Source organism: Gossypium hirsutum, chromosome A11 (assembly GCF_007990345.1).
Source record: "Gossypium hirsutum isolate 1008001.06 chromosome A11, Gossypium_hirsutum_v2.1, whole genome shotgun sequence".
NCBI lineage: Eukaryota > Viridiplantae > Streptophyta > Magnoliopsida > Malvales > Malvaceae > Gossypium > Gossypium hirsutum.
In genome coordinates, this window is record NC_053434.1 from 17,561,834 (window position 1) to 17,633,922 (window position 72,089).

A 72,089-nucleotide genomic window follows, 5' to 3' on the forward strand; every position below is an offset into this window, starting at 1 on the left:
TAGTGGAATTTCAGTACAGACAGATAATTAAAAAAAATATTCAGAGAAGTTCAGAGTAATACTTACAGGCTTGGGTCGGAGATTCGGAATGCCACCTTCCAAAGATCTAAATTTTGAAAATCGATTTTTTTTTAATTTCGTTTTCAAAATTTTTTTTTGTAAACCCATTCCACAGCCGAGTTGTTGCAACCAAGCTCTGATACCACTAAATGTAACAACCCAAACTCGGCCCAGACGTTATGGCCGGATCCGACATGCCACATCGAAGTGTTCAAAACATTTCAGGTTGTTGTTCTAGAAAAACTTACTTCGTGTTTTAAAAGATAATTTCAATGCAGGTTAAAGTGAATGGAAGCTGTGCACCAGGTGGGAAATCGAAAAAGAGGAGGGGAGTCCCTCGGACTGCTCAAGTACCAAGCTCCCTTCGGATCCAATCCTAGACATGCACACCGCCATTACCACACCTTAACGTCGTGTATATTTATAGGAAACCAATTTGATTAAGTCCCTTTTTAGGAAAAGTGATTAATTTTGGAAAAAATATTCTCATTGTGGAAGCTTTGCTTGTTATCGTGTTAGTTTAAAATCAATTACCGTTTTTGAAAACGCGCCCTAATGCTATCCAAATTAAACAGTTAAATATAAATAATACCTAACTCAATAAAACATATAAAACCCATCAAAGAAAATAATTAAGCGGTCTTATTACATTTTAAAAACCCAAAACCTTAAACGTAAATAAAAAAAATGTCCAATTCACCAGAATAAAATCAACTTGTAGAACGTGTGGCCATTCCGAATCCCTAACAGCTCCAAGCCCACTATGGTTGGGGATTACCTGCGTGGATGAAGAATAAAGGGGTGAGTTTGGGGAAACTCAGTGTGTAAATTAACCCAACCATAGCCTATATCAGCTCAACCACAGAAACAGAATAAGTTGGTCTTAGCCCAGAACAGAAGTCAGAATAAAGCCCATAGGCCTATAATAGAACAGAACAGATATTACATGTCTATGCAAAACCCAACCCATATCCAACCACATGCACCCCCATACCAACCTTTCACCATGTGGGGAGACTACTCGACCCACCCAACCGCTACACGCCACAGAAATATGAAACATGGCTGCCAGAACAGATAATGTGATAGTGTCACCAGAACAGATAACTGTGGCAGAGCCACCATAACAGATATATGTAGCAGTGCCACAAGATCAGATAATTGTGGCATAGCCACCAGGACGCTTCCTCCATAATATAACCCATGTCCCCATGCAACAGATATACTATCAAGGCATACATCATACAAAATTAAATCATTATGCTTTTCAGTCAAAAGTAACCCTAAGGGTATAATGGTAATTTTGCACCTAAGGGTATATCAGTAATTTCTTTACATAGGGGTATTAAGTAATTTAACTATTCTTAGGGTTTTCATGCATAGCATAGCCATTTACATAAGACCAGAAACACTTACCGCGTTTTCTTACCGAATTGGGCCTGCTGGCCCATTAACCCGATTTCGGCCCGTTAAGCCCAAAATATCAACAATGCACGAAATTGCACGTGCTGCAGTTTTATCACTTTAGATTACCAAAATATTAACCCACTTATCTTATGAGCATTCGCACACTCGCAAGTTCCCAAAATACCGGCTTTTCGGCATTTCGACTTTTCGGCTTTCGCCGATCTAGCCTATGAGAGGGTGTCAGTTACACACCTGTTTGTGACGATTCGTTGATGAGATCCACGCACGAACTATCTATATTTATATTACTACCACGTCAATCTAACTACCGAAACGAACTACATATTAACCCCTTACTACATTCGGCCAAAAGCACCCTAGGCACTAGCATCCTACCTTTGCCGAAGTTAGCGATTATGCCAAGATCCAGTCGTTCCGCTTGTCTAAGCCTTCGATCAGCAGCCTTTTGATCCCACTATTATCAATTTTAAAACAGTTATCACAACCTCCTCAGGGCTATAAGTCCAAACGACAGCCTTTCTAACCTTTAGGGATTTCGGCTTTTTCAAAAATACGAAATAAAGACTAGGTTGAAACGGCTTACCACCGATTCCTTCAGTCAACAATACCTCTTAATCCCCACTCAATTCTGGTGCAGTTCTAAGCCCACAAATAATAGTAAAAGTCGAGCCTTCAGTGATATCAATATTCAGCTAAGTTCTTAGGAGTGTGAAGTTTTCGATTTTTTTCTCTTACAACTGTGTAACGAAAGATGAAATAGAAGGGTTTTGCTGTGGTCTTGTCGACAGAAACTTGAGGCTTGGAGAACTAAAGAATCAGTCAAGAATGATGAAAAAGATGAGAGAATTGGCTAGGAGAAATCGGCACAGAAAGAAATATGGCTTTCGAGATTTCGGCTTTTCTTATGGCAAATGGCTCTGAAGGTTTAGGATCGTCTGAAGAAAAAGATGGAGATGAACAGGAGGAGAGAAAGATTTAGCTACAGAGAAAAGAAGGAAAAGAAAAAGTTGATGGAGAGAGGAGAAAAAGAAAAAAAGAGGAGAATAGTCAGGAAACGGCACAACTTACCCCTAGTGCCGAATTTATACTGGCACTTAACCTAGCCGAATTTTGCCCCCCTAAAGCACCCCTTGGCCGGCCAACTCTTGCTCCTCAAGAGTCCACCATTCGGCCAACACCGTTCTCCCTTATCAGCTCCTACATCCTCTCCCTTATCAGCTCCTAAATCCTCTCCCTTATCAGCTCCTAAATCTTCTCCTGACAGCCTTTCACTTCAGTTCCACTGCTTACTTTTTCTGTTCATAAAAATTAATATTACTAATTTGCTTACCTTGCGACTCGAACCTTAGCTTACCTTGGTCATCTACATGCCACCTCTAAAGCCCCTAAGTGGCGTCACATGCCAACTTACCACAGGCTTCCTTGTGTTTTATTTTACCCAGTTAATACTTAAAAGCCTAGCTAACCAGAACCTCTTTTCCCTATGGATTAAGATCACTTAAAATTACCGGGTTTTAGCTTAAACTTGGGCCTTCTAGAGGCCCACTAACACAATTAAACCTACGCCAAATAGTCAAAACACAGAAATTTTAAAATTCGTTGAAAACCACAGAAATCCCAAAAATCCCGAAAATTGGGGCATTACATTGATCATACTAATTTGAGATATTTATGTCTTTTTATCGATTAGGGACTGATTTGGAGGCAAAAGCAAAATTAAGGGACAAAAGTGAAAATTTGGAGACACAATGGGCTAATATGCGACACAGGAAAAATATTGTGCCAATAGTGCGAGCATGGAAGGCACAAGGACTAAAAACGCAAAAAGAAGAGATTTTATTTTATAGGGCTCCATTTTATTTATATTAGGATAATTAATATTAAGATAATTATTAGGATTATTTAATTTTAGGATTTTATTTTAATTATCTTTAATTATCTTTAATTAAATGTATTTATCTTTTTAGAATTTAAGTTTAATTAGACTATCTCCCTAGCACTATAAACAGGGGGTGAAGTGACTTTATTTGGTGTTCATCTTTTTCTGTAAATACTCTCCCCCTGAAAGTCTAGGCTTTTGTTTTTTCATATTTTTTTTCAATAAAATTTCCTTTTCTATTTTTCTATTTATTTCTTTTCCTCCATTATCATGAGCCACTAAAACCTACTAGCCGAAAGTTGTCAATATTCCCCAAAAAGGGTTCTTGAGGCCTAGAATTCGTACTTAGCCTTCTCGCCAAGTATTCATCGTTTCTCCGCACTACGGGCTGACGCTTTCGTCCATGGCCCTTAAGAAGTAAGCTTTTCATCATATGCAAAGGCGGCCGCTTTGTATGTTTTGGAAGGATTGCATAGTCGGTTCGTTAACTTACGCGTCAGAGGTTGGCAAGCCAAAGAGACGAAATGACGTGGGATTCGCCATTGAGAAGCGTTGATCTAGCATAGATTACTAGCTAGAGTCAGGTTCCCTAAAAATCGTAAGTTTAATCTTTAGAGCTAGTGGTCGTAGGCGTCCTCTTCCACTATAACTGGCTTACTTGATTTGAGAAGGGTCATTTAAAAGCCGAGGATCGAACCCAAGACGGAATGAGATAACTGGAGGCTGGAATCTACCAATAAGAATTTCTTTTCCTTCAACTCTCTTTGTTATTTTTATTATTTTCGTAATCACAATTTCAGTCAACTTTAAATTCTATTTTTTTATTTTTTCCAAATCAAATCTTTAATTTTTTTTATTTTTTTATCTTTTTCTGTCACGCAGGTTTTCTTGGGCACGATTCTACCCAGGATTTCGAGAAACAAGCATTCGTATAATCCGATCCCTAAGGATTTGACCCTACTTCCCCTTTACTGTTATTTTTCATTATTTTACAGGGAATATGATATTTTTGGTGCTCTCAACGATCGTATCAAATTCTGTGACTATGATGAATCGACAGAAAAGATGTGATATGTGTGCCCGTTTAAGACCATAGCTGGGCTATGACATCGGTGCAAAGTGATATGTGTTCCGGTATAAGACCATAGCTGGGCTATGGCATCGGTGTGACATGATAATGTGATTCTGTATAAGACCATATCTGGGATATGGCATCAGTGTGTGATGTGATCCGTGTAAGACCATAGCAGGGCTATGGCTTCGGTGTGTGATATGTGACAATGTGCAAGTCCATAGTTTACTATGGTAATGTGATAATAAAGCACTCAATTCCATTAGTGTTCCATATTTTGATATTGGAAATAAATGAGAAAAATGGGCCCAAATAAATTAAATTCGTGAATAGCTTAAATTCGTGAATAGCAACATGAAAATTATTCAAAAGAGCTTAATAATGAATTTGTGATTTACAGGATAAAGTAGTTAAATTAAAAGATATATGATTGTGTACAATGTTCAGTAAGATTTGTGTTTTTATGCCTTTGAGCTTACTAAGCTTTTATAAGCTTACTTGTGTATGATATTTGTTTTATAGATTGACTTTTATACATACGGAGGATCGGATCTACAACAAGGATCACACTATCCATATTTTCTCCGGTAGATTTTGTTAAACAACTTTTTGATTTATATGGCATGTATAGGAGGTAATTTGATAATGTAATTGTATGAATGATTAAGTATGCAAAGTATGTTGAATGTGATGTTTTATGTTTGAAAATGAAATATACATGTTTTGACTTGAAGTAATTGATTGGTTGGATTATATTAGCGTATAATTGTGTTTAGGTACAGGAATTGGATAAATGAATATTATTTTATCAAGATTTATAAGTCAATGTTTTGGGAATGAACTAGATGTGTTTGATAAGTGAAAATAGCTTAAAAATGGTGAAAAATCAGGTTTTCACACGGCCAAGTCACATGGGTGTGTGCCGAGGCCGTGTGGCAAAGTCAGAATCGCCCACAGGCTAGTCCCACGGTCGTGTGAGCAAGATAGATCTGCCTATGGGCTGGCCCCATGACCATAGGAGCTCCACTGGCAGGCCACATGGGCATGTCCGAGGTCACACGGGTTTGTGCCCCTATTTTCAAGAAAAAGTTTCCAAATTTCCAATTTAGTCTTAAATCACTTCCTAAGCATATTTTAGGCCTCGTAGATCCATATTAGGGACTCATATTAGGGACTTAATAATGAAATTTAAGAAATTTTAATTTGAAATACAGATTTATGACTCGATTTTATTTGTTTATTAGTGTGTAATTCCGGTAGCACCTCGAACCCTGTCCCAGCGTCGGATATGGGCATGGGGTGTTACATTTATTGGTATCAGAGCTTCAGTTTAGCCAATTCTCGAAATATGTACGATATAAAAAGTGTCTAGAATTACATGCCATATAAATTTGTGATAGTGTGATGTGTATGATCCAATCTAATCCTTGTTTTTATTATAGATTATCTTTGATTTGAAAAGATGTCAGATAGACCAGAACAAATTGAGCAAGAAGAAGTTAACAGTAGAGTACAAACCTCTGAACAAGGAACTAGTAGTGAAGTTCTAATTTCATTGATGCGAGAACAGGAACTCAAAAATATGATTTATGGACTCATGAATCAGTGGTATAATGAGAATGTGCGAGAAAGAAATCAGACTAGCAACCTCCTCCCCCATTTCAACATCGGTAATACCTCCGGTTGCTCCTCCACCTCCTCCGACAACTGAATCTGGTAAACATTCTCCATTTGAAAAACTCAGAAAACATGAGACTGAAGAATTTCGGGGAAGAACAGATGATGACCCCGTCAAAGCTAAATATTGGCTACAAAATATAATAAGGGTTTTTAAGCAAATGACGTGCTCACCAGATAACTACTTAATATGTGCCGTGTCATTATTGAAAGAAGAAGCTTATAACTGGTGGGAAACAATAAAAGCTGTTGTATTGGCTGAGAAGATCACTTGGGAATTTTTCCAAAATGAATTTAAGAAGAAATATGTTGGTAGAAGATATCTTAATAAGAAGAAAAGAGAATTTCTCGACTTGCGACAGGGAAACAAGTCAGTGGCTGAATATGAAAGAGAATTTGTTTATCTGAGCAAATATGCACGAGATATTGTACCCACTGAGGAAGAAATGTGTATCAGATTCGAAGAAGGGCTAAATGATGAGATCAGAATGATGATTGGGGGCACTGAGATACAAGAATTCGTTGTTCTATCAGATCGTGCTTAGAAACTTGAAGAAGTATATAATAAAAAGATGCAACGAGATAGAAGAAGTAAAGAATCTTTCAAGAAAGTGCATCTAATTCATTTTCAGCTTTACCAATAAAGAAATCTAAAGAGGAATTTAGTCGAGCCACTTCATCACCGAAAAGATCGGGAAAGAGTAGACCAAGACAATCTGATTATAAGACATCTGACAAACCTGCTGTTAGCGTGGATAGTGTACAAAATACCCAAAGACCTAAGTGCCAACATTTTGGAAGAAGTTACTCCAGTGAATGTAGAAGTTAGGGGCTTGTTATAAATGTGGGCCACGGATCACTTTATTCGTGATTGTCTCCAACTACAAGTAGAAAAAGTGGAACAGAAGGAGAAACAGAAAACTCCTCCTCAAAAAAAAAGACGCTCTGGTCAGAGCAGTGTACCGGGGTTACTCGTTCGGGTATGAAAGATACTGTTAATCGATCGGAAGTTAGGGCCCCTGCTCGTACTTTTTCCATTTGAGCAAGAGAAGAAGCAGCAGCTCCGGATGTAATTACTGGTACCTTCTATCTTTATGACATTCCTGTGTATGCTTTAATAGACCCTGGGTCCACTCATTCGTATATTTGTACTATGTTAGTATTTGAAAAGAATTTAATTGTTGAGCCTACTGATTATGATCTACAAGTTACAAATCCGATAGGTCAAAGTGTGGTAGTTAATTTAATATGTCATAATTGTCCACTAAAAATTAAAGACTATGATTTCCCCGTTGATTTGATGCTACAACCCTTTCGGGAATTTGATATTATCTTGGGCATAGACAGGTTAATGAAACATGATGCGGTAGTGAATTGTTGAGAAAAACAAATTACTTTGAATTGTCATGCAGGAGATATTATTTTGGTTAGGTGTGTGATAAGTGGGAATATCAAGGGCTTTCATGCTTTTCTCTAAGTTTTCCTGAGATTTGATTGATAGATCATTCTTAAGTACCTTCATTCTAAATTTTCCCAATTATCTCAATACCCTATGCTAATGATGCACTACTGAAGAGAATTTAACTTAGTAATTGAGGCAAATCTTCAACAAGTATTATCAGCAGTAAAGGAATTTGTTGCCTATTCTTCTGTAATTCATCGTATTCCTCATCCACTTTTTACCCCGGCCTCTTAGAAATCTCCTGATAGGATCCAATCACTTAGTAACAATGGATCAACTCTCATAAATCCAAGAAAGATAGGGGTAGGAGCAATCATTTGCAATCATCAGTGCAATTGGATAATGGGCTCTTATAGACATATCCCTTGTACTAGCAATGTGCAAGCCGAAACGTGAGCACTCAGAGACAGACTCTAACTAGCAAGATCTCCTAATTTTAATAACCTTGAGACTGAAGTTGATGCCATCAGAGATGAATCTAAGCGGGGCTCAGGGGTGGTCACTCCCCTTTGGAATTTTTAGATTTTTGAATTATATATATAAATTAACATGTATTTTAGATTTGATGTTCACATTGTATAACATTCGCCCCCAGTGGACAAACTATATTTCATACAATCACCCCCTTAAGCCATAAGGTTTTACTTTATATTAACAAAGTATTTTTCAGTTTTTAATTATATCTGCAATGTAACAGCCTGATTTTTGGCCTAGTCAGAATACTGGTTTCGGGACCACAAATCCTATTAAGTCTAGTTTTACATAAAAGAAACGGTGTAAGCAAAAGAATTTCATTTTATGAAATATTTGAATTTTTATGAGACAAGGTCAGAATGATTTTAGATTCCCCTATTCTAAATTTAGAAAATCATTAAAAATTGTATAAAAATAATTGGGGGTTCAAATTTATATGTTTAAATTCTTAATGAGTCTATTTTCAAGAGAAATAAACGAGAATATCATTCGAATCCCGTACTAAGAGATAATTAATTTTTAGTGAAGAAAGGTCAAAATTATCAAACAACAGAACATGAATGAATTTGAAGAATTGAATATACTTATTGGCTAAACCATAAATTCTGAAAATTTTATGGCAGGAAGATATTTGAGTCCAGTTTCGGAAAAATCAAGCGGATCTTAATTTAGAATTTTGTAACTCAAGATATAAATAATTTAGTGACTATGACTCAAGTGGACAGTTTTGTTATGAACAGTAAATAATTGTTCTGATATGTTTAAGCCTTGATTATGGTTGTGTTGGTAGCTTAATTGTGCATGTTAAGTGCCTTTGAAAGTTTGTATGTGAGTGTGCAAATGAGGGTGGCAAATGGCTTGGTAAATAGCCATTTTCTTGGACATACGGGCAGAGACACGGCCGTGCGTCTCAGCATTGTGAAGGACACGGCCTGGGACACGGGCGTGTGACTTGGCCGTGTGACCCCAAATTGTTCATGACGTCATGAACAGAGAGTTACACGAGCTGAGAACACGGGCGTGTGTGACCACACGGCCTACCCACACGGGGGTGTCCTAAGCCACACGGGCGTGTGACCCCTGTTTTGATGAAAAATTTTCTGAGTTTTCCAAAGTTTTCGGTTTAGTCCCGAACCACTCCCAATGCATGTTTTGGGCCTTGTGGGCCCTTATAAGAGACAACATGCATGTGTATGGATGGTTTTAAATTGAATGAAATTTTATGGTTCGGTTTTGTATGATTGGTTATGTTTAAGTCTGGTAATGCCTCATACCCTGTCCCGGCGTCAGACACGGGTAAGGGTTGTTACATTTAGTGGTATCAGAGCTATGGTTTAGTCGATTCTCAAACTAACATAGCGTATGTGAGTCTAGCTATACATTTCATATTACTACCTGTGATAGTGTGATATCTCCCGATCCTGACGAAATTTATTCTGTTGAGACAGAAATGCTTTCCAACCAAGCTAATTTTGTTAAGGCCGAAAGTGATATTAAAATGTTTGAAAATGGGTTTGTGATGAGACGAAACTCAGAAAGGTAATAAAATTTCATGATATGTATGTGATTAAGTATAAAATGAAATAGACATAAGTTGAGAAATGTGGAAAAGTGAATTGAAATGAAAGTTTATATTGTGATAAGCTCACCCATGTTTGTTCGATACCCATATCATGTTATATACCTAACTTATTTGATTAAGTGAACATGATAAGTAATCTTACTCAAATCGATGGAATATGTGTTTATGTGCACTTGTTTGAATAAGATAATCGGAAAGTTCGTATAACATAAATATGTATGTTAATATGCTTGAAGTGAATTATGTGGTTGTAACAATATTATACGGATGATAAATGCTAAGTCATATGTGTGTATTTATGAGAGTCAAATTAGAGGCTTTACGACCTCACCCCCTTACCAATGTGGTATTTTATAATAAGATTTTACAAGATTTATGTTGAATAAACTCACAAGTGCGAAACTAAAGAGTTCGGTAGCGGAATAACTAGAATGTGGTTAGAGTTAAGAATAGTTTGGTAAGAGAATATAGTTCTGGAAGAGATATCAAATTATTCTAAAGATCATTCAGATTAAGCAATGTCACGATTAAAGACAAAGTTAATCTCGGCTAATCGACTTATTCAGATATGATGTTTAAAGTATATGTTTGCTGAATTTTTTCCCGAATTGGTTTTCATTAGTGAATGAAATGATGCGGGGTTAATGATGACAGAATTAGTCAGAAAAATGATAATTGAGTAGTAAAGAGGACTGTGTGTGACAGTTACAGTTGAAATGAATATAATGATCTTTTTTGGGTATTCTATTTATTCTTTTATCCTCGGAGATATGTGTGCGATTGTTCATTTTCTAGTGAAATTCTTATCGTGTGAGAATGCTAGCTGACTATAATGTTAGACGAAAGTTCTGTCGGTCTGGTTGGTTCATGGTCGGCATTTCTTTATCTTTTCGGAATTCTATTCTAATATGTTGTAATGAAGTCGATGGTAAAAAATTTATGTGAGACTGATCTTATGTTTCTATTGATTATGGTTGTTTTATATATCCGAGAAATATATTATCTCTGTTATGATGGAAGTCCAGAGTCGGTAAGCAGTGTTTTTCTTCTAGCTTTCTCTGAGGAATTATCAAGATCTTTATTATCTTCTTCTGAGTTATGTTCTCGAACTTCCGGTATGGTATCATTTCTTGGATTTCTTTATCTCGGTTTTTCTATCATTCTTATTTCATGAATTATCAACCATGGCTTATCTTTAAAGTGTGTTCTTCAGCTTGTGATAACTATGTCTATTATGATTATACTTCTGGTTCGATCATAGAAACTTGGTGATTCTGGTATCTGGATTTCTCTAATTTTCGTGTAAGGAATTGACATTGGCAATGGTATAAAAGATGGAAGCACAAACTCAAGCCGTATGATGGATTTCTTTTTCAGGTAAGTTTGATTAAAGTCAATGCATTCAATCGAGATGTCTTTGTTTCTTTAAACTAATTTGATTGTAAAAGCCTTTGATTAGCATGACAAGAGAATTTCAAAAGATTGTGTGTTTGAGTTGTATGGCATGTATAGGGACTTAGTCATTTTATGTATGTGTCATTATGATATGGCCAAATGTATTGGCTTGTAATGATTAAGGATTTGATTTGGTATGTAGCCACATAAATTGGCTTATATTGGCTAATGAGTTGCAAGCATATTAATTACTCAGATGCCTATGTCAATGTCATTATGTGATGTGATTTATAATGGTATGTTAATGAAATTAGACTAGATGATACATGTGGGAAGTTGTATTGTTGAAGGTGATTAGGTATGTGTGGACTTGATAAAGTATGATGTTATGAGCATGTATATAAAGTTAAGGAAATGATATGTTTAAGTCTTTATTGTTGATGTATGGGTTAAATTGGCCAATGAATGGCATGTAAATATTCGATAATGACTAGCTATTGGAATGGCTGGTTATGGATATGCTTTGGTGTTTTGTATGTCTAAATGAAAGTTAATACAAAAAAATCATGAAAGAGTAAAATTAGTATTAAAACAATTTTAGACAGCAACAGTAGTATAAATTTTAAAAATCACCAAAAATTGTGGAAATCAAATTAGAGGTTGAATAAAATATGGAATTAAATCCTATTGAGCCTAGTATTACATAGAAGAAACAATGTAAGCAAAAAAATTTCATTTTATGAGATATTTGAATTTTTGTGAGACAAGGTCAAAATGATTTTGGGTTCCCCTGTTCTGAATTTGGAAAATCATTAAAAATTGTATAAAAATACTTGGGTGTTCAAATTTATATGTTTAAATTCTTAATGAGTCTATTTTCAAGAGAAACAAATGGGAACATCATCCGAATCCCCTACTAAGAGATAATTAATTTTTAGTGAAGAAAGGTCGAAACTGTCAAACAGAAGAACATGGATGAATTTGAAGAATTAACTATACTTATTGGCTAAACCATAAATTCTAAAAATTTTATGGCAGAAAGATATTTGAGTCTAGTTTCGGAAAAATCAAGCGGATCTTAATTTAGAATTTTGTAGCTCAAGATATAAATAATTTAGTGACTATAACTCAAGTGGACAGTTTTGTTATGAATAGTAAATAATTGTTTTGATATGTTTAAGCCTTGAATATGGTTGTGTTGGTAGCTTAATTGTGCCATGTTAAGTGCCTTTGAAAGTGTGTATGTGATTGTGCAAATGAGGGTGACAAATGGCTTGGTAAATAACCATTTTCTTTGCCACACGGGCAGAAACACGATCGTGTGACCCCAAATTGTGTATGACGTCATAAACAGAGAGTTACATGGGCGTGTGTGACCACACGGCCTACCCACACGGGGGTGTCCCAAGCCACACGGGCATGTGACCCCTATTTTGATGAAAAATTTTCTGAGTTTTCCAAAGTTTCCTGTTTAGTCCTGAACCACTCCTAATGCATGTTTTAAGCCTCGTGGGCTCGTATAAGGGACGATATGCATGTGTATTAATGGTTTTAAATTGAATGAAATTTTATGGTCTGGTTTTGTGTGATTGGTTATGTTTAAGTCTGGAAATGCCTCGTGCCCTGTCCCGGTGTCGGACACGAGTAAGGGGTGTTACATGCAAGCTTATGAATTATTTTTATCCAAAGGATTTTATGGAGCACTGAGTTACAGAAAACTTTTATAGTTGTCGAGTTGTGTCAAGTGCTAACTAAGACAAATAAGTCAATTATTTATCCTCTTCTTGATAGAATTGTTTGTCTTGTGGTCTTGTGCTAACTCTTCCGGTGTCTACTGCAACAACCGAACGAGCATTTTCAGCCATGAAAATTGTGAAGACAAGGCTTCACAATAGAATGAACGATGACTTTCTTTTAACTTACTTGGTGGTATACATTGAAAAAAAGATAGCTCGAGAATTTTCAACAGATTCTATCATTGATGAGTTCGATCCTATGAAAAAGCGGATGGTGCAAAGTTTTCTTAATTTAATTTTTAGAATTATAATGATATTTATGAAATTTTCAGTATAGTATTAGTTATTATTTTTTGCATATTAGAAAGAAATATTTAATTTTATATAGCATTATTTTTTTTTATATTTAAATCGTTCATACTTTTTAAAAAAACATTAAATTAATTTATTTGATAAAAAATATCTAAAAAAATAACACTTTTTTATATTAAAAAAAAAGTCGTTTGAATTAAAAAAATTCACACCCTTTAAAATAAAATCTTAAATCCATTCCTTTCTTTTCCATTGTTGTCCTTCCATCATGTTGACTACCGAACCATGGTCTCTTTCAATCAGAATTTTATGAAAGCCACAATACGCAACCATAGTCTATTACTGTTTTCTCCGTTTGTTTTGCGAATGGGTTGACATACTTCAACTTTGTTGATGAGACTTCAAGAGTTGGGCTGCGCTGCCCCCTATTTGCTTATTGTTTTGGGGTGAGTTTTTTTGTATACGTTGTTGGACCTTTATCCTACTTTTGCAAAAGCCCAAAGCATTTAATCTATAAAACTATAGGTAAACTATAAAAATAGTCAATTTTATTTGTCCCAGATTACATTTTAGTCACTTATGTTTGAAATGTTATATTTTAGCCACTTATGTTATTGTTTTGTTACAAAGTAGTCATTCTACCGTTAAACTCTGTTACCTCCCTAATGGCAATCCAAATGAATTTAAATAAATTTAATTTGGGCTACCACATAGGACATCTAATTTGGCATTTAAAATCCATTTGGACTGTCACGTAGGACTGTCGTTAGGGAGGTAACAGAGTTTAACAGTAGAGTGACCACTTATAATAAAACAATAGCGCAAGTGACTAAAACGTAACATTTCAAACATAACTGACCAAAATGTAATATGAGGAAAACAAAAGTGATTATTTTTGCAATTTACCCTATAACTATATACCTTTCTTTTTTCTTATACCAAAAAAATATATACTTTCTTTTTTCTTTTTTCCTTTTTTGCATTATATAGAAAAAGGTTAAATTTCAAATTTAGTCCCTATGCTACAATTAAATTTGAGATTATATAACAGTGGTCAAATTTCAATTTTGGGCCCTTTAATACACTTGAATTTAAAATTTGATTTTTATACTTCAACTTTTTGACATAATTTGATATCTCAATTTTTTACAATGGCATTGATTAACATGCATACTTTATTTTAATTCATAATGTTGATGTAACTTTAAGAGTTGTTAACATTATCAAAATTAATTATTAAATTCAAGTCAATTGCAATACTTTTTTTTTTGTTATACAGTTATTAAATGAGTATTTTTTAATATCAAAATGTCACATCAATGAATTTGACAAAAAAAATGAATAATTTTATATTAATAATTGGATCTAAATTTTTAAATTCGAAAAATAAAGGAATAATTTCTAAAATTTAAACTACAAGTATATTTTAATATTTAAATATCTACTTGATTTAAAAAAATAATAATTAATTTAAGATGAAACACGGTAATTTTTAATAAATTGAATTTACGTAAATGAGTGCGTGAAAATTTATAATTTACAGAATCTAAAAAATATCAGATTTGGTGTCGCGGTTATATGAGTAGAAGTAGAACCCCACCTACGCTAAAAGCCAATGGCCAATCGACAATCCAACACACAAAACGAAAGGCAGTGGGCCGAGAAGCACCCGTGACACCTGATCTCATTCACGGGTCCAAAATTCGTGATGCCAAATCCCATACTTATCACTTTTATAAGTCCCCCCTAATAATTTCTGCAAACACAATCGCCATTGTTTACGACTAGTAAAGACCCTAAGCCTAACCTAACCTAACCTGCAGACTGCTCGCAAAATCATTAGGTATCAATGGGTACAGTGAAGTTGGTTGTTGTGATGATTATAATGGTGGGTTTAACGGTGGAAGGGTCAAGAGCAATAAGCTTGTGTGACATGAACGATGAGGGTCTGGAAGCCTGCAAGCCATCAGTGACCCAGCCGGATCCTGTTGACCCAACACCTCAATGCTGCGAGGCTCTTAAAGGAGCTAACCTCACATGCTTGTGTTCTTATAAGAATTCAATGTGGCTGCCTTCTCTTGGGATCGATCCAACACTCGCCATGGGTTTACCAGCAAAGTGCAGTCTCGATATGCCTTCTGATTGTTGATTAAGGTAAATTAACCTTGTCTCTCTCCCCTTTCTTTTTAACTAACATCGCATGTATATAATTAATTCAAAAGAAACATTAAAGCGTGTTTGGTTCGCTGTAATAGGTATACCATTACTCCCCGATTACGCGCCTATTACATTACCGACCTATTCCGGCGTTTGGTTCGCTGTTTTCTCATTCCGCGCCGAATCAGTTACTCCCCCATTACATTGACTGCGGGTAATAGGCATTACGCTCCCTCAGCGCCGATTACCCATTCCGCGTCTTTCCCTTTTTTCTCTTCCGTTTTCTGCCCTCGTCCTCAACACTCCGATTCTCCCACGCTTCCTTGCACAGGTAATTTCTTTTCCCTCATCCTCTTCCGACGTTTCTCAATTTTTTCCTTTCTAGATTTCTACTTCTTCTTCTGGTACGGTACGCTTCTTTTCTTCTCACATTTCTTTTCTTTTCTCCATTTTCTTTTCTCCATATTTCTGCTTCTTCTTCCAAATTTTTCCCTGTTTTTCTTTTCTTTTCTTTTCTGTAGAATCGATTTTGATTTTGATTTTATTTATCTTTGTCGAATTTCGAAACACTTCTAATCGGGAATATCATATAAGTTGGATGCTTTTCATTCGTGTCTAGACACTCATCGTCTTCTCTGAGAATCGATTTCATTTGTCAGGTAAAATTCCCATATTTTGCCTATTATTTTTTCCCCTTTATTTGCATTCTTGCCTGTTGATTTCTCTGTTCTATTTTTCTTTCTTTATAATTTTTTTCTAATTCGAGTCTCTTTTTACTAGATCTATGTTTTTTCTGCTGTTATTTATAATCTCTTTGCATGCAAACTATTGTTTGGGGGTTGATTTTGGGTTCAAGTTATTGGGTTTGAAAATGTTGTTGTTTTCTTTTTTCTTGGTCAATTTTAGAAGACCATTTATATGTATGCTGTTCAAATTTTCTGTTTTGATTTGATTTTTTTTCCTGTGATAGAATCTTTGAAATATTGTTTTCGTTTTCCTCATTATATGTTACATTAAGGATAGTTGATTAGAAGCGGGATTTTTGTTTGTTGTAGAATATAAATTTGTAGGTCGAAGTTGTAATTAGTAGGTTACATTGTGAATTTGTGTAGTTGAAATGCTAAGTTGTAGGAGGTGTTGAGTATTTGTGTAGTTGAAATGCTAAGTTGTAGGAGGTGTTGAGTATTTGTAGTAGGTCGAAGTTGTAATTAGTAGGTTACATTGTGAATTTGTGTAGTTGAATTGCTAAGTTGCGAGGAGTTTAGCAACTTAAAAAGCTAATTGTAAGCTATTGTGATTGGGGAGGTAGTAGTAGGGGCATCAGGTATGATTTTAATCCTTCTGTTTTTTTCCACTTGTTAACTTTTATATAAACCTCTTGAGTATTATCTTCTAAACTTTCTGGCTTATATTTTTTTGGTATATTTGCTTGACACCTCTGGAGTAAAGTACTTTTTCGAAATCTCAATGTTTGTTTCATTTCTCCTTTCAATTCCAACATTGCAATGTGTTTTTCTCGTCTTTGTTTGCCTAATAAAGCAGGTACTTTTTTGTTAAATGTTTTCTTGATCTGTTGGCCAAGAGTTTGTGCTAAGATTTGCATTTCAACTTTAGGTATTATTCTTGTTTATGCTGTGGAGACTCGCATCTATATATAAACTAAACTATTGAACCACTTCTGAGTAATTTGCAAATAATGAATGAACCAGCTTCTCAAGCTAGTATTAAGCTGTGTCACTTTCATCTGCGCATAATGTGATGGTTTGATAGTTGAAATTATGGATGATCTGAATCTAGCTATAGGTGATTAAATATATGATCACCAAAGTAGTGGCATCCATCTAAAGTAGTTTTCTACCTTCCTGGGCTAAGTTCAGTTAAGTCTATATCATCATCCTCCCCTTGGCATATTGCATTCATTTTAGCTATAGAGTTATTTGCACAATTGGTGATTATCGTTTGACATTTCTCAATCTTCTATACTGGCCTAGTAGTCATTCTTCTCTCCTAACCTTTCTCATATGTGATCAACTGTACTGTTTTATTGCAAGCGCAGTCTCCTAACTACAATGCTACCCTGAAACAAATTTTCCCCAATATTCAGCAAATCGATTCTGAGGTATTGGCTTAGAAATTTTGGTAGGTTCTGGACTTTTGTAGTTGAATTTTCATAAATTTGCAATCACGCGTGTAGTATGCTAACGGTAACATCTCCAGTCCCTTGTTGTCTGGAGCTTGTGAGTTTGCAAATGTTGCTAGGGGAAAACAGGGTTCTGGAAGTGATCCATAATACATGACAACCAGCAGGAAGCATGTGAGTGCTTGGTGGGATGATATTAGCAGCAGACCGTCCTAGCAGAAGGTTCTCCAGCTCTATGCTCCTCATTTCTAAGAATTGAAAATGATGCAATCTGGGGATGGGGTCTTTTTAATGATGTCTGCTTTGTTGTTTAGCAGTTTGGTTTGGTTTGGGGTCTGGTCTTTGACTGTTTTAAGAGGCCAACTAGTTATCCTGTGTTAGTTATACTTACAATAAAATGTTGGTAGGGGTAGGGGGTTACAATTATCGTTTTGTTTGCCTATGTTTGATATTATGAATAAAGATGAAGAAATCATGGAGATATCAAAGAGAACCAAGTGCACAATTGAATGTGCTTCAAAGGCAAATTTTTTCTTTTATTTTCTATGGTTTTATTACTTATTGATTTTCTTTTTGTTGGTTTAAATCTTCGAAATAATTGTCCAAAAGGTTTTGGTAGTGTTGGCATTGGCATCAATAAAAGTTTGAGCTTACTATGAGTATAATTTGAACCCAAATGTGGTAGTGTTGGCATTGGCATTATTTTAAATTGTATAAATTCATATAAGAAAATTTATTATCAAGAATTTTATGAAATTTTATATTATTATTAAATTATATGTAATAATTATTATTTTAAATTATACAAATTCATAAAATATAATTTATTAGTTATAATTATTTTAAATTTTATTAAATCATATATTTAAATTAAAATATATTTAATATTAATTATTTAAAATTTTATTTTATAGTATCATATATTATGATTTGAGTAAATTCATATAAGAATATTAATTATTAAGAATTTTATTAAATTATATATTTTAATTATATTATATTTAATAATAATTATGTTATTTTATATTTTACAGTATCATATATTATGGTTTGAGTAAATTCATATAAGAATATTAATTATTAAGAATTTTATTAAATTATATATTTTAATTAAAATATATTTAATAATAATTATGTTTAAATATGATTAAATTATTTATTATTGATATTAATAATCTTATTAAAATTTAAATAAAATAATTTACCAAAACAAATTTCTGCTAATTATTAAGAATTTTATTAAATTATATATTTTAATTAAAATATATTAAATAATAATTATGTTTAAATATGATTAAATTATTTATTTTTGATAATAAATAATCTTATTAAAATTTAAATAACAATAACAATAATCATTTACCAAAACAAATTTATGCTAAGGGTATTCTGGTCATTTTAGTTTTCTCCATTATGCTATTACACCTCTATTACATTCAACCAAACACAGTTTTACTATTACGCCTCTATTCCATTACATTCAACCAAACAGTTGATTTGCTATTATACCTCTATTCCATTACACCTCTAATCCAATACAGCGAACCAAACGTGCTCAGTGTACATGATGTTTCAGGTCTTTTCGGAGGAACATGAACCATGAAGCGGCTTCCATGTTCGTCAGCCTTTCACAAGTTGTTTTTATTTATTTGTATGTGGAAAACTAAGTTTGCAAATCATCTAAATATATGTGTATTAATTACTATTTGGTTATCTAAATTTGTATGAAAAAAGTGACTGGAATTGGCCTTCTAAATGTTTTTGGTTGTAAAAAACCCAAACCAAATCCAAATATTTTGTACTGATTTGAATCTCTTATTAGTTTACCTTTACAATCATATTGCTTAAAACATGAAAATTTAGTCCCTAAAAATTAATCAAGACAATTTTATCATAGTAAATAAAGATAATTAAATACAACTTTAATTATTTACATTCTTAAATAAGAAGGAAAAAAAACTACTATGATAATAATGAAGATTTGTTGGTCTACTATTAATTGAATTTTAAAAATAAATTAGAAAAGCAACAACAAATATTCATCGTATGTGGTAAAAGATAAGCTCTATCAGCATAATAAAAGCTTCAACTTCAACATCAAATAAACTTTACAACATGTTCACAATTAGTTCTATCACAACTTAAGTATGATATATTTAGTGTCGTTATAAGCACTTAATACCATAAAAAATGATGTATTATATTTTCTTGGAGCTCAGAGAATGATTGAAATTTTTTATTAAGATATTTGTGGGGGGAGGGGATACACAACAAAGTCCGTAGAAGAGATCCTAAAATTAAAATTACAAAGCGAACTTGGATTGTTGCCCTTTCTTGCCAGGGCATCATCGCAACTATTTTTCTCCCTGAAGATGTGGAGTAGTCGGCTGTTCTGGAAGGTCTCCAATAAAGTCTTGCAATCATTCAGAAGTAAATTTGAACGACTGATAACATCAGTAACATCTACAATTAGATTTGCAAGGCTCAAACCACCCCTTGAAGCCCATAACTCAGCAACAGTACTGTTTGAAGAATAACAGATAGATATATATGTGAGTCTGTGACAACCAGCCACCCATGCTGAACCAGGATTTCCGATCGAAGTACCATCACAGTTAAGCTTGAACCACCCTATATCTTCTTTCGAAGATTCGAGACTGTACTGCTTATCAAAAAACTTGAGCATTCCAAGCCAGCCAAAGATTTCTCAAAAGATAGATGAAAGCCAAGTAGTAGGGAATTTTTGGCCTTAATCCACTCGTGAAAAGGGAGATTGAAGGTGGATAGTAACTGAGATGGAATTCCCAATCTTGACAGTCTCGAAATATATGGTCAAGTGCATTTGTGCCCGTTAGCTAAAAGGGCATTGGTCTTGCAAGTCTAGGCCACATTTACTGGGAAGGATGAGGTGAGAATCTCCTATAAGAAAGAGGAGATTTTGGGGATAAATGGAATTCTGCAATGAAGCTTCTTTTATATCGAGTGCTAAGAGATAAGAAGACTCCAAGAAAAAAATTTCCAATAGAAGCTAAGTTCCAATCAAGAATATCCTCGTCTTCTTCAAAAACAGGCGTTAGTATACCATTAAACTATTTTTCTTTTAAAGATTTCACATCAACTATTACCCTTATAATAATATTTGTTAATGGTTTTAGAAAACATTATTTTATCTATTTTTAATTAAATTATAATATTATTATTATTTGTTAAATAATGATATTTTAATTATTTTCAAATTAATTATTAAATTAGTACTAATTAATTTGTGACATTAATTCCATCATAAATTTTATTATGAAACAAAAAAATCAATCAAAATAAAATAACTTTTATTAATTTGTGTGGCATGCCACATGTAAATTTTTAAGGGATTATCCCTTAATCGGTCTTTTTAATTTTTACTAATGTTTTTTCTAATCTTTAAACCTTTAATATTTTATAAATTTTTAATATATATTTTTTAGTGAATTAAAATATCATGACAAAATTTATACAACAAACATGGCTAGCATGACTCAAACTCAGACCACACATAGGACGGTAAACACTCTTAACCATTAGACCATCAGACAGGCTTCAATATTTTTTTTTCAACAATTAGTTGAATAGATAATTGGTGATTTGTGCTATACGATCATTAAAAAATGAGTTTAGATAAAAAATAGATTTATTTAAAATATATATATGACGTTTAAGGTTTCAGTTTAGCTCAACCTAACTCATTTTTCAATTATATTAGTTTTATAATAATTTTATATATTATGTCATTTACATTATATAAAAAACTAAATCTTTAATAACATATAATCTTATAATGTAAACATTAAAAAACATGTTCAATTATATATGTTAATATTTTTTAATAAAAATATATTAAATTACTAAATAATACTAGATTAAAAATAGAATAAAATTTTATAAAAAAAATTAAAAACAATATATTCAAGACATAAAAAGGATTTGGATTAGTCATTTGCAAATATAGCAATCTTAGACAAAAAATGAGACCTAAATTTAAAGTAGGGTCGAACTTAAGCAAACATGTAGTATTGTAATCAAGTTAGTAAATACTGCACCAGTGGATACAGCATTTTTTACTAGTGGTGCTAACACCATACACCCAAACCCATGACATGCCTATTTAAACTACTACACAGGCATGCCTTGAGGATCGAATCCATGACATTAGAAATATGAAGAACACCCTTAACCAATAAGTTAAATGTTAAAAAATTGTTGAATTATACTTATTTTGAAAGAGATTAAAATACTTTTTATTCTATAATTTATTAAAATATACTTTGTTTAATTATTTCACTTTCAGATAATAATATAAAAACTAAATTCCACCATATTTTTTCTTTAAAAAAAAAACTTAAATTATTTCTAATCCTATAATAAATCAACCATCTAATTTATTTATTATTATTTTTGGTAAGTAACCTTCTAATTTATTTTTCTATTCACAGATTCTACATAATCATGTAAAGTTTCACCATTTTAAAGTATGCTGGAATTGTAAATAATATCATAAATAATCTGATGGAATATTTAAAATTTAATCAAGTTTCATAAAAGGAGACTGCGAGTGCCAAAATGGGGGAGGCCCACCCACCACCTAGTTTGTCAAAATTATTCGAAGTATACATATATTTCTTTAACCATTCAAAGCACGATTTTATTCTACTTACTTTGCAAATTTAATTTTATATAATTTTGTTTTGTTATTACTATTAATTTTATAAGCCGATCAATTTTTTTTTTAAAAAAATCATTAAATTAAATAATTTCTTAGTAGGCATAAAAGGTCATCAGGAGATTCAGCAAAGGTTTGGAGAAGACCACTTGAAATTGTATGGGAGTCAGCTTATCTATCAACAACTTTAATCGCTAATTTACTTATAATACTTACTTGACTTTATTATCGGGTTTGAACTACATAATTAGTTATTAGAGCAACAACAATCAAATAAATATTCAATTTATGTTGTTATACATTTAAATACAAACAAAGCAAACAAATGATATGATATATAATTAACTTTAAGACTTATATGGGTTTATAAATATTTTTATATTAATCCGCACTCGAACTAAGACCAAATAAATAGATAATTTTTTTTCAAAAAAAACTACCCAAATTCCCTTCAATAAAACTTCAAAATAATTTTCCTAATGACAAAACTTTACTAAGAAGTTTGCTTAGCGATTGGAAGGCACTGGTTTTCCACAAAGACATGACTTTGCTTAGCGATTTCACAATCACCGCCCGAGCTATGCTTTTGCGAACAAGAGAACGCACCTTATAGAAAAGGATATGGAAAGAACCCCATTGGCGACTCCCTTAGTAACATCACCTCCTTCCAAAGCGATATCAACATTTTCCTCTTCATTTAACTATGATCCTAGGACCACCGAAGAACCAATAAATTTACCCCGGAAGGACTCCTTTCCTCCAGCCTGAGAATCCTTTACTATTCTACCGCCACTGAAGGGATCATCCTCTCTTTAATCTAATTTTATTGGAGCGTGACAAATTTCGGGTAAAATCAAATTAATTTGGTTAATCGGTCGGTTAATAATTTCTTGGAAGTTTGGTAAATAATTAATTCAGTTCGAAATCGGTCGATTAACTGAATTAACCAAACTTAATCAGTTAATTTTTTGGAAGTATAAATTAATCGGTCAGTTAATTCAGTTAAGTTTTTTTTGTACTTTTTTAACCAAAAAAACATATAATTCGTTTAACCATCTGAATTAACCGAAAAAGTTCGGTTTAGTTAACAATTAAGGGTTTAAAAGAGTCAATTAATTCGATTAATAATAGTTGGGGTCAGTTAACTGATTGAACACCCCTAACGTCACCCACTAGCATCCTTCGAACTAAACAACATTAACTTTTTCAGTTTCTTTGATATCAAAATAAATTATATAATTAAATTCAGTGACTAAATGAAATACCAAAGTAATATATTCTCCTGTCATTTGTTGTTAGTGAAAGAAACATGCAATTGTTATGTACTTTCTCTCAACAAAAATAAATAAAAGAAAAAGGAGGAAAATTCCATGCATCATGGGTTTTTTTGTCCATTTCAAGGGGAAAATAACCCTCACAAGCCACAACATTCTGAAACTAGTTCTCTTCTCATGTCTATAAACAACAGTCATCCATACTATTATTTAATTACTTAATTAAATTAGTGTAACAAAACAATTTAATTCGATTAAAATAATACTAAAAAGGTAATGTTTAAAATAATTAACAAATATAGCAACGTAAAATAGTAAGATATATTGTACTTTTAAAGTGAAAATGTAAATTTAAATATTAAAGACGATATTATTGAGAGGGATAGCCACAAATTCCAGATATAAACTATTAAATGAACATAGAGAAAATACTAAAAAAAATTATAAAATATTATTATAAGTTTTTTTTATCTTTTTATAGTTTAATATAGAATCTATAAATTTTTTTTAAAATGTTACAATTTAAATTTAGATATCAATTTTTTTTTTGCTGTTACAATTTATTTTTCAGCCACACAGTTGGTGTGCCTTATTATTTTCAAATTATCTTTTTGGTATCATATTATTATTTTATTTCATATTTTATTTTCCATGCATGCATAACAGACGGTTCGTATGATTAAATTTTATGAAATTTTAGTAATTCTAGAAAGGAGGAATGAACGTAAAGAAAGAAAAAAAGAAAGACTGGATACGTCCAAAGAATAGAGTATTTTAGACCGATACTTGACCTAGCTACATCCCTCTCACACGCACAATCGTAAAACAAGAAATGTGAAAATACATTTTGATAAATTTATTTGTAGCTCAATTTTTTTTTAAAATTTAATCATTGATGCATTTACTGTTTTCCCGTACATATGTAGCAATCATAGCTCAGTTGGTTAGAGCACTCATATAATACTAAATAATTTTTAATTTTTAACTATAACAAGTAAAATATCTAACTTTTTTTTCTTCTGAACTTATCAAATTTGATAAGAGAAAATCCCAGCAGTTATACCTCAGGAATCTGAAAGGCCCGGTCAGTACGACAAGTTCCTTTTTACAGTATTCATAGCCACAAAATCTACAGCTCTATTGCCCGCCCAATATCCAACTCATGAAGTAGTGTACTGAGATGTTAGCCTCAACTAAATAATTAGGAAAAAAAAATTGATAAAAGATCTTTCAAAAGGGCAAAAAAAAAAGAGCTAAAAGATTCGTAATTTTTCGAACTTTTCTTTACAATCGGAGGTCGAAGTCGAACGCGCCTTCACCCATTCCCAGCATTACACACTCATCGGTAAAAAAATGAAAATAAAATAATCACGAGAACCCCACCTTCCCCTTCCTCGTTGGGGGGACCAGAATAGACGACCCCCCTTATCCATTTGCCACGACATATACTAGGTGGACGCGTGGCGCCTCCTTATTAGCTTTCCTAATTATGCGCCAAAGTTAAATTTCTACTTTATTCCCCTACACATACCGCTGGCCAGCCCAAACCACACTTTCTCATTCCCCTCCCAAGTCTCGAAACCATTTATTACACACCTACGACATAAAAAAATATTTATATTAAACCACGCTTGCATTTAATATTAAGATTACGGTAACAAGTTAATAACACCTTCATTAAAAAAAAATATATCGCATAAAGAAAGATAACGGCTAACTGGTACCAATCTCGTTGACCGAGGCAGGGCACCAACGAAAAACCACCACTGCAAAAGCAAATCCACATCAATGATGAGGAAAAGACGTCCTTACCCTTCAAAGCTTCTTGCACTATATATGTCCACGTTAGAAGGTTGAATATTATAAAATCTACTACAAAATAATCACTTATATTATAGTTTAATCATAATACTTTTAATTTTTTGTAAAATAAACACATGTTATCAAATTATTACAAAATGGTCACTATAATTTTAATTTGAAACAACAATAATAACACATTAATATAGTTAATAAAACAAAATTTAACCGACTATTTTTAGTTTACTCAATATTATAATTATAGTAATTGCACCACTACTAATATATTATTATAATAAGAATAAAAATAGTAGAAAGATAAAAGCTAGTAAAATTCATTTAACTGCAACTGACAACTGTAGGTTCATGAAGAACAGTATCAAAAGAGTCAATACCAAAGAGTCTATCACTGTTGATCACCTAATCCTACCGGCTAGAAGCCATTTTTTTTAACTGACAAATTAAAGCTCAGAGATTAACAGAAAGTAGATCAAAGATCGAACGGCGTCTAAGCCTCCGCGTCACCGCACTTCTTCGCAGGAGAGCAGATAAGCCAAACGTATCCATATGGATCCTTCACCTTGCCCACGCGACCACCACAGCACGCGCCATCGCCCTCAGTTACCTCACCCTCCGCAACGCCTCCAGCGCTAACAGCCTTGGCAATTGCAGCTTCGACGTCCTCAGTCTCCAGGCAGAGCACACATCCAGTCCCCTCGGTTTTCACCCTGCTTGATTGACGACACGCAAAAAGCCAAACGAGTCGCTTATCACACTCCATTAAGAGGAACGAGCCAACCGGCAAGAAAAGTTTCAAACAATGGTATAATAAAAAGAAATTCGATGACGGGCTTTAACAACGCTTGAACATTTTCATAATCCCCATGGAAATTGTTTTGGCCAAAAAAAAAGGAAATAAGCAGTTGGAGCCAAACAGGAAGCAAAAAATATAAGATGAAAGTGCCAAAAGAAAGAAAACAAAGAAAATATCTCGTAACGATAACAGATCTAAGAAAAAGGAGGTCTAAATGACGAAACCATAAAAGCAGGAGTCAAATACCAAACAATAAACCAAAAAATGAGAAGGAAAAAAGGCTCCTACCAAAGAGGTACAAGATCTAAACAGGCTATCCAAACAAGAGCTTATTGTTCAACAATGACGGACGTGAACAGTAACAAACAAGGGAGGAAACAGCTGAAAAGAGATTTTGAAGCATCAAAGCCATCTTGATAGGCTATTAAAACAAAACATCAAAGGTAAAAGAGAGTGTGCAACAGCCATAACAACGAAAACTACAAAACAGAGAGAAGATGAAGGAACGTACGGAGTAGAGTTATCAGCGATGTCAGAAACGAGAATGGTAGAGCCAGCTAGCTCAAGTTGAGCGGAGAGGACATGAGGCTGCTCCTGCTCAGCCTTGCGCTTAGGGTACACGGTACGCCCAGCCTCAACAGCGCCAAACGCGGACTTGTAGAACTGCACCGCATCAGCTGCCTTGGGTGCTTCCACCATGAGCTGCGGTTTCAGCGCCGTGAAGCTCACCTCCGCTACCTTCTCCGGTCCTCCGTTCTGAACCTCCTCCTGTGCCATTGATGAAGCTAAACGAAAGCCTTTGGCTGAGAAAACCTAAAACCTAGGAAAGAGAAAAAGGACAAAAGGAAAATGAAAACAAAAAGAGAGAGAGAGCAATGAAGAAGGTGAGAGGATGCAAGAGTTGGGTGTACTTATAGAAGCGGGGATCAGGAAACGTTTGAGGATAAGATCGGGATTTTAATAAATTTGGGATTCCGGTTTTGTCCTGTTGTCTTTGTTTTATATTTTTCAAGTCCAAAAAGGCCCTTGGCGTGTAATATACTCAAGCTAAGTGAGAGTAGAGTTTTACACTCCGGTTCCGCTTCCTACAGTACTTCCGTTGGACTTGAAGCTTATTATAAGCTTTAAAGTGCGAAATGGGCATGCAATCCATAATTTAGAAAAGCCCATTCAATTTTGCAATTTTACTTCAAAGGAAATCTTATATCACTACAAACAATTAATGAATATTGATTTTTAAAGGTCATTTTGTAAATCAAGTAAATTAAAATTAAAGTTTGAATATCGACACATATTTGAAGTAAATGTATGTATCTTCTTATTGATAAAAATAATAATAAATTTTAAATGATTTTATTTGAATACGACACTTGGGAAAATATTCAAAACAGGCCAAACTAATAATAATAAAAAAGTTGCGGCTGGATAAAATTTGAAATAAAGGTTTAGATGGACGGCCTAGATATCCTGATTATAAATCCACAATGGTTTAGTTTAGGCATGTGGAATAAATTTGGCCATATGTGGTAATTGTTTTTTTTTTAAATAGTCGGGTAGTTTTTTATATTTTTGTTTCGTAAGTAAAATAATAAAATGAGATTTTATATTCTTTAAAAGTTAGAGAAATTTTTTTAAGTCCCTTAAAATCTAAAAAATTATATCTTGGATCCCTTTTAATTTTAGGCCTTAAATGGTCGCACCTCCAGAAAACCCTAGTTAGGCGTCTCCAGTCTCCATTTGTAGAATGCACCCAAAGACAAAAAAGTTCACTATTAAGTTATCTCAGGATTGGAAAATGAGAGGTGTCTTTTTTTTTTTTTTGCTTATAATAAGTATCAATATGAGCATTTTACCCTCATCAGCCGTCTTAGCTCAGCCGGTAGAGCGCATGGCTTTTAACCATGTGGTCGTGGGTTCGATTCCCACAGACGGCGTTTTATTGTCTTGAAATGCCAACTTTCGTTGCTTGCTTGATTGTTCAAGATTCGGAAACCATGTTATTGCTGGTAGACATTAGATCCAGTGGAATTGCATGAAGGTTCAGTTTTAGATTCATATATATATGTTCTATTTTCTTTATCCATTTTGGCGAAATTTCACTCCCTTCTTTCATCAAATAACAACTAGGGCCAGGCTATTACTGCAGGTAGAAAGCCACTTTTAAAGTTTTACCTTTCTCCCCTCGCATCCCGTTGACTGTTTAACTGAAGAGCATTCGCCGACTTTGATTTTTTTAGGGTAAATCCAAAATATTCTCTAGTAAATTCGACTTCAAATTAATCCATGTCGAGTAGAGATAGTTTAAGCTTTTACGGTAAGCAGTACATACATTTCTTTAGATTCAAACTTTTATTCTATCTATAATCTTTTATAGAGACGTGACTGTTATCACCTAAACTAACAGTTTATTGTACATAACTTTTTATGAATCATTCTCAAAATGTACATGCAAAAATATCAGTCACTTAAATAAAAAAAAAAGTACATTATCATTACTCTTCTAAATGATTTTAGTCTTTGCTTTATCTCATCAATCACAATGTGCAATTAAGCTTGTTTGACTGTCTTTAAGATTTAACTTGTCATATTCATCACTGTTTGTTTGTCTGTCGGTTTCATTTTATTTATCTTCAAATCTGGGACCACACTTTCAAGTTCCTTGAGACCAGAAGTTGAATTACATCATTAATCCAATTTGCATCATTACACAAGGGAGAGTCGTTTGTTAAATAGAACTACTCCCAACTATGAAATATATATGACATTAACATTAGTAGCCTTTGCAGCCAAAAGTTTGGGTAGATTCATGTTGTCTTTGTGAACAAAAATATTTCTGTCATGAAAGCAAGAAAATTCCCATTGATATGCATATATTTCCAACATCATAAAAAGCATTTTCCATGTTTTTTTGTCACATTATTTGTGTTACAGAAAGCAAATCCGGGTTACATTTTTTCCCTTCCCTTTGTAAGATCTTCATTGTAGTTCTTTCAAGTTGTTTAAGAAAAGAAAAAAAAAACAAATCTAACACATTTGCAAAACCCAAACTCATAATAGGCTTCATACCCGAATCAGCTAACAATGATGAAGATTTGAGAATCCAGTTAGCAATGGCGGATTGCCATGTGTGGAAAGGTCCCACTTCATAACCATTGCTATAACACAAGAATCAGGAAAGAAGTTTGGTAATGATTTGAATGTTGTGAGAAGTAGAAGCAAACACAGCAAGGATGGCTACTTATTCCTTCAATAATATACGAAACTTTTTTCCCCACTAAACACCCCCCTCGCTTTAATTTTTTGCCTTTCTCGTGAAGCAAATATATAGTATATGAATGAAGTCCAACCATATTAGGATTCGGGCACCACGCCTTTTCTCATATAGAAATGGTCGCTCCCACGTTGGCCTACCTCAGCTGTCTTCTCGTGCCAACCCCCTGTTTCTTTGCCCCTCTTGTTCTTCTTCCCCAACCTTCTTTCGATCAACCAATTATATATATATATATAAAAGAAAGTTGAAATCACCCAAACTGAGCCATTTGTTCAAATTTAGTTGTCAAAAGTTACACACCACTTTTTTTTTTCATAAAAAGATAGTTTTATTTAGTTAAAAATAGTGAAGAGAGCATGCATAAAGTCTAGGATATAAAAATACACAATATAAAAATCGTGAAAGGTCCTAGCATGAGATAAAATGTTAAGATTATCGTAACTTCCAATTTTACTTAAAGTTATGCAACTCTTGGTACTTGTTAAGCTCGTAAAAACTTCGATTTTTTTTGTCAATTACAAAGAATCATTGCTAACTTAATAATCTGGATAAACTACCATGGATGGATATAGGGCGACACTAGAGGGGCAGTCAAGGTGATTGAAAAGGAAAGAAGTGAGAGAAGTTTAGTAATTTTGATAAAAGGAGATGGAATGTTCAGCATTCACTTTGGCAATTCTATTGGGTATTGACTTTTTACATGCAAATGATGTTTCTTATGTTATAAATTAATTGTACGACCACCACACTAAAGGCTCCATTTGTTTCACTGAAAATGACTTTTAGAAAATGATTTCTGGAAAATGATTTACTTTTCTGGAAAAACTAATATTTTCTATTGTTTGCATGAATCTGTGTAAAATATTTTCTGTTATTTGATAGATTTCTTAAAAATATTTCATAAAAGTTGTTTTCAATTAAACAAACATACATTTGAGATTTTCTTATTTTTCATTGCTTAATTGAATTTATTTTTATCTATAATTTTATATTTTATATTATTTTTACATATATTAAAAATATTATGTTAAATTCAGATTCATTTTTTAATTACATGACTACTAAATGAGTATTATTTAAAAATGTAACATCAACAAAATTGACAAAAAAAAATTAACGATGTCAACAATTGAACTTGATTTTTAAATTTGAAAAGTAGAAGGACTAAATTCTTGAAAATAAAAGTACAAAGACTAAATTACAAATATATGAAGTGTACATAGACTTATGACATATTTTAACATTTATACTACAAAATATGTATTATTAATATATTTATAATTGTAATAAATATTTATTATTAAAATATTAATATTGAATATTTTCAATAATATGTGAATAATATTATTTAAAATTATTATTTTAAAAATTTATTATTAAAATAAAATTAAAATATTAAATAATTTATTAAAATAATAAATTATATTTATTATATTAATAATTTATTATATGACTAAATATAAATAATTAAATAAGTATGTTTAATAATATTGAAAATTATAATATTTTAAATATTTTTAAAAATAAAAATAAAATTTATTATCAATATAATAATATCAAGTTTGATTTAAGTTAATTTTTATATAAATATAAAATTACTTATAGATGAACTCTTTTTCAGAAAATGACTTACGCTTTTTAAAAGGCTAAGTCATTTTACAAGAAAAAAGGATTTATTTTACCTTAACCTGTAAGTCATTTTCCGTTGACCAAACTATTTTCTGTGAAACAAACACAGAAGAATATAGAAAATATTTTCCATAAAATCATTTACATGTAAACAAATGTACCCAAATATTTTTCACATTGTTTCTTTTGGTCTGTTTTTCTCCCTTGGAGTGGAAATTTCATTTTTCTAGTTGATTCTTTTGTTTGAAAATGAGATTCAGCCTCTAACCTTTTAGCTCATAAGCTTTTGTAGATATTAATATGAGATTCATAATCATTTCATTTATATGACACTTTTATGGAACCAGAAAGGAAGAAGAAAAATAATAACTTCTTTATTATTTCATATAAGAAATTGAATTCCCATAACATCTTAAATATATAATAATAAATAAATTTAAAAGTTAACGCAGGATTATTATTACACAGCGTACGATTATTGAAACCTTTGTTCAATGGTCCCACAATCACATGACGAGGCTCATTTTGTCCTCCAAAATGAAGGTTAAATTAGGGTTGTTGTATTTTAAGAATTAGATCAATTTAATTTTTATATTATTAAAAAGTATAAAATAAATTTTAAATAAAATATTTTATTTAGAGAACCATAAAAATTTTAAAAATATTAATTATATTAAACAATAAATTATATTTTTTAAACACTAAATGTTAACTCTATTTCAACTTAATTTTATTTATTTTTTTAATAGTACAGAGCCTAAATTAATCCATTAATTAGTAAATGAACTAATTTGATCAAGTCCCTATAATAAAAGGACCTCTTAAGTACATTCGCTGCTAAAATAGGCATAGAAACACCAATGTTTTGAATTTAAACTTGAATATTGCATATGACATTATTAAAAAGAACAATTAAAAACTTCAAAAAGATTAAGGGATACCTTTATTATTACAAAAGCATAGAAATGTAAATACCAAAATGAAAGGTTCAACTGGTCAAAGTACTCTTTAACATCTTCGGAATCATCAAATTTGGGCCTGATTTATATATAATATTTTCAATCATCTATAAAATCGATAGCACTTCTATATGGGTTAGATTTTGTTTACGATTTGTAGCTTGATAATAGTGAGTCATTAGATAATAATAATATTTGATTATTTTAGATATATCAAATTTAAAAGATTGATTTTTAAAACTCTTAAAACTAAATTCTAAACTTGATTAAAAATATGAATGACTGAAGTTATTATTTTCCATACCTAAACCTTAGACCGAATAACCTTCATTATCTAAACTTTTCGTGATTAAGAAAAGCGAAGGGAGCAACCCCAACATTTCTCGTGGTTTCCATATAACATCTATGTGTATGTAATTTCCTCAATCTTTTTCTGTCAGTCTACAACATTATTTTCTTCTGAGTTCTTTTTATTCTTCTTTTCCCACTCTGAACGATAATCTTTTTGTTTTTATAAATCAGAGAAAAGAAATTATCTTGAAAAATTTCGTCCACGAAAAATTCCCTACTTGCCCAAAAAAATGTAAATTTATTTAACATATTTTACTAAAAAATTAAAAACAAAATCATAGTTTAAAATGAAGAAATAAATTTGAAAATCGTGACGCTATGCTCTTATAAAAAACTAATAAACTATAAATATCACTAGAATTTTAAATTGGTGTAAGAGTTTATAGGCTTTTATAATTTCATGCACCAATGATATTACAATAAATTAATCAGTGAGCTTATTTAGCTACTTAGTAGTTAGTAGTTTTAAGTAGATATTATAGAAATATTAATATCCACGTAAATATAAAATAGTTTTCCTAACTATTAATATATAAATATGAAATAATTATAATATAAGAGTTTAATTTATTATATCAGTTTTTAAAACAGAAATGAGGCAATAAATTTGAATTCTGGAAAGTGATATTCCTAAGTTGAAGCAAAAAGGGCCCATAGGGCTAAGGCCCACTCCCACCACTCATTTTTTAAAATAAATAAATAAAGGAGAGGACAAAATGGTCATAAAATTTGAATTTTCAAGTGAACAACTTTGAACTTTGACAGCTGCAACCCGTCCCATTCCCACAGTTCACTTCCCCTTCCATTCTTCATAGATTTTATATCTCTTAGCTCAAAAGGGAAGCAAATCCTCTAATATATACTACACAAATACAACTACTCCTAAGTTTTTAACATATCAATTAATATTTGTTGGATATGGCTGGTTATGTTGGCATTTTGGTCTCAGATCCATGGCTGCAAAACCAGTTCACTCAAGTCGAGCTTCGCAGCTTGAAAACTCACGTAAGTGAATGAATCATTCGATTTTTTTATCATTTTCTTTTTAGTTATGAATCTATTTTTCTCGTAACTGATTGTTTTTTTTCTTTTTCTTTTTGTTTTTATGTTTTTTTTTCTTTGTTTTGCAGTTTACAAGTATGAGAAGAGAGAGCGGGAAGCTAACGGTGGGAGACTTAGCATCCAGAATGTCGAGATTGAAAGTTGTGGGAGAGAATCTGAGCGAACAAGAACGAGCTGATTTCATTGCTGATTTGTATCCTAACTTGAACGATGAAGTCGATTTCGAGTTCTTTTTGAAGGTCACTTGATGTTTCTTTACCTCGAGTTTAAGATCTTTTTACTTGTTAAAGTTTGTTTGATTCTTTTTCTTTTCTCCTGAAAGTTTTGGCTTATGAAAATTTTGAATTTTGAGTGTTGCTCTGTTTTTTGATCGTAGCAATATTTCAAATTAACTTTTTCAGAAAAAGTTATTTTCTCTTTTCCCGTTTTATTTTATTGGCCAGGTAAATAGCATTAAACCAATCCTTTCTTTTAATGTATATCTTTCTTAACATATATCGCATTTTTTGGTGATCCAAACAGAAAAAAAGGAACTTTTAAGATGCTTTGAGGATTGACTAAGACTTAGGAGAGAAAAGCAAATGAGAGTTAAGTTAGATATATAAATATTTTATTTTGAACTATCTGGATTTTGATTTTGATTGGATAGGTTTACTTGAAACTTCATGCACATGCGAGCGCAAGAACAGGAAGTCCAGCAAAGAACTCTTCAGCATTCCTAAAGGCAGCTACAACTACTCTGCTTCACACCATTAGTGAATCCGAAAAGGCATCGTACGTTGCCCATATCAATAATTATCTTGCTCAAGATGGGTTCTTAAACAAATACTTACCTATTAATGCTTCCTCCAATGATCTCTTTGAGATTGTTAAAGATGGGGTTCTTCTTTGGTAAATGATTCTTTCAACTTTTAAAGCCGTTGAGTTTTTGCTTATGTGATGCAAAAATTTTGAAGCTTGTATACAATGTAAATACAGCAAGCTTATAAATGTAGCAGTTCCGGGCACAATTGATGAAAGGGCTATTAATACCAAGAGATTGCTCAATCCGTGGGAAAGAAATGAAAACCACACGCTATGTCTCAACTCTGCCAAGGCTATTGGCTGCACTGTAGTCAATATAGGGACGCAAGATTTCATTGAAGGAAGAGTATGAACATATTATACTGTTAATTGTTCCATTATTGAAATATAGTGTATTTGATGGTTGGATTTCCACTTGAGTTTAAGAAAGACTTTTGGTATCAGCAGTCTATTTTAAAGCATGCTTCATTCTAGTTGTTGTATGCTTGAGCCAATGTGGCTGTCTTAAAAGCTACTCTTGTGTTTCTAAACTGCTTTTCCACATGATAATGGGAGTTAGAAAGCTCATTGTTTCTCATTTGTGGCTTGGACTAGGTAGAGCATTCATCTAATACCCTGGTTATAAGCTCATTCTTCAATGGTCACCTTCTATTTTCTTGTAGCCCTTCATTTTTGGTTGTCTATTGTAATAATTTTAATGTGGTGATCTTAAAACCTATTTATGCTCCATCAGGCTGAATTATGGGTAAAACCTAAAAAGCATCACTTATGACTGTTATTATTTAAAATTTAGATTTTTCTAGTGATTGTTGATAATAATATCATCTCTCTGGTTCCTGTTACAGAGACATCTTGTGCTTGGGTTGATTTCTCAAATTATCAAGGTAACTTGATCTATCAAATAATTGGCTATCAAAAGTAATTAAGTTTTTTGCAACCTTGCTTCTTCTAAAAACATTGGTCAATCTTGCTAATGGTTATGCTATTTCAGATTCAACTATTGGCCGACCTGAACTTGAAGAAAACACCCCAGTTGGTGGAGCTTGTTGATGACAGTAAGGTTGGTTTGTATAACATTTTAAGAAAAAGTACAATTTGTAGGAAAATGAACTGTCTGATTTTGTTGTGTGATGAATTACGGTTAAATTAATATGCCCACTGTTTTAGAAATTTGTATTTCATTTACACTCCCCTTCTAGGTTTTAACAAACTAGACAGACCTCTGATGCCTTTTCTAGGTTTCTGTAGTCTTCTGAACATATTTGCCTGTTCTTAAATCAACAGGATGTGGAAGAATTGATGAGTTTACCACCAGAGAAGATCTTATTGAGGTGGATGAATTTTCAACTGAAGAAATCCCCATACAAGAAAATAGTCTCAAATTTCTCCACTGATGTAAAGGTAAACAAGAAATTCGTTTTTGAGCTTTTTAAATTTTCCATCAAATATCTTCTCTTATGCTTGTTATCCTCATATCTTACAATGTCCTACTCCTAAATCTGGCATAAATACTGTAACTAGATGTTTGTTTAACTTTTATTCCCATCTGTTTTTCCTATGTTCTTCATTTGTTAGCATCTAATATAAATTCAAACTTCTTAAAACCAACATAAAAAATTTAATGTGAAACTAAATTCTTAAAATGAGATATAACAGTATACAGTGCTTTTGCTTCCTCAATTTGTCTATACTAACGGTAAATGAAAGCAGTGACTTGGGTTAAGCTGCAACTTACAATAAGCTATAGATTTATTTTTCTGTCCGCCTGTGATTTATATATATAACCTGCAGGATGCAGAGGCTTATGCGCATCTATTAAATGTGCTTGCACCTGAGCATAGTAATCCTTCTACATTGACTGTCAAAGACCCATTTCAGAGAGCAAAGTTGGTTCTTGAACACGCAGATAGGATGGGATGTAAAAGATACTTAACTGCAAAGGATATTGTGGATGGTTCCCCGAATCTTAATCTTGCTTTCGTCGCCCATATTTTCCAGCACAGGTGAGACTTGATACCCATTTTCTAGCAATGTTTTTTTTTTTTTTTATAAGATGGGGATTGTGTTAATCATATTTGAACCCTGGACCTAATGTCCTTCAAATTTACGGATGTTTTTTCTAGCAACGACTTTTAGTTTAAATATAAAGTGATTCTTTTTTGTGCTTTTAATATTTACCATTCTGTGTTAATTTATCATCCTTTACATATATTGTCTGTTCAATCTGACAGCATATTAAAGCTTTCTTACAAGACATTTTCTAATACAAGTTCTGTGATTTGGTGCATTTCAATAGTTCGTACTATAAAATTTCAAACACATCAAGACTTTTATGCAACAATTATGGTGTGTTATAAGGTATTTCCATACACATCTACAACAATTAAAGATGAGGTTTGATTTGACACTTAACAAGTCTTTCATTTTCTAAAGCTTAGAAAGCTAGTTTTTTTCTCTGTGTCTATATATTCAACTTTTCCTCTATATAATTCTGTAGAATGTCAACTGTGTTATGGGGCATCAATTGATAGGAATTGAACTGTCAAAAAATCATTTGAATATTTCAAATATGCAAAAGAATACAAATTGATGGCTTATGACGTTTCTTCAATTAGTATAAAAGGAATATGAACTGTCCAAAAAACAATTTCAATATTTAACATACGTAGTGGAATCCAAATTGATGGCTTATGATGTTTTCTTCAATTAGTGTAAATTGTAATGAGTTCAAGATATAAAAGCTAAATACTGGTGTATTGTAACTGCAGGAACGGCCTTTCGACTCAAACAAAACAAATATCTTTTCTTGAAACTCTACCAGATGATGCCCAAGTTTCTAGAGAGGAAAGAGTATTTCGCTTCTGGATCAATAGTCTCGGAAATTCAACCTACATTGACAATGTCTTTGAAGATCTTAGAAATGGGTAAGTATTGTTCCCATGATCATAAGTGCATAAATCATATTAAATTCCATCATGGTGTCTTATCCTGAGCTGTTGATAAGAGAAAGGCTCCTTTGTGTTGGTGCTTTTGCGATCTGCATTTCTTATCCTTTAGCTTTTAACTCAATAGGGAAATTTGGACTGTTATTTCTGTTTCTGTTTCAAATTCCAGCATTTTAATAAACTACGTGAGATATAGCTCAGCGTGATTGAACTATCTATAAGCATTCTATTTAAAATCTTATAATAGTTACAAATATGTTTGTATCCTATATGCGAAATTAGTAAATCTTGCCCCTTTTTGAACTTTCATTTTATTCTTGATTCTCAAAATGAAGTGGTTAATTTGTTCCTCTGCAGGTGGATACTTTTGGAGACCCTTGACAAGGTGTCGCCTGGGATTGTTAATTGGAAGATTGCTAACAGGCCTCCTATTAAGTTGCCATTTAAGAAAGTAGAAAACTGTAACCAGGTGGTTAAAATAGGGAAACAATTAAAATTTTCCCTGGTTAATATTGCTGGAAATGACATTGTGCAAGGAAATAAAAAACTAATATTGGGTATGTGATCTACCATGAGAACTAATATTTGCTGTTTTGAAAGCAATTCAATTACCAATTTAGCATTCTTGAACTCAAATTGGAACTAGTTTAGTCCTGTCTTGACGGATTGAATGTTGGTTTTTGTGTTCAGCTTATTTGTGGCAATTGATGAGATACAACATTCTTCAACTTCTGAAGAACCTAAGATTCCATTCTCATGGAAAAGAAATTACTGATGTTGATATCCTCAGGTGGGCTAATACCAAAGTAAGCGATTCAGGAAGCCAAAGTCGCATGGACAGTTTCAAGGTATTCTCTCTATAGATGACTTTAAGTGCTAGTTTCTTTGGTTATATGTGAGCCTCTCAGTTCTATTCATGCCTAGTGAAATTAACACGACGCTTTTGATGCTTCTTTTTTGAGCCCTTGCTGCACATGACATTGTAAACTGTTTACAAATCAGCATGTATTAATTTAAACAACTCTTTTTGGATTTCCTCACGGTCATTCTTGTCCTTTAATTCAAAATGACTTGAGTGGAAGGGCGCCTTTCTAGGCATAGTAGAATTGCTTACAATCGAGTGGGGCGCGAATGACTTAAACTGGACTCAGTGAAATGGTTCTAGGATATACCAAATTTCTTGTAAAAGGCAATCTATTTTATATCTCATTGATTTCGGCTTTACAGGACAAGAGCTTGTCAGATGGTATATTTTTCCTTGAGCTTCTTAGTGCTGTTCAGCCTAGATCTGTAAATTGGAGTCTTGTTACTAAAGGAGTAACAGGTATGTTCTAATTGTTCTTTGACGAAATTCATTAGGTTTTCTTTAAAATTTTCCCCTTCTCTTCTCCCTTCTTTTTGACATGTGAAAAGTTGTGCATTATTCAACACGGTGGTATTCTTCGAACTTCGGCTATTCTAGTTTATTCAAGTTTACACCCTTCAACCCTTCTGTACTTTATTTACAGAATCAATGTTACTCGATTTTATTGTTGCTAATTTGTTTTTATATCTTCAACATTAGTTTCAATGAATCTAGCTACAGTGAAGAGGCTCATTATCCCTTAGACGCCTTATTTTACCAAATTGAAGTTTGTAAATCCTGTATAAATTACACGTACACTTTTACTCAACTTATAATTTTACTCATGTTTCCTCCAAGGTGTGAGCATTGCAGATGAGCAGAAAAAGATGAATGCTACCTACATAATTAGTATTGCGAGGAAGCTTGGATGCTCAATATTTTTGCTTCCTGAAGACATAACTGAGGTATCTTTTCTTGATGCAAACTTCTTACTCTTTTTTCGCTCCATGGCACAAAAATTAGACCTTGTTATATATCCCCCAGAGAAGTGAAATTGCATGCGTATTAATATAACAACTAGAATGATCCATGAAAAACCGGTGGAAGTTAACAAAATGATATAATCAAGCTGTTGAAACCCGAAACATGAACCACTCACTACCATCACCTGTAATGCCAAACCCGAACTCTCTTGTTTTTTTAACATGATGGGGACATCGTTGTAGGTAAACCAAAAGATGATCCTCACATTGACTGCAAGTATCATGTACTGGTTCTTGAAACAACCTGTTGAAGAGAAACCATCTGCAACATCAGATAGTGAAAACGGAAGCCAAGTGGAAACGATCTCTAATTCAACAACCGATGACTCGGCATCCGAGTCATCAGTAGAGTAGAATAAGAATGTATAAGTAAGTGCTGAAAACATTGTTTTCCTTTTCTTTTTTTATGTTTTCTCTTCATAGCACTCCCGTTATGAATTCAAATTTGATTGCAAAGATTGTTGTATGACATTACAGAAATCGGGGTGTTCATGCAAATTTTGCAAAAAAAAAAAAAAAAAGAAGCAAATGCCTATGTGAATAGCGAATTTCCCTTCTCCTTTTTTTTTTTTAATCTCCTTTTCTGCTCTTCTGACAATCTGTAACCATGTGGTTCTCATATAAAGTGATTGTAAGGCAATGCCATCTCCTTATTGTATATGTATTAACTGAATAGAGCAGTATTTGTGGAGCTATGTTATTGAAACGCGGATGAGCATAGAAAATATCTTGACTGAGGGCATGAAAATTAAGTACAGCTAATCCGCTCCTCATTTGACTTTTCATGCCAGGCTCCAAAAAGAAGCGAGGAAAACAACAACGGTCCCCTACCAAATGTCTCAAATTAGCTCAATTTAATTTAATTTTATATTATTATTTTATTTACGGATTGACTCTCTTCTTGACTTTCATGATAATAATATATCAAAATGTAAGCATTTTAAAAATATATATTCTTAATTATCTTTAATTAGTGCGCTCTATTGACATCACTTAACTTTTATCCAATTAACATTATACGTTCATATTTTTTGTTATATAAAATTACTAATATTTAAACCTCATCATTAATATTAATTTTCCCCACTCTATAGTATGGCAAGAAATATTGCAGACCCTCTATATTCATAACTTTTAATTACGTGCGTAAATTTTTAAATGGATTTGATATTTTTATTATAACAATTTAAAATATTATATATTTAATAATTAATTTTCTTTTATTTAACATAAATTACGTTACACTGAATTTGGTATGCAACGATTATTAAATATTAATAGCACAGAAAGGGAAAGTAACTAAGTAAGTAAAATTAATTTAATTTTAATGGATGGTTGTCATGTCATCAATATGTATTATAAAAGAATTACTAGATAACGAATGGAAGGACATTGATTAAAAGAGTTTCAATATAATAAGAATAACACCTGTTTTGGGAATTGGAATCATAACCCAAAATCAATAATAATAAATTAATAATAGTAATGATAGAAAGAAAAGAAGTGGCCCTAACAAAAAAGAAAAAGAGGAATTAAATTAAGCAAACCTAGGAAGCATGTGGAAGGATGGTGATAATCTGAAACTAAGCATAATTATGAGGTGGTTAAAGAGTCTAATCCTAAGAGCTTTTATTTATTGTAAAAAAATAATAATAATCAAATAGTAGGCAAGGCAAAAAGCTTAGCCCCACCCATGTTCTTGTTTAGTTTCCCATTTGTAGGCTAACCCTAATGGATAAAAAAAGAAACAGAGTTTCCCCTATCCTATATGGGCTATGGCTGCCAGCTGAGCTTCCATTTTCATTTTATTTGAATGTTTGTCTGTCACTTTATTCTTTATTCTTTTTTTTTCAATTTAATTTTATGATGAAAATATGATAGTAGTAAGTTCAATTAAATGTTTAACTATATATTATATTGTAATCCTTATTAGTATATATTTTCAAAAAGCAATTTTTTTATTCTAAATTTAATATAATTAAAAAATATAAAAAAATGTAAACTATATGTATTGGAGAAGAAGTTTTCAATTAGTAAAAGGTATACAGGAAAAAGGTTATATACACTACAATAAATTAGATATTATTCTTTCAAAGGGTAACTCTACTATAGTTTACCCAACTTAAGAATCTATAATATTAATAAAATCTCTTATTTAGTGTCACGAATTAATCAAATATCAACTCGGTTAAAAAATTATGAAAATATCATCATGTAATTAAAATAAGTCTTATTATTTAGAGTATTTTAGTCTTTTCATTTTAAGAAAAACCAAGAAAAATATGCATATATAAGATTTGAACTCACGCCAATTAAATTAGTAAAATCTAAAATTTACCACTAACCAAAACTTCATTATAATATGTTTTATACATTTCTATTTTAATATGCACAATTTATTACCCCCATCAGCTATACATATACTATTATTTAAACTCCTGACTAAATTGGTGTCACAACTCATGATTCAACTAGGCACTAACTCGGTTAGAAAATTACGGGAATGCCTTTCTATAATTAAAATAAGTAAATTGTTTGAGGGTATTTTAGTCTTTTCACTTTAAAAAACCACTAAAAATATTTCTATTATGGGATTTGAACCTATGCCAATTATATTTTGAAATTTGTATACATTTTAATTTTAATTTGCACATTTTGTTAGATTAATAATATATTTCAGTGAGTTAATGTCACAAGTTAACCCAAGATTGATGACAACATCATGATAAACAATTTAATCTATTTTTTTTCATTTTAATAACGTAAATATTTCATATGTTATTATTTGTTTGTTTGAAATCATAAGTTTCATTGTTTATTGTATGTTATCTTTAAACACACATTTGTGTTCTAAAGTTGTGGTTTCCACACGCATAAGCATGTGATGAGATTTCTAATTGAATATAATAAATGTTAAGTTTGTTTTAGTAGAGGTCTCCAAATTATAGTTTAGATTTTAAATTAATCTTTAAATTTAAAATATTTTAATTTTGTTTCTAAAGTATTAGTATTGTATTAATCAAGACTTTCATTTGATTTAGTCATCAGTTTGGGCATCAAAAGTTAACTTGGATATAATATAGATAGTATTTAAAATATGTGGATCGAATTTTAAATACTTATTGTATGAATAACTTAGATATGACATGTTACATATTTAATGTTGAAAAAAATAGTCATGATAAATTTTAATGGCTTTGTATGTTCTTTTTAACTCGTGAAATCCAAATTGTTTTTTTTAGTAGATGTACACATTTAAAATTTGGTTTATGTATTTTGAATATGCTCTACATCATATCAAATTTGATATACAACACTTCAACTAACATTAGGTCGATAGGACTTGATTGATACGATATTGACATTTTAAGAATTCAATTAAATCGCTTTGAAATTTGAGAACCACTTTAAAAGATAGATATAGTCCAAGGATGTATGATGCAAGTAATCAATAAATGTTCTATATATCATTAATAAGCTATAACATTTTTTTTAAATGCATGGTATGTGTAACAGTTCAGTTTTCAGTGGTACCAGAAAATTTAGTTTCAGAATTTCATTTCTGTAAATCAAGTAGTAAATATTAAATATTAATATTTGCGCATCTAGTATATTGTTACATCAAAGTTTGGTCAAGAAATTTCATCAAATTAATGGTTAATTAAGGCTTAGGGTCTAAATTGTAAAATTTCAATCACTATAAGTTTTTAATTGGCCAAAGGCTTGAGGACTTAAATAACAATTAGCCAAAGATCTGAAATGGTAAATAACCATTTTTGCAATATGAATTAGTGGATGATGATGACATTTTCCACTAACTAAGCTTGGTGATTAGCTTAAGTCAATAAATGCATGTTTAAGTTAATTAAATCAAATTAATTACATACTAATCCAACTATATAACTCAAATTTGTGGATGACAAAGTCATCTTCTTCATCAACTCCCCATTTTGCCCAAAAAGGGAGAAGAAAACCTAAGATAATCTAAAACATTCGACCATTGATTGGTAAGAAAATTCAAATCCTTTTCTTGTAACTTTTATATATTTGAGGTCATGGGAGCTTGATTTAACTAGCTCATGTGCAACAATCTAATTTCAGTAAAATCAGAATAGTTGTTTCGGAACCACAAATCTGAGTCCGAAAAATGAAATTATTTAAATTTCATAAAATGATAGGTATTATGATAGGAATATTGCAAGAAAATTTTTATAGAAAAATTTTATCAATTATGTGTCTAATTGCAAAAAGGACTGAATTGAATAAAATGTTAAAGTTATATACTAATAGCTATAGGGATTATAGAGCTAGAGAATTCAAAATGTGAGATCTTTATATGACAATTAGGCCATTAATGAAAAACATGTAGATATTTTTAGTGACTCATCCATGGAAAATTGAAAAGATGCAAGGACAAAATTGGAAAGTGAATAAATTAATATATGATAAAAGATTAAATAGAATAAAACTTAATTTATATCATCATCTTCTCCATAAAATACATGGAAACCCTTGGAGAAAGAAAGGGAATTTCTCAAGCTTGAATTGGTAAGTTCTATGTCCAGTTTTTAGTGAATTTTATATTTTTGAGATCGGGAAAGATTAATCTATTTATTTGAGAGATTAAATTTAGAAGAAATTAAAGTTTAGAAAATTACCCATGGATGAATATGCTGTAAATTGAAAGTTTTTTTTATAGAAAATGAAAGATTATTGATAGATAAACCACTTTTACAAAGTGATTTTTAGTGAAAACATGTGTAGGGACTAAATTGCAAAGTAGTGAAATTCTTGGAAAATTTTTGAAATTTATGAAATACATGTGCTATAAAAGTTATGTTGGAATTTTGAATAAGCTTGGAATAAGGAGTAAATTGCATGAATTTTAATTTCCGAGCCTAGGGATGAAATTGGAATTAATAAAAGTTTAGGGGCAAAATGGTACTTTTGCCTAAAATGTGAAATTGGCTTGATTGAATGTTAAAATCATAAAATTGATGATTAAATTTATTTATATAGATCCGGAAGTGTCGAACAAAGAAAAAGATCGAGAGAAAGAAAAAGTTTCGGATTAGTAGATACAATCAATTGTCAAGGTAAGTTCGTATAACTAAATTAAGCATGTAAATGTGTTGAATTGATTGTTGAATTATGTGCATCATGATTTGTAATTGGTATGTACATGTAATAAATCAATGTTGATTTGTGATTTACATGTAAATGATGAAATATTACATGAATCTGTTTGAATGTAAACCGTGTATATGAGATCCTGCATATGTTGCAGTAAAGGTTGTTCCGAAAGGATAATATTTTGATCTCATTATGAAAAACAATGTAAACCGAAAGAGTAATACTTGAAAAGGATTTGTGTACCCAAATGGTACAACTTGGAAAAGTTAGGTATATTTTGTGTATACCATATGAAAAGGAAACGTATACTTTGTGTGTACCACTTGGAAAGAAATGTACACCTCAAGTGTACAACTGGAAAAGGAAAGGTCCATCAGAAATTAAATAATTCAGCGGTAATGACACACATAGTGATATAAAAAGAAATGGCATGATGAGCTCATCTATGCATTTTAGTATTTTTGGAAACTAATCAATTGGTTGAATGATTGTGTATAGGCCTTAATTGCTAATTAATTAAGTTAAAGGACATATTACTTAATGTATGAATTACTTGATGAACATGAATGGTAAGTGTAGTTTGGTTATATGAACTTACTAAGCATTAATGCTTATTAGGTTTATTTTTCCTGTTTTATAGTGCTCAAAACTCGTGAAGGTTGGAATTGGGTCGGAGCTATCATCACACTATCAATCCTTTCATTTTGGTAAAAATGATAAATCTATTTTATTATAATGGCATGTATAAGCTTTTATGGTTAAATAACAACTTAATATTTTGGTTTGTAATCAAGTCATTAGAGTGACTAGTGGAGCATGCTTGATATTGGTGTTGTGGACTAATATAAAAACATGTTGTTTTGAATATTAGAAATTTGTTGAATTGGTTTGTAACACCCCAAACCCAGCCTAGACGTATGGTTGAACCTGGCGTGTCATATTGAAGTGTTTTCCGAAAACCTTGTTTTCATTGAAAACCCTTCTTCAAAATAAAAACCTTGAGTAACATCCCAGCCTGTATTTGTTGCTTTCAAAGCGAGGTGTATTTAAAAAAAAAACTATTCCTTCTTGTATGATAATAATTACTTTGTAAAATCTCTTTTCAGTTGCGGAAGCTTTATTTCAAACAGATGATCTATGAAAACTTGTCATTTAAAAATTAAGTTGCGGAAACGTAGTATTAAAAAAACAGTTATGGTTTAGGAAAAACCATGTTCTACTTCTAACAAATATAAAGCATAAAAATAAAAATAAAAATAATTTGAAATAATAACCAGAGGAAAGGCCTTATTACACCCCAAATAAAAAAAAAGATAATTTAAAATCAAAATATTAAAAATTACATAAAAGACTAAGTCTAAACTTTTTGCTAGTTGGCTACCTCCGAGTCCTCCCATCCGTCGAACCGCCTACTGAAGATCACCTGAAAAATTTAAAATGAAGGGGGTGAGTTTCGAAAACTCAGTGTGTACAACCCTCAATGGGTATAAAGCAATCATCAGTCATTTTGGGCCTGAGCCCAATTCAATAACGGTGGCCTTTGGGCCTTAGCCCATATTAGCCTCAGTTAGGCTGAAGCCTACATCGCAATAATATCACAATAATATCATACATGCAATGCTGTGCAACCTACCCTAATAATCCAACCGCTACACACCAACTCTGTCCCCCGGTACACATCATGTGGGGATATAAATATAGACCCACCCATCCGATACACATCAATGGTAGCCCGGTTGCGGTACTACCTTCATTACAGCAAGCTGCTAATCAAATATTGGGCTTAATAGCCATCAGTGGATCTACGGTCGTCAAACAACCATGCGATCCTCATATACTTCCTCCGTTCCATAATTCCCAACCCATATGCAACCTAAACAGAATATCATATGAATACAGCAGGTATATATGTAACATCCATAAATCTTACATTCAACACATAGGGGTATTTTAGTCATTTTTGCCATTAGGTGCATTTCGGTAATTTCTTTTTATACCCATTGCCACACTTTAACCCTATGACTTTTCCATAGTCACGATTAATTAATTAATTAAGTTTTATGTCTGTTTAAGCAGTTATCAGATACTAGGTCCAAAATCCCTTACAAAGCCCAAACAAGTCTACATACATGCATATGGCCCACTAGGCCCAATCTCATTCATATGGCCCATTAGGCCCAAAACACGTTCATATAGCCCATCCGGCCCGAATCAATTCCAATCCATGTAACCAACATGAGTAGTTCATCACTTATTACCAAATCAACAAATTCGCTTATCTTGGGCCCACGACCCATCGGGCCCATTTAGCCCATTTCAGCCCAGATGGCCCAAGTATGGCCCAGATCCATGAGATCGCTTATGGGGCATCTGTCAACGTATCAATTTCCTCCTTACAAGTGTTCGCGCACTCACAAGACTATCGTGGCCAGACTTTTGACTTTTTGGCATTTCGGCTTTTCGACATTTCGAGATTTACCGATCTAACGTGTGTGCAGTATATGTACACACCTTCAGCTTTATATCAAGCTATCATAGGGTAGAAGTACACACCTTATCACCTGGAGTACTAAGTATTCATAATCGCCTGAACCTTTACTAGAATAATCGGCTGCGATCTGCCTATGTAACTCGAAATCTGACATAGTCCCCCTTCCGCATCCAAGCGAAAAGTCCCTAATAGCTGACACCTTACGTCGATTACACTTGAGAGCCTCTATCCCAACCTCTCTGCTAGAACCCCATTTTTCCATCAACTAATACTTAGCCAGCGATCACGCTCTTGAATGAGAGAGAGAAAGAGAAATAAATGGAGAAACCATAGGTTAACAAAAGTAATGGTATTGGAAAGAATAAAGAAAAATCGAATTTTAAGAGTGTAGAAACGAAAGAACTTAGAAATAATTTACAAAAGCCGAATAAGATCTAATTCACTTACCGATCGCGAGATCGCTTGCCAACAAGAAATCAACCCCCAAAGTGTATGAATCAACTCTTAAATGAAAAAGAAGCAACCGTCTAAGTTAAATAGGGAAGAGGTTGATTTGATTAAAATAGGGAAGAAAAGATCAAGAGTTTGGCTTAAAGGAAAGAGGAGATGAAGGGTTTGAGATTACTCAGGTATTTGCAAAAAAAAAAAAAACCAAAACAAAAGAGTCAAGAGGTTGGAAGAAATTTCCCCCAAGAATATGCGACTGAAGCACACAAAAACAACAAATGCCCTTACTTGCCCATACGACACATGTTTATATACTAAAAACAAATACAAACCTACACTCCCCAATCGACTTAAACTCATCAAGTTAAATTCCCTTCAATTTCTCCAATTTTATCACCATCATATCCACACTTACTTCTTATCCTTATCTCCATCGTAGCCTTGATTTTAGCCAACAATTGCATTCAAATTGCTTCCACCGAATGGCAATCCTTCCTTGCATTGCACAGCAAAAATTAAATTCCCTTTTGTGCATGAAACCACTCGAACTCCAACCCTCCAACTTCCTAACACGATGCTGGCCACTGCACTGCCACCTATCTTGTGCTATCATTCGATCACAATTAACTATAAGGCTTATACGCCTAAATTTCAATTTCCTTAAAAAATAAAAATTTAAAACTTTGCCAGGCCTGGGATTCAAACCTGCAACCTCTCAGATCTATAGCATGCTTCTTGCCACTGCCCCCCAAGGCGCTCTTGTGCCATATTTCCACCAAACATATTTATAAGGCCGAAACGCTAGCTTCCCTACTAATCATATGCACAATAAAAATTTTCGCCAAGGCCCATAAATCACTTAACAATTAAAAAGACTTTTTCCACACTACCAACCCTTCCTAAATCACTTAACAATTAAACTAAACATGTAATTATAAAATATTTAAACACATTTAAGTTATTTAAGCCGCCTTCTAACCAATCCCAAACTCAAGGCCCATTACTTCTAGGCCCAAAATTCAGGGTGTTATATGTTTGGTATATACTTATAAATTTTGGTACAGGAAAATGATTAAGTTTGGGGTGAGAAAAGTGACCTAAAACAACCTATTTTCGTCCACATGGATAGATACACGGTTATGTGTCTAGGCCGTGTGTAACACACGGTAAGCCCACGGGTGTGTGAAATGACCGTGTGTCCCCTGCATCTTTAAATATGAAGTCAGGATAGTACACGGGCAAAAGACATTACCGTGTGAAGGACACGGGTTTCAAGCATGGTCGTGTGTCAAAATCGTGTGAAAATGGCATAAAAATGGTGAAAAATCAATTTACCACACGGCTTAGCCACATGGGCGTGTGCCCAGGCTGTGTGCCTCTTTGATACTTAAGAAATTGCAAGTCAGAATTGCCCACGAGCTGGCCACACGACCATGGGAGCCACACAGGCATGTGCCCTTGACTTCAAGAAAAAATTTTCAAAGTTTTCCAAAGTTACCGGTTTAGTTCCAAATTACTTCTAAAGCATGTATTGGGCCTCGTAGGCCCGTATTAGGGACTTTATGGTGAAATTTGAAAAGTTTTGATTTGGAATGCAAATTTATGACTCAGTTTTGTATAAATGCTAGTGTATAAGTCAGGTAATGCCTCGTAACCCTATTCCGGTGACGGATACGGGTTAGGGGTGTTACATCGTGTACCAATTTGTAAAACTGTTAAAGTTTTTGAAAGTTGTCATTGTTGATTTTTTGAAGAATTAGGTTTGAAATTGATAGATTTTAAGCTTAGTATATGAAAAGAACTAGATTGTAAAGTTAATTTAATTTGTTTGTTCATTTTGTTACATTAGTAACCAAATTGAATAAATGTAAAACTTGTAATGAAATTATGTTAATAATAAAAGTATAAGATCCCTAATTAGAATATATGGAATCAAATTTTAATTCGAAGCTAGGAATTTGAAAGTTATAAGTATTCTGAGTTCATGGACTAAATTGAATAAATGTAAAAATTTTGGGATATAAAAAAATTTAGTTTATATAGACTAATGCATATCATGAAATAGTAAGGAGACATTTGGTATTGATTGATGATATAAAATGATTGTTTAGATTAAGAATCGAATTGAAGTAGAGTTGATTGGAGAAAAGCTAGAATTATGGATTAGCCCCTTAAAGTGTAACACCCCTTAACTCTAATCCGTCGTCGGAACAGGGCTACGGAGCATTACAGGACATTTTAGAACAAATATAGACAATCATATATTATTATAACATACACATCATAATTTAATCATAACGTCCCTTTATTAAGCCATCGAGGCCCAATTCATGTGTTAGAAACAAATCGGGACTCAATCAGAAGCTCAGAGAATTTTTCACAAAATTTCATAATTTTCTTTAAGTGCAGGGTTCACACGCCTGTGTGGTCAAGGGACATGCCCATGTAACCCTATGACATGCCCGTGCTTCAAACCGTGTCTTAACCCATGTAACTCCCTGACTTACCTCACACGGCCAAACCACACGTTCGTGTGCTAGGCCGTGTGTTTTACATGGCTGAGGCACACGCCGTGTCTCTGCACGTGTGGTATTATCTAAGCATTTTGTTTTAAATTTAAAAGATGCAGGGGACACACGGTCTAACCACACGCCCATGTGTAAGCTGTGTGTCTCACATGGTCTGGTCACACGCCCGTGTGCCAGGCCATGTGGACTCAAAATGAGCATTTTTCATCAAGTTTTTCCAACCATGCAAACTTAAACCACAAGCAATTCAACAACCAAATTTTCAACCGATCTAAGACATAATCAAATACATCCAAACCATGCTAAATAATCAACCTAATTAAGCTAACCAATTCTATTTTCACACTAATTCAAACAAAACATACCATTTGATAATATTAAAACATAACATATAAATCCATATGTATTCAAACAATTTTATATTATAACATCATTTACAATCATTTTCCAATATGACTTACACAAACAACATAGGTACATGACATATACCGAAAAGAAAAGTACTTCACCACAATGAGTTCGGGATCGGCCTTGGATGTTGATTCAACGATTTGGCTTTAACCTAACCTGCACACGGAAACAAGCTGTACGCTGAGTATAAACTTAGTGATATTTCTATAATCCGAATGTTTAAAGAAAGTATTACAATTAACATCACACATTTAATCATACAAGAACATTAATAAATTAATATAACAAATTATACATTTAACTTTCATATTTCATCAATAGCTATTTCAAACAATTTTCTCCATTTTGATTTACATATCACTTCACTATTTCAATAACTATTTCATGAACCTATGGTTCATATATTTCATTTTCATATCTCAATTCAATATCCTAATCCAATTCAAATTCATAATCATTCAATATCATTCATATTGTCATTTAATTTATTTACCCCTATTAACACAACTCAGACTTTGGCGGATACACAGATCCAACCAAAACACACCAGTATGGCACCCAGTGCTTCATCAGATAATTCGAAGTAATAGATTGACACCTAGTGTCTTATCGGCCATGTCTAAGTAAATTGGTACCCAATACCTCATGAAATTTTTCCGAAGCAATAGTTTGACACCCAGTGTCTCATTGACTCGTGGTCGAAGTATCTCTTAACTTTTCTAATCCTATGGCATGCCAACTATATCTGACTCAGTCCAATCCAGTTAATAAGGTTTCAATTCACTTTTCAATTTCAACCAATATTTATTCCAATTTAAATAATCACATACGCTCATAAATCAATTCTATTCAATTCAATATTACAATATCAATTGCTTACCTCAATATACTTACCATACATATTAAATAAATAATTCAACAATTAATAATTAAGTTTGGATTATAGAAATACAAACCGTAATTTCTGAGCTAATCTTCGTTGACTTTGTTTTTTCCTTTCCTAGTCGAGGTCTTCAGCTTAACGTTTGCTACGGAATTAAAAAAAATTAAAAATCATCAACAAAACACAATTTAACATTAATATTTCAATTATACACAACTTTTGCCTAAATTCCAATTTAATCCCTAACCAAAACTAACTTTATTTTCTTCACAATTTATCCTTTATTTTCATTCAATTAACATTTAAAACTAAATTTAACTCTCTAATTTCACCATAAATCCCTAATTTTGAAATTCTCTCAATTGAGTCCCTATTACTTCAAAACCTATAATTTATTTCACACTTTAATCCCTTTCCACTTCTAATTTAAAATTCTATCAATTTAAACCCTAATACTTCAAATTATGCAACATAAACAACATCTAAAAATTCACTAACTTCTAAAATTTCAACTTAAATAAAGTAGTATTTTGTTCTAGGATTCCAAAAACATCAAAATTACAAGAAAAGAGATTAAATTAACTTACCAATCTGAATTTGAACCTTAAAACTCGAATTTTTCCTTTTTCTTTTCTTTCTCCTTTCTCCTTCTGTGTTTCGTTTTCAATTCTGTTTCTTTTTCATTCTTTTTGTTTTGTTTTCTTATTATTTACTTTATTATTATAATATAATATAATATATATTACTTAAATATTAAGTATTACTTAATTATTATATACATATGTATAATATTTTTACAAGTATATGTATAAATACTACACTTTTTATTATTTATACGATACACTTGTCTCTTATGATTTATTTACTAATTTAATCCTTTAACTTTTCTTTAATATATAATTAAAATTTCACACTTTATTCAATTTAATTCTTATACGTAATTAACCTTAATTCAAACTAATTCACCTAACCAAAACCTAATTAACCACATAATTAACTTTGTAAATATTTTTAATAAATATTTACAAATCCATTTGTCAAAAACGGAGACCCGAAAATACACTTTTCCTATTACTTGACTATCTGGTCGTTACATAAAGTATCCACTTTACATATTTTGAATAGAGAACTTCATATGGAACTTACCACCCTATTTTATTTTATGTTTTAATTATGCTTAAATTTTTCTATGTGTTAAATTTAAGTAGAATTTAGTGAATTTGGCACAAATGATTTAAATTGGATTTAATTGAAAAGTTAAATAAACACCGGATATTATGAGGTAATGCATAATAAAATTGTAAATGTTGGTTGATTACTGGTCTAGTAAATGAAATACGTAATTATATTCAGATATTGGTAATGATATATGTATACAGAAATGATGCCTGTGTGAACTTAGTAAAATATTATGATACGTATGGCATGCTATTAGGGTTATACGTGTGTTTGATCAAAGATTTTACATGTTATTGTGAGATCTAACATTTTTGTAGATTCTCAACTTATACGTATCGTAGGTTTAGCTCGAACAAGTAACCTTGATATAATATCAGCTTGTGTGAGAAACTTATTCCTCTGTATCTGAGTCTCTTTTACAATAGTTCCGTTGAGCGATGTTCAAATAAACGAAAATGGTAATTTAGATGCAAATTGTATATGTGATGGTATATGTTTGATATTTGATATTTGATAAGTATTGGATTACCTTAATGTCTTAAATCTTCCTCATTATTTGTAAATGTGACTAACCTATTTACTTGATAATGTTGACATGTACTTAGATGTGCTAATATGTGCCAAGAATAGCCACATTTGAATGCCAAAATGCATGATATTTTTTCTTTATGCTTTAATGGATCGAGGTAAGTTTAGTAACTCCATTTGAATTTACTAAGCATTCTTAATTCTTACTCTTGTTGTTTTTCCTTTCTTGTAGATGTTCATCTTGCGAAACTACAAAGCCAATTTAGCAAAAGAACACACACTATCTCGAGACAATAATTATAAATTCATTTTAAATCTACACTTTGTGGTATGTACATAGGGATCTTTGTTATGTAAATGGTCAATTTGGTGTTAATGTTATGTGATAAGTTGATAATTGTTGGAGCTTATGTAACACCTCTAACTTGAATCTATCACCAGAACAGGGTTATAGAGCATTAACGAAATTTAAAAATCAAACAGACAGAAAATGCAAACATTTCACATCATATATCATTCATGTACAAATCCAATCAAAATCATACATATTGTCCCATATACGAGCCCTGAAGGCCTAAATTACACATCATAAATAAATCGAGACTAAATCGAAAGCTCAGAAAATTTTTCGAAAACATTTAATATTTTCAATAGTGCAGGGGTCACACGGCCGTGTGAATAGGCCATGTGACTCACATGGTTGAGAGACACGCCTGTGTCTAAGGCCGTGTAACTCACTGACTTGCATTCGTTTAAAAGATACAGGGGACACACGGCCGTGTCACTTGGCCGTGTGTCACACACGGTTGAGACGCACGCCCGTGTCTCTGCTCATGTGGACGAAAATAGGCTATTTTATAAGCCATTTTTCTCACCCAACAAGGCATGTATCTATAGCTATCATCATACATGTAAACAGGCCATATTATAACATCCAAAACAAGTAAAAAATCAAGCCTTAAATATATATATAATATCTTCACATACAACTATTATTCCTTCAGGCACCTCAGATGACAGAATATAACATGTGTGTTTATGTATTCAATATATTCATATGTATAACTAACTTATATACATAATTGTACCCAAGGTTTACCAAGCTAATTTGCATTATTTCAAACCAAGTCACTTACTTACTAAAACATACCAAAACACATGTATATAAATGAACATTTAGCTAACATTTTACCTTTCACTATACAACCATAAACCAACCCACACATTAATCATATAAGGCAAAAATGCACAAACCAAAATGTGCCAAAACACAAGCCAAATAAGTGGGTAATATTAACAAAACTCATATAGGCCAACATTAACCAGAATACCTATACATGCCATTATAACCAAAATTAAAACATTTGAAAGTACCAATAGAGCCGATGGATAGTATGATATAACTCCGAAAAAATTTCCAACCTGATCAAGCTTCTGATAATTTGAAAAGTAAAGGAAAACAACTACATAAGCAACAAGTGCTTAGTAAGTTCGTATAAACTTTAATCATATCAATTCATTTCAAATATAAAATTTATACATATAAAAAATAATCTAATATTGATACCCTAATACTCATGAAGTTATATTCATTAATTCATAAGGTGAATAAATTCACAGTATCACTTATACATATTATTCTAAGCTTAATAGGATTTTATATACCTTTAACTCTTCCAAATTTCTTTATTTTCATTTGCAATTCTTTACTTTTCACACTTATTCCATATGCCTGGCACATAAGTCATAATCATATCATTCAACCATGGTAACCAGCTAGTGCCTTTAACCAAAGCCTTTTTCAAATTATTCACATGATAAGTTATTTCATAAGAAATTGCATAATTTAAGCCTTACCACTCTTTCATGAGCACTAGCATATTTTCACTTAAATACTTACCATTTCAATGCATCATATGAATAAACATAATACCATTCAACCAATAGCTTGGCAATTGCTTAAGTATCATGCAACAACACTGGTTAGCGTGCTTGCACATATTACATATAAATTCAACATTGATAAACTTATTTTTTTGACATGTTACACTTGAGTTTATTACTCGTCACAACATACATAATTTTCTTGTATCAACATATTAAAGATAATCACATATTTACATCTCATGATAATATCATTCTCTTGTCGTTTCTTCGTAAACATATATCACTTATTTCTTTATATCAATATTTCATGTACCATAATTTCCATGTATTTCAGGTATATACTGGTAATAGTTCATTTCAAACTCATGTTATCTCATATCAAAACTTTGCCCATTAAATCATTTAAATATCGATGGATACACTTATTTCAGATTAATACTAATAATAACCATAAATCTTTCAATATTAATTTCATATGTCACTTACCAAGTCTTTCCGAATCGGAGAACGGCTTACGAATATGAGTACATCGTTTTCCTTGTGCCATAGTCCAACTATGGTCTTACACATGCATTGCCATAGCCCTGCCATGGTCTTACATTTGTAATGTCATAACTCAGTTATGGTCTTATCATCAGAATGTCATAGCCCAGCTGTGGTATTACACATGTATATATACTGTCACGGTCTAACCATGGTCTTACGTTCAAGGTACCATAACCCAGTTATGGTCTTTTCATTAAAATGTCATAGCCTAGCTATGGTCTTACACTTAAACACTACCATGGTCCAACCATAGTCTTATCCGTCAATTCATCCTTTGTCATAAAACAATTGTACTCAATCCTGCGTTGTACTTGTTTTGAACATTTAATTCAATTTCATAATTCAACAATAATTTTATTTTCAATAATAAATATGAATAAATACATAATATCATTCATCAATTTAATAAATAAACATTAAATTTTAATGATACGAACTTACTTGGCTAAATTACAGAAATACCAAGATTCAGGGGCATTTTGATAACTTTCTATTTTCCTCGATTTTCCACCTGATCTTAATTATTCATGAATTAAAGCATGGTCGAACCTTAGTTCTTCTTGCCATAGTGTTATAGTGGTTTGGAGAAGATGATAAATACAAAAAAAATATCTTTTGTCCTTTTTATTTTACTATTTTAATTTAATTCATTAAATTACCATATTACCCTTGGTTAATAATTAATTTAAAACACCAAATCTATGCTCATATTTGTCCATTACATAAATATATGGTACAATTACCATCAAAGGAAGATTGAATTTCACAATTGGTCCTTCAATTTAATTAAATTCTAACTAAATAAACTTATTTACAATTTAGTCCTAAACTTATTAGGACTAAAAGAATAATTAATCCAAAAGCTAGTGGAATCAATCATAACACCACCGCTTGGAAACTTTGACCATGGTTTAATTACCATTTAAGTCCCTTTTCCTTTATTAATTACCCATTTAATCAACTAGTGATTAAATTTTACATCTTTTACAGTTTAGTCCTTTTTAATTAATTAACTATCGAAACGTTAAAATTTTTCAACGAAACTTTAATACCACCTTAATGCCACTCCTTAAATATTTATAAAAATATTTACAGTTCGGTTTAGAGAAACGACGCCCCGGTACCTCACTTTCTAAAACCACTTGACCAAGGATTTTACCACTCGAACTTAATTATTCATTATAAAACATAGATTACTCATTCAAAAATCTTTTTAAAACCATATGTGACTTGTAAATATTAAATAATAAAATTTATGAGCTTACTTGTCGAATTTGGTGACCTCGAACCACTATTTCCAACATCACTGAAAATCGGGCTGTTACGACTTATGTAATTGACTTGCTATGTGATCAAACTGATACATGTTTTGGTCTTGTGTGATACTTGCATGAATAACATCTGAATTGATAGGTTTTGGCATGATAAAGATTATAAGTATGATAGTTTGAATGGTTAGTTTACTTAATGGCATGTAAAATAGTAGAAATGATAGTCATCCTTAAAATATAGGTTATGTGTATGGTTGATTTGATTATTTCCATTGTCATTTGGATACTAGATACTCAAAATTAATAATTATTTACATATTGATCTAAGGTAAGTAAAATTGTCATGGTTAAATAAGTAAATGGTGAAATGAAACTTGAGTGAATGATATGGATTGTATGTTAAGTTAAATGGTTAATTTCAAATAGTTACAAGTTCATTTTAACATGTTTTATTAGGTTTGGCATAAGTGAAATGGTCAAATGAATGTTGGTAATAATATGTTTTGGTTGAAAACATGTAATTTAGGTACTAAAATGAGTTAAGTAGCCAAAAACAGGGGTCACATTGCAACCTCAGACTTATGATGTCGCGACGTCGTCATCTCAGAAAGTGGCATTGTGATGAGCATATGCATGTCGTCGCAACGTGACATATTGAGATGGTCACGTCACAATAAGGAAATGATGAAATCACGACGTCGATCCAAGAATTTTTAAAATTTTATAGTTTGGTCCTAGTTCCAGTGCGAACTAGTATAAGAGTATTCATAAGCTCGTGTAAGTCTCGAAATTGATTGTATATCATATCGTATGCGCATTTTCCTTATATTTAAATGTATAATAACATGAATTGGATATTTATTTGATCGTCCTTGCTTCTATAACTTAGTATAGGATTTTGTAGCTAAGACCCAGCAGTCGGGTCAAGCAAAGAGTGTTATAGTATGAAATCAGTCACAACTACAAAATTCATGTGTAAATTTAAAAATTATCCCTTAAATATATAATATTTTAAATATATAAATAACACTAGTCACAACTTCAACCCATTTATAAAATTTTTAAAAATTCAATCGAAAAATTACTCATATTTTAATTTAATTAATTTAAGATTTAAAAAAGTCAACATAGTTAACCTACCATGAGCAATTAAGAATTGATTTGACTAGATGTATCTATATCCACCAACTAATTTCCTTTAATGAGTGAATTTATGCTTTCTTTGATTGAGGAGCTTCACAAGTATAATATTTTACGTTACAAAACATGCTTGAATCAAATTTACTAATACTTTTAGAATTTGTTTATATAATTTACTTTTCAAAACTTTTAATGACATTTTATGTATATGGGTAGGTGTCAATTTATTACTTTTTATTAATCATTATTTATTTATTTATTTATTTTTCATACATTCGTATTTAATATATTTCAATTATCATCATTCAAATGTATAAGACATATTTGTTAAAAGTAAAATCAATTTGTAAATAATGATTAAAAAATAATAATGAATAAAAAATTTTAATAAAATAAGGCTAGAATAAATTCATATATACAATAAATTATTAATTAGATATAATATCCTAAGAAAATATTTTATTTCTAAATGTTATGATGAGAAAAATCAACATTTAATTTTAAAGAAAAAAGTTATTCTATCATTTGGTACAAATGGTTATGTATTAAGATAGATCAATATTATCAACCAAATCTATAGTGTAATTGGAAGAGACTTTCCTTGAAATGTAATTTTTGTGATATCATATCATGAACTCAAACATTATAATAGGTACAATATTTATAAGTATTATATTAATTATATATATTAAAAGCCATCTTAATTAATATCATTAAACAAGCATATCATTTTATAATATAATAGTAATGTGATGGCAAACCAAATGATTCTGTCACCTCATTGGAAATATGGTTGTCGAAGAAAAAAAACAAGGGAGGGTACAAAAGGCATCGAATAAAATTAAGTGGTTAATTTGCTTCATCTTTCCGCTTTCAAAGTTTATTAATTTTATGACGAAACTCCTATCTATGTGTTAACACTTAGACAAACTCCCCTCACCCACCTTTTCTTTTTCCTTATAGGGAGTTGAACCAAACCCTATAAATAAATAACTAAATAAATAAACATCAATCACCGCCGCAGGTATCTACAGCTCACCACCTCCGTGGGAGCTACAAAGCCTCCTCCTTAATTACCATAGGCGTGGCAGTGCAAGAACCCCTACTTCTCTCTCTCTCTCTATATATATATTTACCTTAGAGTAGTGTTGAGTAAGGTTAACGATATTAATATAAATAGAAGGAGCTGGTGATGATGATAATTATTAAGCAAAGCAAAGAAAGACGAAGACAAAGATGGAGGTTATAATCAGTTCCAAGTTGTGATGACCGTAAAGTACCAATCCCTTGCTTTGCTTAGCTTGAACCTTGTCATTTTCCTCCCTTCACACATGCATGCGCCCACTTGATTGTGGTCCTCAAACCTTCACTCCTCTTTCTTTCTATATATTTCTTTTACATTTATGAGATTATGAGAATTCCTCCCACTTCCCTTATTTCTTCATTCTCTCTATCCTTTCTCTTTTTTAATTATACTCCAATATTTCAACATATACATATAGGACAATTATTTTATGGTGAAATTTAAAAACTCCAGAAATAGGTCTAAATAATACTAAACATTCTTTCTAATTATTTTATGATTATTTTACTTCATCCTAAATATAAATGACATTATTTTATACCCGCTTGTTGAGTGATAATGATCCCATATATATATATTTGTTCGAAGCTTATCAGCAGGAGGAGAGGAAGGACGAAAGGGAATTCAAATACTAACTAGTTTTCTAACTTGAAAATCTACAAGAGCTGCATTACAACTATAACAAAGAACAAATTTTGTAGGTCTATTTCCCAATGAAACATGGCTCTAATACTAGGATGATTAGTGAAAAACAAATGATGATTATATAATTGAATCAGCAAAAAAGCAGTCAGATATTAGAAACAAACTCATTCAAATAAAATTGGATAAGGAAAAACAAACCAATATATGGGAGATATTTTGACTAGGTCCTTTCAAGCTGTTCCTCCAATGCAAATAAAATCCGCTCAATTGAGTGGTCAAACAATTTTCTGACGATAAAAAAAAAAAAACAACTCCCTTTTTTGGAGGGTTGAACGGGGACAAAATTTTGAGGATTTTCATAGGAGTAGTAGGACCGGTTAAGGTTAATGGATATAGTGAAGAAACTGATGACCATGTGACTGATTTCTCCCCCTTCCGTACATTCTATGTGATTTGGCCCATTCTGTGGCCGAGGGCCGACATCCTAAACCTCCACTGCTCAAAACATCACTCCATGTCGACTATCTATCTACATATACCATCGATCAATATCATTTGTCCGAAATGGCCAACAGTGAGAGGAAATTTAGGGCGAGATTAATAATCAAAACACACCCAACATTGATACCAGTCGACATACACAGGCAAAAGGTTAAGGCATTCAAAATTTACCAAGGAAATAATAATGATTCACGGCAAAACAAAACAAAATGTGGGGGGAGAGAAAGCAAGACGAAAGATTGAAGACCCCCCACCAAAAAAAAAAAAAACAAAGAGACCCCACATTAATCCAAGTGGGAGAATGGAACCATGTGCGATCATATGGTGGTTGGCTATTTCAGCCCCACATACACTCACTTTTCCTCTCATCTCCAAAACCCCAAACTGAAAACGAAAGCTGAAACGTGTAATTCAAATATAGTATATCATTATTAATCCCTGTCTAGTGAAATCGGTTTAAAACGATATTTATATAGAATAAATAATAATATTTTTTAACTGGTGTTTATAACCAATGCTTATCAAAGGTTGATTCCTTAAGTCTCCTTCCTCTTTGCACCTCCCATTTCCAATCTCCTCACTCACATGAGTTTAGTTCTCTGAAATTTCCCTTTGCCAAACATCCATGTCTTTCTTGTTGTCTGGTTGGTCTATATAGATACTGTGTGTCAGAATTTGTCAAAAAAAACTAAAAAGTTGAGATTTTTGTCCTTGAGATCATTTCTGGGCAACTGGCCCCCCTCTGTGTCAGAAAATCACATCTCTCTTCAATTCCTTCTCCCCCCTGCTCAACTAATTTTTCATTTGACCCTCTGATCCATCCAAAAAGGAAAACCCTGTACGACAGTTGGTTATTATATATATCTTCTTATCCACCTTCATATAAAAGAAAACCCTAGATAGTTAATACTCTAGAAAAACCCATCATGGATTCTCAGCACTTGAACCCTAGTTCTCTTAAATCCAGGTTCACCGCAAGGTTCCTTAGGGCTCTGATTAAAATAAATGCTCAAAAACCTATATCATCATCTTCTCCCAGAGAGATTTTCCAACGTTATCGAAGAATTAAGGTTGCAGCTGACAAGTCCATGGCTTACTCGGTTAGGTCGAGGAGAACTTGGAGTAGGGCAACGCTTTGGAAGCTCCGAAGCCGGTCCCGTAGTCGTTTAGCCTCGTCAGGCCGAAGATCATCGGTCAAGACCCGTACTACCACTACTACTACAACAACAACTACAGCCACTAATCATCGAGCTGCCATCGTGGAAAAAACAAGCCATGAAAAAGAAAACAAGGAAGATCATGTTGGGCTTGCTGTCCAAGCTGAGGAGCTAAGAGAGCTTGTTCCAGGTGGTGAATCCATGGATTTATGCAACTTGTTGGATGAAACTGCGCATTACATTAAGTGCCTCACCACACAGGTACAGGTGATGAAAAAAATCGCCAATCTCTACTCCCTTGAGTAATTCCATACATACATACATATATATACTTATTACATCAAAGTTATATATAGAATAAATATGCATAAATCAGAGGAACATATTGTTGAAAGGGAAAATGATTCATACAGAGATGATTTGTCTAAGATGGTAAGTATTTTTATTTTCTGTAGAGAGCAGATATATAGGTAATTGAGATGAAATAGTTTTCAATCCGAGGAACTTGCATAATCTTTGTGAGATATTGGGATTTTCTTTTTATCATTTCTATAAACTGTTTCTTTAGTTAATGTTTGCATCTTTTTTTCCCTATAAGCCTGTATTTTACATATAATTTGGAGTCATTTCCTCTGCTATAAGATAGATAGATTTAACCCTACTAGTTAATTTCTTTGGTATTTTGTTCTTGTTTCTGGGTTTCTATTGTTTTTGGTTGATCAATTACCATTTTCTACCTTTTTCGTTTCTCTCATAGAAATATTTTCAATATTGAAAAGAAAATGAACTTATTTTCTTAGTTCGGCAGGAGTGTACATCAAGATAGCTATATGATATTAAGGTGAGACAAATGTAATTTTAATTCTACCTTAAGTCAATTATCAACCACATAACAATTAACAAATTGAAAACTCAAAATCTAAATTAAATTAAACTAAGGTCAAATGTAGAATGTTTTCTTTCAATAATGCTAAAATAAACTATAAAAGAATCTATACTAGTAGAGGTGTATGGGTCCATGTAATCCATTATTATGCTCCTTTATTTATTATATATATATTAAGTATTATTGTAATTATTATTATTATTATTATTATTTTGGTTTTCATGAATAACAAGACCCTTTTTTATATATATTTTCCAGGGTTTTTTCTTTTAACTTTTTTTAGGGTGTTGTCTACCAATTTGCTCTAAAAGACCTTATATGGAATCATTCCTTTATCCTCTCACATGCTTTCTTGCCATTTTGCGTCCCTTTGTGAACTTTTTCTGTCAACTTAATAAAGGAAAAATCTTCAAGACAAAAGAATGGGAAATTATTATATGAAACAATTTTTTTTGTTCATTATTATATGAAACATTTGTTTCTTGTTAAGAACTTAATAAACAATTTTTTTTTAAGTCGTAATATTGTAACTAGATTTTTTCAGTAACTATTTTATTTAAGAATTAATAATGAATGTTGAAATCATTATTAATATTTTAGTTATTACATATATATGTGATAAATAATTGTCTTTTTTTCCAAGTATTACTTATAATATATATGAACAAGTAAGTAACAATTTTATAAATTTCATACAATATATAAAAATTAATTCGAAAGTTCAAAAAAAAAATAGTGGAAATCTGTATTACTTTTACTAGCAACGTCAAGAATGTTAATCCTACAGTCATTATAGGATAAATTCCTTGGGTTTCTAGTCAATTATGATAAATTCCTTGGGTTTCTAGTCAATTATCCTTGAATACCTCTAGCAATTGTACATAAGATTTTTTTTTACCATCATTTCTTTGTTTCTCTCCTTTTTTTTTTCTACTCTTTCTTTTTCTAACTATTAACTACTTATTATCTTACATGAATCCAATATTTCTCTCATTTTTTCACCTTTGAACCAGCTTTGAGCTATTTTATTCTGAATATTACAGTACACATATCTCCAACTTTTTTTTTTAAGTTACAACATTTTCAATCAACATTAAATAACTAATTTAACCATTAACTAAACTCTAACTAACTAATTAACTAGAATAAATATAAAAAAGAATCCACACATTTACATAGAGCCCGACTCGATCCTTAAATCTTAAAATTTGTAAGACCTCAACCTTACTATTCAGCTAAGGTCTCATTTGCCCCACACATCTGTGACAAACTTTGATTGTTGACATAGTTTGATTTCAAGTTGTGTATACTAATACTGTATTAAAACGAATCTAAACCCTCATTCATATCAACTCTATTGTTCTTCCTGTAGAAAAATAAAATAAAAACCATAGTATTAATATGTAAATATTGAAAGCTTGATGTTATTTGTTTTAATATAATGCACTTAACCAAACAGTAGCAAAGAATAATAATAATCTTAGAAAGTACTTTATATATATTAATGGTATAATTTGAAGCTCTTTAAAATTATGCCAAACTTATTTTCTTTAATCTCTTGAAGAAATAAATTTTATTAGAAACAATCTCCTTTCTATTTAAGTTTGAAATTATAAGAAAACCATAAACACTATTTACAATCAAGCATGGTTTTTACTTCTCAGTGCTATGTAAGATGGGGAAAAGACTATTGCAAATTGAAGTTTTTATAATTATAATTTAGGTTGTTTTTTATAAACCTTCAAAGTTTTCATTTCATTGACAAAAAAAATTAACATTTAATTTGTAAATGTTTTGATAATGATGATATTAAATCTTCAACAAAAAATTATTGAATATGATAAATAACTAGAAAGCTATTCATCAAATTGATGCTAAAAATTTGAAGTTATTTTTAGAAAATATATATATTCTTTAGTTATGAACTTTATAATCTGAATAATAGTAGAAATATATATATTTTAAATACTAATATACTAAACAACTTTATAATATAAATTCATCAGTACTCATAAAATTAATTAGCACTTAATTTTGATTATTAATTTTTTAATTTTTCAAATAACACCTTATTTAATTTGTTAAGTATGAAATTAAAAGCTTTAAGAAGACAAAAAGAAATAATAAATAATTTTTGGTTTCGAAATTGAGGAAATTAGTGAGTCAAAACTCTAAGGAAAAAGCAGTCAGCTTGCTAGTCGTGGTTTATTTCTTTCTTTATAAACATACAGATATATATATATGTATATATCTCACAACCTACCAAATAGTTAAAATTTGAGTTATATACATAAAAACCATATAATTATAATAAAAAAATAATTCCATGGAAAGTACTTTTTTCCCTTCTTCTCCCCTGGTTAATTTATATATTGCATTTTCCATCCAAACAAGGAAACGGTGAGATTTTCCTGGAAATCCTTTTCACATCTTGCCTAGCAGTTGAATTAAAAACTTGTATATATGTGATTTATTTTTCATATAATTCGAAGATGCTTCAAGATGGAAAAAGGTATGTTTCTAAGTTCGATATGACCTCAACTTCTTCCATTTTATTTGGCATAATTTCACTGATACAAAACTAAGGTTACTATTAAACTAAAAATTATTTTTTAAAAGTTTAAGGCAACAATTGTAATTCTATATTATACCTACAAAACCAAATAGCATTGTTGAAAAACTGAAAAAAAAAAGATGATTTTGAATATATATATATATATATAACAAATATTACTTGATATAGATACTAATTCATCACATATATATGAAACTAAATAACTAAAAAATGACGTCAAATAAAACAAGGGAATAAAAGCTTTTGTACTAATAAAAGGTTTAAGCCAAATAGCTAGTTTGTGAGAGTGCGACATTAATTCAAACAACTTAAGGACAGGCTTCCGATTCAATATTTAGCCTGAGATGGATGAGTGTGAGAATCAAAACTAGCAGAAAACAATTAATGCAGCTTAAATAAATAAGTGAAAACAGTAATAAGATTCAAATCAATGAACATGCATGATAAGAATACGATCCATTCTAAAACAGTAGGTTAATGATAAAGCGGATGATATACCTCTCGGATTAAACAAAAAGATAATTTGAGAGAATCCAACTGCTGTAGGAAAGGTTTGAAGATCTAAGAAGAAAAATCCAATGTCCATGAAAAAAGAAAAAGAAACAGGAAATAAAGAGGACAAAAGTCCAGATTTAAGTTATGGAAAAAGGGTTTTGTCGTCGATCACTAATAAGTAATTAATAACCGTTCAGATATTAGAAATATGGGTGAAACGGCTTTAGTATAGCCCATTAATTGCGGTACCAAATTGGGAAATTGATCTCAGGGAGGGTACGGCCCACCGTTTTGGCGTTTTCTCCTTTGACTCCGAATGAATTGAAATGAAATGTAATCAGGAGAGCAGCGTGGTCACTGTCCATGCCTCCCTTCCTTCTTTAAATATGTTTAAACATATCAACTAAAGTGGAGTTGATCTTGTTTCATTTCAATTTAGATTGAAAATTTTCAAATTTCTAAAATGTTTAAATGCTCAATAATTCAAACAAACTAGTTAAAACTTTAAAGTTGAAGGTTCCGTTAACATCCCTTCTCTTAAATAGAAATGTAAGTTTTGATTCTATAAAAAAAAATATTCAAATTATTTTGAATTTGAGTTTATTTTTTATTTGTTTTGTTTTAGATTCTAAATTTTAAAACTTTTCAATTAAGATTATTGTGGGTGTAGATCATTTTGCGTCAGATTAGGTTTATATCATTTAAGATTAGTTACAAATGTGAACTTGTGTCATCTATTCAAGTCATTTTGATTCAAGTTAATATCAGATCAAGAGTATCTTAATTTTGATTAATTTATGTTTATTATAATTATTCAAGTGGTTGGATTTTCAACCATTTTAGTTTAAGTCAAATGCGTTCAACATTTATTTATTATTCAAATTGAACAATAATATTTATTCGATTTCCATTTATTTATTATTCGTTGAACATTTATAATTATTTAAGTTTTGAATATTTAAAAAATCATTTTTTTTATAATTATTTTAGATAATGAATTCAATTATTTCATATTATCTAAACTAAAATAGATTTGAATATCCAGATTTCTATTCAAATCCATCATATATAGTGATTTTAATATTTAAATTCAAAAAATTAAATTAAATTTACTATACGAATATCCATTCGCATACTAATAAATCTTCATCCGGTGACTTGAAAGATATGGGTTCCAATCTTCAATCAATTTTGGCTCACCCACCGTTGTGACTATTTTACAATAAATAACTACGTTCCTCAATTTGCGTTATTGTCAATCGGTTCGCATATACACATTACCCATTAACAGTTTTAGGCAAGAATTTTTTATTTTTTTTATGAATTATAAAAGTATAAAATGAAGATAAAATCCTAACAGTATCATGATTATAGCTTGAATCACACTTGAAACAATGAGCACCCAAACTATCATGTCAACGCACGGGATTCAAAATAACATTATTCACCATGTCACGTTTAAAAATACTAACATTATTCACCATGTCACATTTACAAATAGTAGAAGTGAAATGGTTCATATCTCATAATTAGGCGGAATATTAGCTCGTGCACAGCATTCAATAACCAAAGGCAATGGGCACGAGGATCATCCTTGTAAATGTTTTAACAAATATACATACACACAGAAGCTTCAAAAAAATAAAAAAATAAAACCTACCTGAGATTCTGACTCAAACATGATAAATATCATATGCATTCATTGAATTTTAAGTCCGGAATCATCATTGTATAAATTTAAAATCTATAAGTGCAACTTAAAGGCTTTGCTTGGCAAGAAAGAAAGAAAATTAAAAAGATGAATATTTGACGGGTGGAAAACTAGAAGAAAGGAAAATATAAATTTTCTTTCCGTAGGTATGCTTAGTAAGAAAGATGGAAAAATAGAAAGAAAAAGCAATTTTCTTTCACTCCATTACTTGGTAGAGTTGAAAAGTGAAAAAAAAAAAAAAAATTGAAAAATGTATAATTTGAACTAATATACATTTCTCTCTCGTTTTCTCTCCTATCATCATTCCAATTTGGAAGGGTTGATTTTTATGCATCAAGATGGAAAATGATCAACCCTCCCATTTTCCTTCCTCTCACTTTTTTTCCCAACCAAGCATATTCAAAATTTATTTTCTTCCCACTTTTCCACTCTCTCTTCCCTTCCTCCACTTTTCGACCCAACCAAGCAAAACAAAAACAACACCAGAGACCACAGAACGAGAGAGTCAACGGTAATAAACAAAATGCCTTTATTACAGGGTTATATTTTTACACAAGCATCTCAATTTAAATATGAATTCAACGCAAAGATGATGCTCACTGATTAAATAAAACATTCTACAGAATATTTTGAAACCCTATCTTTACCTAAAACATACTATTTCAAAGACAATGCATGTTCTTGTTCTCCCACACTGTAACACAAAATAAAATGCTCGGCCTTTTTAATCCTATTAAACACTGTCAATAATGCTAACAGTTAAACATTAGTCATACTATGCCGTAAAAACTGCAAAGCTTGGCAGTCAACCCCACCAATCCATTCTTCTACCCAGTTGAATCTTCTCAACGATTTGTATTGCCAACACAAGCAAAAGTTTCATGATCATCATATCAACAATAACTAAGAAATTGTTTCCAAAGTAAACGATGAAGTGTTCTACAGTCTGTACCGAGCCAGAAAGTATGGATTTCCGTGTTTGCTAGTTCATTATCAGTATCTCATTCAATTCCCCTGTTTCTTCTACTTATTTACAATAATGCCTCTAGTAAGAGAAGTAAACAGACAACAAGAAGTCCTTTGGATGATTTTTGGAGTGTCCATTTCAAAGTGAGAAAGTAAAGGAGAAATATAGAACTATCATGCAGAAGAAGGAGTGTTCTAGGTAGAAGTGGGGCAGTGAAGGGATAATTCAACTTACCAAACAAATCTAATAATGGTCCATTGTGGAGTAGTTGAAAGCCATTTGATAAGGATTAGCTAAAAACCTATACACCCAGTACAGGCAAACTGCAAATTTTACATGAGGAACCAGGCCAGGTAGATCCAATTTTTATACACGGGTTTGCTGTTTGCCTGCTTGTTAGAACAAGTATATCCAATTCTTAATCAACATTTCACTACCAAGTGATCCAAGGCAAAGAAACGATTGCTTTAGAAGATTGGTATGTATCTGCACACAGATGAAAATCTACATGCCTTTACATCACGGGTGTGGGGAGATGGATAACTAACGATGAAAAAGAGACATATTATACACTTAAAAAGATTCAGAATATCTCACCAAGCTCCACGATTCAAAAAGTGTACCGGAGTGTACTCCATACCCAGTGATTCTCAAACTCTGGATTGAAAAACATAGATGCTAAAATAAGCTATTTTCTAAAGCTTCTCATTACCTTATGACATGCCTAGGAAATATGCATATGGCCCCACAGCCCATCTAGAAGGCACCCAAAAGTTCACTAATTTTGCAATAACAACCCTTACCAAGGATATAACAAAAAGGAAACTCAAAGTTTACAGGGAGAAGATAGTGCAAGTTTGAATATCCTGGGGAGAAACATACTCACTACACAGAGTCAAAAACCCCTGTTCAAACTCTGATAATGAAAACAGATTCCATCGAGGTTTAGACCTGAGGAGAACAATGTAAGTATAAGTCCCTTAAAGAAAAGTTCAAAAATAAATAAATAAAAGACAATCAGATAACAATTCCTCAGTATGCACACCCATTTTCCCTCCGTTTCACTCACCAGCACCGCAGAAATGATGTATAATTATATACTATAGTATTCATGGTACACAATTCAGGCAGCTGGAAACCAAATATTAAAAAATAATCAACAAAAAAAGCGAAACATGATATTCAAGCTTACCACGGCCTTTCAATGTTAACCAAGCAAGCTATAAATAATGGAAATGAAGCAAGAGACACTTTTATTATTCAACCTTGCATCATGATCAATTCATGAAGGCGTTCTTGTCTCATCAATATAAAAAAAAATTATTACAACAAAAACGAGACTCAATTTAACAACAATGCTTATATTCATAATACAATGAAAATTTAAGCCATGAATAAAGTTTCGTAGATTTTATCACCTGAAGGAAATGCTCCCATCTCCATAAGGCAAGCCAACAATGACTATCATCAAAAAATATATTTTCCCAATCTTCCATTTTCTCCCCATTGGCCATCACCGTACGGACAGGAGCCAACTGGAGTTGGCATGTACACTACTCTGTGGTAAACAGAATAAAGGGGAAAAATAGACAAGCAAAACACACATGATGGAAGCTAAACAGTAAAGACCACCTAGAGCAGACTCCCTCCACCAAAATTTACAACGAAGGAGGAAACGGGCCCCCGAAATGAGCTTGAATGTAAACTGATTGAGCTATTGCACAACTTGTTTTGTCCACCTTTCTACATCTCGTTCCTCCCAAAATTTTCTTCATCGGGTTCATATCCAAGTTTCGCAGATTGACTCTAAAAAATTGTATAACAAACATTGTTAGCTTATATTTCAGAAATAATTAAGCAATTAAAAGTAAAGGAAGTACGCAAATTGAACCTTGGAGATTGCTTCAGCTAATAACTTGCCATCTCGAATCGAATCACCGGACTCAGAATTACTAATCGCCAGACAATCCTTCGGCGTTTCAAAGAACGATAACGGATACTGCTTATAAACGAAAAGGATGTCAAAATAAATAAGACCCGAGCTGGGGACATCGACCCAAATCCCTTTAACCGGGAACCAAAGGAACAAATCTTGAGCCAAAATCCCTGACAATTCCATGATCTTCCCGTAACTCAAAGTCCCCGACACGTTAATGTCATAATGAAACTCGCTTTCAAACTTGGCATTACAGGCCTGATCCAAGTGAACCTCGAACCGGCCCGTATCGTCGTATTCAAATCGGGTTATCCCCTTGGGAAGCAGCCCCGTGGGAAGCCCATGAAGCTTTAGTATCTCGTAAATGGAATCGTTCTTGCTGCCGTGGACAACCACGAAGAAGATGAAAATAAAATGAAGAAATATGGAAGGGACTAAAGGAAGCATAATTTTTTCTCTCTCTCTTTTTTTTCTTCCTGTTGTCCTTTCTTGGAGGAATTTTGTGTCAGCACATGGAGATTGAGTAATGCTTTTTAAGGGTATATTACAAAGAGAAAGAAGGGGAAATTGAGGGTTAGGGTTTAAGGAACAATTGATTGGGGGAAAGAGAAGAGAAGAGAGAAGATGCGGAAGAAGACAATGTTGCCAGCTTTAGTACATACAGGATTAGGAGAACGATAAATTATTGGTCGCGAAATGGGTCCCCCAGATATATATTATTCGGTTGTTTTTTAATTAAAAATTGGCGTTCATTAAGAAAAATCCTCAAACTATGGTTTAATTTCTAAATCAATTCTTAAATTTCAAATGTTCTAAACCAACTCCAATTTGTAGCCTATTGATCCAAATTATCAATAATGCCCTTCCACCAGCCTAGTTGGGCATCAAATGTCGGCTCACATTTCAATAAACCATATTTAGATTGCGTATATTTAATTATAGAAACATATGCGCCGAATAGTTTGAGTTTGATATACTAAAATGTTGGTTAAACTATATTGTTGGTCACTTAATTGTGTTTAAATTTTTCATTTTCATCATTTAGTTAGCAAAAGTTACAATTTTTTAAATTTACAAATTGATCACTAGCAAAAATAATTTTTTGTGACGAGGTGTTATATTTTTCGTAATTTTTTTTTGTTGGTGACCAAAATTGAAAATTTATGCAAAAATTAAGTAACTAAAGTTGTACTTTACCTTAAAAAATATAACCTTTTTAAATTTTCCTGACATTCTTTGGATCCGATTCAAATAGTATACAAATGTTTCATTTAAACGCTTAAATTGGGGGTCATGTTGATTAAAGGATTTAATTGATATAATATTAATATTTTAAGATTTAATTGTAAAGTTTTAAAGTTTAGAGATCAATTTTAAAAATTGAAGCATAATATGAAGATGTTTGGTGCAATTAAACCTTTAAAATTGAGATGCAATGCCTCAATTTTAGATGTGATTCCTCAATTTATCCATTTTGAAATTATGAGAATAAATGTTTTTTTTCTGACGGGCTCCAGCGTTTTATGGATGAGAGGGGATAGTGGAATAAAGCTAATGGAATTTCAGCAATTTTGGACTAACCTGATATTATTTGAGCTGTAAATGTAATCTTCATTTTCCACCAGATTTGGGCCCATAACTGTAGCAGCAGCTGTCATATTCGGTAATCCATTGCTTTTTTTGTTTTTTGCCTTCACTGAAATAATTATTATATATTAATTAAAATCACGGAAATCTTATATTAAAATCACCGCCCGTCAGTTCGACGGAAATTTTTTTTAAAATACAGATCATTTCGTTTTCTATTAAAGATGACACAAATGAGATAATTTCATTTCTAACGATATCTTTTATCTTTTTTTCTTCTTCCTCTTTTTATAATTTCATTTCTAACGATATCTTTTATCTTTTTTTTTTCTTCCTCTTTTTTGTTGGGGTTTATTTGGAAACTATTTATAAATGGTGTAACACCTCCTAATTTTAAACTGTCGCCGGAATAGGGTTATAAGATATTATCAAATAATATGACAATTTACGATTAATATTCAAATAATTATCGAACATATTATAATATAATTATAAATTCATATAAAACTTTTGTTAATTGACTCTTTTTTATTTTTTTAAAAAAAACTCAATATAACCCCTTTATAAATATCTAACCTTCCCTGCAATTTCAAACCAGGACCAATCTAAAACCAATATTTAAACCAATGCAATTTCATGTTTAACCGTATTAAAATCACACCTATAACAATAATTTGATAATCTACTTATGTTACCATTAAAAATTAAATTAGAATTCTATTCATCCATTCTAAATTTAACACCAATTATACCGTGCGTATCATGTAAATTTTTATACCATTTCATTAGTTTAAACACCAAAATACCAAATATCATTCTTTACAACAAAAATTATATAGCATTTTTAAAGTGATTAAAATAACACCTATGCACATGCCACTTTTACCAAAAGAAGAATACATCACCGAGTTTTGCGCTGGAGTCAGGATCGCCTGGATGCTGAACCGAAACTCTGAACACCTATTGATCTGCGCACGGAAACAATATTACGGTGAGTATTTTATACTCAATAATATTACTATAATTCAAATTATAAATAACCAAATAAATATAATCAATTATATAATACATGAACATGTATTACTTTAATTTATACACTACTTTCCTTCCATACCAATAACAATTCAATTTAACCAAATAACAACCAAATATCATAAACAATTAGGTATTAATAACCTTTGAAACATTTGATTTATCCATTTCATTCTCATTTCTCAATTTCATCACATATCGCT

The 72,089-nt window shown here is 31.8% G+C and overlaps 4 protein-coding genes and 2 non-coding genes across 12 annotated transcripts; 4 read left to right on the plus strand and 2 right to left on the minus strand.

Annotated features, from left to right (window-relative positions):
* Positions 1-14,753: 14,753 nt before the first annotated feature.
* On the plus strand, positions 14,754-17,913 carry LOC107924771 (uncharacterized). The gene is made up of 5 exons (XR_005904899.1): positions 14,754-15,231; positions 15,333-15,565; positions 15,829-15,893; positions 17,291-17,373; positions 17,452-17,913. It is a non-coding gene; the product is annotated as an uncharacterized protein (transcript).
* A 7,539-nt stretch (positions 17,914-25,452) lies between these two features.
* On the minus strand, positions 25,453-26,965 carry LOC107924472 (uncharacterized protein At5g48480). Its single transcript, XM_016854932.2, has 2 exons — positions 26,470-26,965; positions 25,453-25,872 (listed from the first exon to the last, which is right to left on the minus strand). The coding sequence occupies exons 1-2, from the start codon at positions 26,733-26,735 to the stop codon at positions 25,653-25,655; spliced, it is 486 nt and encodes a 161-aa protein (XP_016710421.1). The 5' UTR covers positions 26,736-26,965; the 3' UTR covers positions 25,453-25,652.
* Positions 26,966-27,819: 854 nt separating this feature from the next.
* TRNAK-UUU (transfer RNA lysine (anticodon UUU)) lies at positions 27,820-27,892 on the plus strand. The gene has a single exon. It is a non-coding gene; the product is annotated as a tRNA-Lys (tRNA).
* Positions 27,893-32,890: 4,998 nt separating this feature from the next.
* Positions 32,891-39,836, plus strand: LOC107924703 (fimbrin-2). Of its 3 annotated transcripts, XM_016855262.2 has the most exons (15): positions 32,897-33,173; positions 33,299-33,469; positions 33,880-34,121; positions 34,209-34,380; positions 34,880-34,918; positions 35,026-35,094; positions 35,319-35,435; positions 35,826-36,037; positions 36,803-36,958; positions 37,337-37,536; positions 37,670-37,827; positions 38,207-38,303; positions 38,682-38,788; positions 39,050-39,235; positions 39,658-39,836. In XM_016855262.2, exons 1-14 carry the CDS (start codon positions 33,087-33,089, stop codon positions 39,218-39,220), a joined length of 1,998 nt encoding a protein of 665 aa, XP_016710751.1. In that variant the 5' UTR covers positions 32,897-33,086; the 3' UTR covers positions 39,221-39,235; positions 39,658-39,836. The 3 variants fall into 3 exon arrangements, with proteins under 3 accessions (XP_016710750.1, XP_016710751.1, XP_016710752.1); XM_016855261.2 differs by lacking the exon at positions 39,658-39,836 and having other exon boundaries at positions 32,891-33,173; positions 39,050-39,593; XM_016855263.2 differs by lacking the exon at positions 39,658-39,836 and having other exon boundaries at positions 32,920-33,173; positions 38,697-38,788; positions 39,050-39,593.
* A 20,630-nt stretch (positions 39,837-60,466) lies between these two features.
* On the plus strand, positions 60,467-61,003 carry LOC107922750 (transcription factor IBH1). Its single transcript, XM_016852905.2, has one exon. The coding sequence runs from the start codon at positions 60,467-60,469 to the stop codon at positions 61,001-61,003; it is 537 nt and encodes a 178-aa protein (XP_016708394.1).
* A 5,871-nt stretch (positions 61,004-66,874) lies between these two features.
* Positions 66,875-69,946, minus strand: LOC107924473 (uncharacterized). Of its 5 annotated transcripts, XR_005904902.1 has the most exons (5): positions 69,223-69,927; positions 68,750-69,137; positions 68,214-68,282; positions 67,929-67,988; positions 66,875-67,817 (listed from the first exon to the last, which is right to left on the minus strand). XR_005904902.1 is itself a non-coding variant. In XM_016854933.2 (2 exons), the coding sequence occupies exons 1-2, from the start codon at positions 69,712-69,714 to the stop codon at positions 69,075-69,077; spliced, it is 555 nt and encodes a 184-aa protein (XP_016710422.1). In that variant the 5' UTR covers positions 69,715-69,925; the 3' UTR covers positions 68,568-69,074. The 5 variants fall into 5 exon arrangements, 1 of the variants encoding a protein (XP_016710422.1); XR_005904900.1 differs by having other exon boundaries at positions 67,929-68,282; positions 69,223-69,928; XR_005904901.1 differs by having other exon boundaries at positions 66,875-67,988; positions 69,223-69,926.
* Between the last annotated feature and the right edge of the window lie 2,143 nt (positions 69,947-72,089).

Excerpts from the sequence above, each read along its gene's own strand:
- LOC107924472 (XM_016854932.2), bottom strand. The coding sequence starts at position 26,735 with ATGGCACAGGAGGAGGTTCAGAACGGAGGACCGGAGAAGGTAGCGGAG. Across the intron at positions 25,873-26,469 it reads ATCGCTGATAACTCTACTCC|GGTGAAAACCGAGGGGACTG; the intron begins GTACGTTCCTTC and ends TCAATCAAGCAG.
- LOC107924703 (XM_016855261.2), top strand. The coding sequence starts at position 33,087 with ATGGCTGGTTATGTTGGCATTTTGGTCTCAGATCCATGGCTGCAAAAC. Across the intron at positions 34,122-34,208 it reads AAAGATGGGGTTCTTCTTTG|CAAGCTTATAAATGTAGCAG; the intron begins GTAAATGATTCT and ends ATGTAAATACAG. Across the intron at positions 35,095-35,318 it reads AGCTTGTTGATGACAGTAAG|GATGTGGAAGAATTGATGAG; the intron begins GTTGGTTTGTAT and ends TTAAATCAACAG.
- LOC107922750 (XM_016852905.2), top strand. The coding sequence starts at position 60,467 with ATGGATTCTCAGCACTTGAACCCTAGTTCTCTTAAATCCAGGTTCACC.
- LOC107924473 (XM_016854933.2), bottom strand. The coding sequence starts at position 69,714 with ATGCTTCCTTTAGTCCCTTCCATATTTCTTCATTTTATTTTCATCTTC. Across the intron at positions 69,138-69,222 it reads TAGCTGAAGCAATCTCCAAG|AGTCAATCTGCGAAACTTGG; the intron begins GTTCAATTTGCG and ends ACAATTTTTTAG.